General features: G+C 46.3%; 1 protein-coding gene across 2 annotated transcripts; it reads left to right on the forward strand.

Annotated features, from left to right (window-relative positions):
• Positions 1-17,182: 17,182 nt before the first annotated feature.
• Positions 17,183-21,328, forward strand: LOC142817842 (uncharacterized). Of its 2 annotated transcripts, none has more exons than XM_075895723.1 (2): positions 17,183-19,997; positions 20,802-21,328. In XM_075895723.1, exons 1-2 carry the CDS (start codon positions 17,323-17,325, stop codon positions 21,181-21,183), a joined length of 3,057 nt encoding a protein of 1,018 aa, XP_075751838.1. In that variant the 5' UTR covers positions 17,183-17,322; the 3' UTR covers positions 21,184-21,328. The 2 variants fall into 2 exon arrangements, with proteins under 2 accessions (XP_075751838.1, XP_075751839.1); XM_075895724.1 differs by having other exon boundaries at positions 17,183-18,606; positions 19,867-21,328.
• Positions 21,329-72,089: the final 50,761 nt, after the last annotated feature.

The following is a 72,089-nucleotide window of genomic DNA, read 5'->3' on the forward strand; positions in this document are numbered from 1 at the left end:
TCTCCCACCAAAAAAAAAAAAAACTCCCAAGGGCGTGTTACAGCTGGTCACAAAAATTGCTGTGTGAGCCGACGAGAACGACTGGAGACAGACGCCCTTCGTGGTGCGCTGGGAGAGCCCCGAGTTCATTGTCTGGAACGAATGCCCGTGACACTGTTCTTTTTTTCTTTCGCTTCCGGTTGCCAGAAAAGCTTTTCCCCCTCCGTCATTGCCTCGAGGAATTGTGTTATGTTCCGTTAGAGCGTGAATACGCACACCACAGCTGCGTAATTCTCCTTTATGTCAGACTCGCGGATCTGGCAACTATGCGTACGTAGTTGCACCCTCGATGCCTCCTCGTTTTCGAACGAATTTCCGAGGATGCTGTCGAATCACTGCTTGCGAAGCTCCCTTATAAGGCAGACATCAGGAGATGGTTCTTGGTTGTGGACAAACGTAATGTCTCTCGATCAACTAAAGGCTCCTGCCATATAAGAGAATACAATAAAGAAACTGCAAGTACCTAATCTAAAAAAAGGAACGATTTAGGGCATTTTGTATTGTACTATAGAAGTGCTCTTTCTGTTTGTAATGTGGCTTCGAAAAAACGGGAAGTATAAGGCGACGTTTCCCAGCAAGTATGACTACTTGACGTGGCCTTATCTTTTCTTGTGTTAGCGATGGTTTAATGGCTCATTCTGTGACACCATATGTGCCGAATGTAACTCTAAACTTGAAGCAGAGGCAACGATTTGGTAGTGGTTACATTTTTTAAACCACATTTTTTTAATATTCGGAAAACCGAAAGTGTGTGCTCGACCAAAAATAGTTGTAGGAGAGAAACAATAACCTCACTCGTATCTCGCGCTGATAAAAAGATTTAAATGAAGTCGCGCTGGTAGATGCAACCATGAACTCTCGCTATTTTCGTGTGACTTCTTGCGGCCTTCCCCATTGGATCCGCATCTGGCTTTCCGTGACTCTGCTTGCAGTGTTAGGAACCCACATGGACCGAGACATATTAAAAACACCCCGAGGACAAAACACCGCGACTACATCGCGAGCGAACTCACTCGCCCATAACATTCACCCTAAAACTTTGGTTATTTTTCTTGTTTTTTTTTTCGCACGTGGGCCCCATTGTCAGCAAGAGAATAGACTCCGCTGTCTCGCGAGGCCAGTTGACACAGCGGCTTCTATACATCATTCTACACTTTTATCGCGTCTCGATTTCATATCTCTGGTATTATTCTCGAAGTTGTGTCAATATTTGTGGTTTAGGAATAAGAAATGGCGCTTCGCGCTACATAGATTGATGTTGCGCCGATGATATATGAAAAACCCGACGAGGACTTCCACATCTCAGCCAACAGTGCACTATGGCATAGAAAATCACGCCCAGAATATTGTCGCACTCCTTAAGAGCGCACCCTTTAGAAGGTATAGCGCCTCAGCCACTTCAATACAAGTGGTTTTGAGGGACTAAACGTATGGGTGGATTTTTATTTCTTGGAATGACAGGCCACAAATGCTGCTGAGTTGATGCTGATTTTCAAAGCTTAGGAGACGATCTGGAGTTCTTAGCAGAGATGAGACTCTATTCGGCTATTGATGATATTGTCACGAGGTTGTGATACACGCAGCACTTGAGAGGAAGCACGCAGGAGTCAGGGCGGTGTCAGGCGAACTGTTTATTGGGCGAACTTGTGCCCAGCAAAACAGGGCCAAACACAACTCACAGCAACAGCGGCGTGAACAGTCGTCGGCCGACGGAAAAAAAAAGACCCCCAGTGGCGCACTGCGCCGGCTTTTTATACACGCGTCGTAACGCGTTCCAAAGTGGCATACAAGATAAACGCGGCCTGCGTTGCGCTTAACAGAAAGTGATAGCGTCTTCCTTCGCAAACGAAAAGAACCGCACATGTCAGTTTTTTATACACGCGTCGTAACGCGTTCCAGAGTGGCATACAAGATAAACGCGGCCTGCGTTGCGCTTAACAGAAAGTGATAGCGTCTTCCTTCGTAAACCAAAAGAACCGCACGTGTCACTACCCCCCCTCTGAAAAAGCATCGTCCCGATGCTAAAGACAGAACATAAGAGAGAGTACATGCAATAAATTACATTAACAATGCGTCACAGCTAATAAGCGCGCGTAATAAGGTTTAAGTCGCACCACGTGTACGACTTCGGGTCGTGCACGGCGTCGTTGGGATGACGTTAGGCCATCGGGCACGACCTCATAGTCCAGTTCACCACGACGTCGGACTACCTTGTAGGGTCCAAAGTAGCATCGCAGGAGCTTCTCATACAATCCCCGTCGTCGTATCGGCGTCCAGACCCAGACAAGGTCACCTGGTTGGTATTCGGTGTGGTGTCGTCGAAGGTTGTAGTGGCGCCTGTCGACCGTCTGTTGGCTCTTGATACGCAGGCGGGCTAGCTGTCGAGCTTCTTCAGCGCGATCCAGGTAGCTGGCGACGTCGAGGTCTTCTTCGTCGGTGCCGACCGGTAGCATGGCGTCAAGCGTCGTTGTTGGGCTCCGTCCGTAGACGAGCTTGTATGGAGCAAACTGCGTCGTTTCCTGCACGGCCGTGTTGTACGCGAAGGTTACATACGGGAGTATGGCGTCCCACGTCTTGTGCTCGACGTCCACGTACATGGCCAGCATGTCGGCGATGGTCTTATTTAGACGCTCGGTGAGGCCATTCGTCTGTGGGTGGTACGCGGTGGTTCGGCGGTGGCTTGTCTGACTGTACCTCAAGATCGCTTGCGTTAGGTCAGCCGTAAAGGCCGTACCTCTGTCGGTGATGAGGACCTCGGGGGCTCCGTGGCGGAGGACGATGTTCTCAATGAAGAACATGGCGACCTCGGCGGCAGTGCCCTTGGGCAAGGCCCTTGTTTCGGCATAGCGGGTGAGGTAGTCAGTCGCTACGACAATCCATTTGTTGCCAGAAGTTGACGTTGGGAACGGCCCCAGTAAGTCCATGCCGATTTGTTGGAATGGCCGTTGAGGTGGTTCGACGGGTTGCAGAAGTCCGGCTGGCCTAGTTGTCGGCGTCTTGCGTCGCTGACAGTCTCTGCATGTTTTTACGTAGTGGGCGACGTCGGCAGCGAGGCGAGGCCAATAGTACTTCTCTTGTATTCGTGACAGTGTGTGGGAAACACCAAGATGTCCGGCTGTCGGGTCGTCGTGTAATGCTTCCAGAACCTCTGGACGTAACGCTGAAGGTACCACGAGGAGGTGGTCGGCGCGGAGCGGCGAGAAGTTTTTCTTCAGGAGGACGTTGTTTCGCAGGAAAAACGAAGCCAGTCCTCGGCGGAATACTTTCGGCACGTCGGCGGTCTTGCCTTGCAGGTAGTCCATGAGGATCTTGAGCTCCGGGTCAGCTCATTGGCGTTCCGCGTAGTCGTCGGTACTTATGGGTCCCAGGAAAGAGTCGTCGTCCTGGTCATCCTGGGGCGGCGGATCGACAGGGGCGCGAGACAAGCAGTCGGCGTCGGAGTGCTTTCGTCCGCTCTTGTAGACGACGGTGATGTCAAATTCTTGTAGTCTGAGACTACACCGTGCGAGGCGCCCTGATGGATCCTTCAAGTTAGCTAGCCAACACAAGGCGTGGTGGTCACTCACGACTTTGAAAGGCCTGCCGTACAGGTAGGGGCGGAACTTTGATGTAGCCCAGATGATGGCAAGGCATTCCTTTTCTGTCGTGGAATAATTGGCTTCTGCCTTCGAAAGTGACCGGCTAGCGTAACTGATGACCCTTTCAAGTCCGTCGGTCCTCTGCACGATCACGGCGCCGAGCCCTGTGCTGCTTGCGTCCGTGTGAATTTCGGTGTCAGCTTCTTCGTCGAAGTGCGCCAGTATTGGCGGCGTTTGCAGGCGTCGCTTTAATTCTTGAAATGCCTCGACTTGCGGCGTTTCCCATTTGAAGTCGACGTCGGCCTTCGTGAGGTACGTCAGTGGCTCGGCGATCCGCGAAATGTTATTCACGAAGCGCCTGTAATAAGCGCAGAGGCCAAGAAATCGGCGTACTGCTTTCTTGTCGGTGGGTGCAGGAAAGTCGGCGATCGCAGCTGTTTTCTGTGGATCAGGGAGCACTCCCGACTTGCTGATAACGTGGCCAAGGAACAATAGTTCCTCGTAGGCGAAGCGGCACTTTTCTGGCTCCAGGGTAAGTCCCGAGGCTTTGATTACCCGAAGAACAGCTTCAAGGCGCCGGGGGTGCTCGTCGAAGTTGGAAGAAAATACGACTACGTCGTCCAAGTAGACGAGGCAAGTCTACCACTTCAAGCCTGCGAGTACTGTGTCCATAACCCGTTGGAACGTCGCAGGCGCCGAGCAAAGACCAAAGGGCATGACCTTAAACTCGAATAGGCCGTCTGGTGTTATGAAGGCAGTCTTCTCTCGGTCTCTCTAGCCTACTTCGATTTGCCAGTAGCCGGTTTTGAGATCCATCGACGAAAAATACTTGGCGTTGTAGAGTCTGTCCAGAGCATCGTCTATCCGTGGGAGGGGATACACGTCTTTCTTCGTGATGTTGTTCAGGCGATGATAATCGACGCAAAAACGTAGGGTTCCGTCCTTCTTCTTCACCAACACCACGGGTGATGCCCACGGACTCGTAGACGGCTGAATGATGTCGTCACGCAGCATTTCGTCGACTTGTTGCTTGATGGCCTCGCGTTCCCGTGCAGAAACTCGGTAGGGGCTCTGACGGAGCGGACGGGCATATTCGTCGGTTATGACGCGATGTTTCGCGAGAGGGGTCTGACGAAGCCTCGACGACGACGAGAAGCAGTCCTTGTATTGGTGGAGTAAGGCTTTGAGCTCCTTTTGTTGCTGCCTGGAAAGGCTTTGATTGACGTCGAAGGCGGGCGCGGACACTGCTGTCGACGTTGCGGCTCCCTGAGAATCAGTGAGGGCGAAGGCATTGCTCGCTTCCACAAATTCGCTTAGATGTGCTACCGTTGTGCCCCTATTTAAGTGCCTATATTCGTTGCTGAAGTTCGTCACCATTACCTTGGCTTCGCCTTTATGAAGCTTGGCTATGCCTCTTGCGACGCACATCTGACGGTTTAGGAGCAGGTGCTGGTCGCCTTCGATGACACCATGTAAGTTGGTAGACGCTTTGGTGCCGACGGAAATGATGACGCTCGACAGTGGCGGGATGGTAACCTGCTCTTCTGTCACATTCAAGGCATTGTGAGCGACGTTGCAGTCTGACGCCGCTGCATTATCCGTGGACAGCGTGATTGACCTGGATCTTAGGTCGATTACTGCGCCTTGCTGGTCCAGGAAATCCATGCCTAAAATGACGTCTCGCGAGCATTGCTGCAGGACCACAAAATTCACAGAATACGTCTGGCTGTGAATCGTGACTCTTGCCGTGCAGGTTCCAGTCGGTGTTATAAGGTGGCCCCCTGCTGTTCGGATATCCGGTCCTTCCCATGCAGTCTTTACCTTCTTGAGCTTAGCGGCGAAGAGACCACTGATGATAGAGTAGTCGGCGCCGGTATCGACAAGGGCGGTGACGCTGTGGCCGTCGATGGTCACGTCGAGGTCGGTGGTTCGTCGTCAGGCGTTCCGGTTAGGTCGGGGCGTCGGATCACGGCTGCGTCGGCTTGGTCCGGTGCTGCTATGTCGCGTCGGCGGCGAGGCTTTGTCGTAAAGACTCTGCTCAGGCGGCGTACTGCGACTACGTCGGGAAAGTTCGTGCGTCGTGGTCGTCGTCATCGGCAGCGGCGGCGGCGGAGGAGGAGGATCTTCGGCATTGCGTCGTGCAGCAACCGCACCTCCATCGGTTGCTGCCTTTAGTTTCCCGGGTAGGGGCTTGGGGATCGGCCCCGGTTAGGGCTGGTGTACTGGCGGCGATCCGGGGAGACGTAGCGGCCAGTCGAAGGTGAACGGGATGGTCGTCGTTGTTGCCACTGCGATCCGGCGATGTAGTCGGCGATGTCGCGAGGTCGCTCACCTGGGCGCGGACGCGGCGCGTTCACGTCGAAGCCACGCAGTCCCATCTCACGGTACTGGCAGTAGCGGTAGGTGTGCCCGGCTTCGCCGCAGTGGTAGCTTGAAAAATTGAATTGCTGCACAAACTTGAAGAAAAAAACAAGAGAGACAGGAAAGAGTGCAGACTACCAACTTGTTGGTAGTCTGCACTCTTTCCTGTCTCTCTTGTTTTTTTCTTCAAGTTTGTGCAGCAATTCAATTTTTCAAGTATGAACCAACTAGTCTGCAAAAAAGTATTGCTTCAGCAGTGGTAGCATAGTGGGCGGTGGTTCGGGGTGCGCCAAACGTCAGTTTTCCTCGGCGAGCGCTGGATTACTGGCGAGCGGGAAGGCGTCGGGGGTGGCGGCGGTGGCTGGCGACGAAACTGCGGAGACGTTGGGTCCTGGTGTTGGCGAGGAGCGGCGACAGGTCGTCGTGCAGTAGCGGCGTAGGTCATCGCCTCCGGTTGGGGCTGTGGCCGTTCAGAAACGCTCAGTGAGCGCTGTAGTTCCTCGCGGACTACGTCTTCGAGAGAGGCGACTTGGGGCTGAGACGATGGCAACATGCGGCGCAGTTCTTCACGAACAATAGCGCGTATGGTCTCGCGCAGGTCGTCGGGGCAGAGTCCTCGGACTTCTGCGACGTCTGGCGACATGCGCCGATCGTATTGGCTGGTCCGCATTTCAAGAGTCTTCTCGATGGTGGTAGCCTCGGAGAGGAACTCTTGTACCGTCTTTGGCGGGGTTCTGATCAGTCCGGCGAAGAGCTCCTGCTTCACTCCTCGCATAAGCAGGCGAACCTTCTTGTCCTCAGACATGTCGGCGTCGGCGTGGCGGAAAAGTCGCGTCATCTCCTCCGTGAAGATCGTTACGTTTTCGTTGGGGAGCTGCACCCGAGTTTCAAGCAGTGATGCGGCTCTTTCGTTCCGCACGACGCTTGCAAAGGTGCGCAGGAAAGCAACGCGGAAGTCGTCCCAGGTTCGAAGCGTTGACTCGCGGTTCTCGAACCAAGTCCTTGCGGCGTCTTCCAGGTAAAAATACACATGACGCAGCTTGTCGTCCGGGTCCCACTTATTGAGGGCTGCGACGCGGTCGTAAATATCAAGCCAGCTTTCCGGGTCTTCGTAGGTCGATCCGCGGAAGGTAGGCGGCTCTTTGGGCTGGTTGACGACCACGGTTGCCGAAGACCTTGCTTCCGTCATCGTGGATGCCGGCTTCGTAGCAGCCTTTGTTTTCTTGTCCTTGTCGGGGAGCGGCAGGTATTCGGGCGGTAGTCCTTGTTGTCTTCGGCTCACTCGAACGACCGGGTCGGCGTCGTCCTCTTGGCGGCTTGGGCTTGGCTCACGGCTGGACGGGGGCGTACGGTACATGGACAGAGAAGCACCTCCACCAGATGTCACGAGGTTGTGATACACGCAGCACTTGAGAGGAAGCACGCAGGAGTCAGGGCGGTGTCAGGCGAACTGTTTATTGGGCGAACTTGTGCCCAGCAAAACAGGGCCAAACACAACTCACAGCAACAGCGGCGTGAACAGTCATCGGCCGACGGAAAAAAAAAGACCCCCAGTGGCGCACTGCGCCGGCTTTTTATACACGCGTCGTAACGCGTTCCATAGTGGCATACAAGATAAACGCGGCCTGCGTTGCGCTTAACAGAAAGTGATAGCGTCTTCCTTCGTAAACCAAAAGAACCGCACGTGTCAATATATTGAAATACATGAGTAAATATATCAGAGTGTATCAGGTTTGTTTGTAAACCTGAAATTGGCTAAATGTGTGGCCATCGTGGCGTTTTATTGGCCAGATTCTGTTGAAATAGACTATTTGCATTTGTGTGCGAACTTATCCCTGATTTTTATGGCAATTTTTGTGCTTGATAAGCAGTGTGCTGTTTTTACGAGCCCTTACGAAGCATCATGTTTCTTTGCGCAGATTTTATTGTGACCTGTAGGGTTTGGAGGAGTACAATGGGAATACATTCCACACGTGCACGTATCCATGTGGGATGTGTTGCTGTCTTTATTGACTTCGTAATTGGCTCATATATTTTGCAGCCAAACTATATATGCCTAGGCGCTGAAAGAAAAAAAATGTGTGTCCGTTAGTCCGTGGTTTCACGAAAAATCCACGCATTTCAACGAAATGAATGATGAGAAATGGCAGAAGCTAGGTCTTAAGGTTCATGATGTCTATGGGGAAGTCGCCGTCTAATGTAAAGAACAGATAGATAGACGGACGGATGTATGAATGGGTGCACGGGCGTGGTGGATGGACGCACGGATGTATGGACGAACGGACGTAGCAAGAGGACAATCGTTGTAGTGTTGTTGTTGTTGTTGTTGTTTATTAAAAAAATAGATACATTTTTATGAATACATTTTTTGCATGTTGAATGAGCGATCGGAGGTCCCAAAGTAAAAACTGTCAGGGGGACCTCTTAACAAAGAGTAAAAAGAGGATTAGCTTTTTAGTCAGCAAACAGCGACGAAATCACAGCAATATTTAAAAGAAAATGGTGCAAAAACGTAGGGCCATATGAGCAACAGTGACAATGTGCTTGAAACAAAGAAACCCAAAAGAAAACATTTAAGTCATAAGTCATTTAACAATAAGACCTTCAAGCGCTTACTAAAGGAGTACATTGAGCATGATTTGAGATCAACAGGCAGCATGTTCCACAGTGTTATGCATGAAAATCTTGCCGTCATTTGACCATAGTTGGTACGTAATTTAGGTAGAAGTAGATTACGGTGAGCTGAAAACCTCGTGTTGTTAGTATTTACAAGACTAACTCCCGAGAAACTGGAAGTGTGTAGTTCATTATTAAGGATACGAAACATGATCGTTAGAATTTATGATACACCAGTCAAGTACTGTCGTATACTTGACTGGTGTACGCATAAATTTGTTTTTTTTACACAGTTGTCGTTTTTCATTGCATAGGTGTTCAGTTTCACGCCTGGTGAATGCGGAAGACAAGCATTCTGCGTGTAAGTGAAGAATTGTACCACAGAGCCACGCCAGGTCCAAGAACTACTTTTCAAATAGACCCTAATCTTCGTGAAATGTCAATACTAGTTGTAGGACTCCCTACCGAATTTCATAACGATTACATATGTACTCCTTTGATACAGCCGTCACGTCGGGTTAGCGCCATTTGGAGTTAGTTGCCACGCGCTGAAGTTGCTTGACGTAGCAGTGCCCAGGCCAAGCATTCTCGCGAGCATCAGCGCTTCATATCAGCTTCTGGAGTTGCTAATACGCATGTTCCAGTCGTCATCTTTGCGCAAGTGCGAACAACTGGTTATACAAACATCTGCAACTCTTCAACTGTGCGTGCAACAATTGTACATATATTTAGCGTCATGTCATGGCGTGTTACTGAATAAAGAAGTGCGCAACACGGTCACCTTACTTCCGCATGCTTCGTATAACGTGATTACGAGATACATCGTATCTGCAAAACTTTTTTTTTGTAAAATAAACCGTGATTGGAAATCAGATTGCGCAATATTCCCTAAGCAAATAAACAGTAATGAAGGTATGACTGCACAAAAACGTAGTACAATTGTTTCTTAAATCCTAATGCCAACAAATTTTTCATTTTGTAGATTATACTGACAGAACTGGAAACTTTAGGAGCACAAAGGATGAACGTGATTTGTCCAAGCTAGGCTATCTATAAAAATTACGCTTAAAACCGGTTCGGACACAACTTGAGACACCGTTTCAAAATGTGTAAATGTTAGTCGTGTGATAAAAGCGTCCCCATGATCACAAACATTCTCATTCATTATACGATTTAAAGTGGGTCATGAACGGGAATTCACGTTTACCCGATGATATCCAGTTCTTCGCTAACTCATCACCACTCACTGCTTGTATATTCAGTTATTTTTTTTTTCTTTTTTCTTTTTTGTCTTCGAACGCGCCATTTACTTCAGGTGTGATCACGTGCGCGGGCACATGGTGGCCTTGAAAACTATGCAGATCACAGCGCTCCAATCGGCCAATGGCTGTGAATTTGAGTACATGACGTGGTTAATGTAATTTGGATAAATTACATGAATCGCACAATAGAGAGAGAACAAATTTTAGCTGCCTTTGAAGATTATCTGCATATTACAGGCTGCATGCTGCTCTGTAATGTTTGGCTCGTGTGTTTTCAGGAGCCTCGACTACCGACCAGAAGCGTTTTATAACCATGCTGATAAAGGTCTGTGGGGGACATTTCGGCTAACGTTGCTAAACGCAACGTTTGAAGCATGCACCTTTTATATGCAGTGTCAGAAAAATAAAAAAAACACAGCAAAAAAGACAGCTTCATCGATCCCAGATCGTGGTTAATACCAAAGTCGCACGTTTCAGTTTCGATGGTTAGTCATCTGTACGGGGTGTTTAGGTGGTGCTTTGTTTAGTTCAGGTCAACGCGTTAAAAATGAGCGGGGCATATGCTGATACCGTCAAGTGTTTTTGTTCTTTAAAATAATTCTCGGGCCTGACCCGAAGCGATGCGGTGACGTTCCAGTTACTGCCGACCGGGTTTGCTACCCACGCCATAGAGTAAGATATGTTTACTGTGTTACTCTATGCCCATGGCAGTGGTTATGAAGCACTTGTGTTCTATTGTATATGCGAGCGACGTGTCACGTGGTGTTAAATGCAAATAGTTACCACAGCCCACATTTTGTGGGATTGTGAACAAATTCCGAGAGACGAAGAGGCAAAGACACTGATGACGATACCACAGCGACTTGCGGGCGCCGCGGGAAGCGACCAATGGGAAAAGCAGCGCCTGAGCGAAAGCGCCAGGTGCTTGCTACCATCCGAGCGCAGGAGCAGGCACGAGTGCCAGCAGAAAGCGGGATTAGCGAGGGCTACTTGCCGAGTAGAGGACGTGACGATGAGGTGACGTGGGACCACATCGCGAAGATCCTCCCCTCGTGGGGCTGGGATGGTCGTCCGCTGGATAATAAATTGTCTTTTCGCTCTCTCACTCTCTCACTTTGGGCGTCAAGAAATATCTGTCAATTGTCGAATGTATGCTTTTGATGTACCGTGACTGATAAGAGATGAATCGTGGCTGCAGTAGGGAACCAAATTTGATCAGTTTTCAGGCATTTTAACGAACGCGCAATCCTTGACCAAAGTGTTCGCTTGTCTTCTTGAACGATGCTTTGTACCTGACCTAATGTAATACAACTATGTCGATCTTTCTACAAATTTGCTTCATTTACCTCTAAGACTTTTGTACGCTCTAGTCTTCTAGTGATTTCCGTGGCTTAAAGATAAAGTTTTCACATGTGAACGCTGCAACATTGCAAAGGAGATTCGGAGTATGGACAATTTTTGCACCAGGCGGCCACGTAGAAAATTTTGTACACATGAGGCAATAAATCAGTTAAAGTAGTGCGTTAATAATAGATCACTAATCAGTGTTTTTTATAACTTTCACAACTAAAGATTCACTCAAGCTCCGCTAGGTGATGGCAAAAAAGAAAGAGCTATGAGGGCTGGCCTTCTCTAAATAAACCTTTAGTTGATAGTCAGTGCCTCGTCGTGCGTTTTCTCATTTTTTGTGTTCTCGTCCGTTATAAATAACTGTTTCACCGTGATCTATAAAAGTCAGCGTGGCTTAGATCATAAGTTTGAATTTACACATTTCAAACTTTGTAGTTTCGCGTGTGAACGCTAAGAGACCGAAACATGAAGGTTCATTGAAGTACCGGATTCCAAATGACCCGAAATTTTCTTTGAACGTGCGAGCGTGCGTTTTCGCCTGTGTTTGAATTTGTGCAGCTTGTGTGTTTAAGTCCGGGGTTATGGTCGACTGACTCGCAGGATATTTATTTCTCGTGAGTCTACTTTTGGCGAGTTCATGCAAGGCGAGTTGCATGGTAACGCGATGTTCCCTGCAACAGTCCTGTGCTTCCTTGGTGATGCAGCTTTCTCGAATGACCGGAGCATGATGTTGCGTCCGCTTCAGTGCTTCCTCGTCGATACCTTGCTTCGAAACGTGCACCGGTACGCGCACGTGCGCTAATACCATTGCTGCAATTTGACGCTGTGACTGCACCTTAACTGTTTACGTGATGGCCACGACAACTAAAGACTTAGTTTACACTATTATATGAGCATGCATGCCACTTGCTCCCAGCTTCCTTAGTGCACTCGTGCGCAAGTTTTGTGACGTGATAATATTGGGTTTCGCATCTCAACTAACCAATTTTGAGAAAAAGCTATATACTCTTGGTCTTTTTGTTGACTTCCGCAAAGCATTCGACACCGTGCACCACAGTGTTCTTTAAGAAAAACTTAATAACTACGGTGTCCGTGGCGTTGCCAATAGGTTAATTCAAAATTACTTAACAGACCGCTATCAGTATGTCGCTATTAATCAAGAAACATCTCCCCGTGCGAGGGTCAACAAAGGTGTCCCACAAGGATCGATACTTGGTCCTCTGTTGTTTATAGTTTATGTAAATAACTTGTGTAGCATTCCGAATTCTCCTAAGTTAATCATGTATGCTGACGACACCAATATATTTTTTGCTGGTTCATCGATCTCTCAACTTGAAAAGTCTGTAAACACATATTTAAATAAGTTGTCTTCCTGGATTAAACTAAACAAGTTGCGGCTAAACGCGAGTAAAACTAAATATATATTGTTTGCACCCATTAATAAGCCACGGAATATAAGTCTAAGTGTCTCCTTTGAGGGTCAGACTTTAGAACAAGTCAAGGTACAGAAATTATTGGGTGTGTGGTTCCAGGAAGACCTTTCCTGGAATGAACATATAAATAAATTGGCAGCAGATCTAAGTAGAAGCGTTGGATTTATGTACAAACTATGTCCGTTATTACCACTTTGGCTAAAGAAAGCGTTATATTATACACTGATATATTCCAGGCTAAGTTATTGTGTCTTATGTTGGGGAACAACGACGGCTCAAAACTATAAAACATTACTTACACTACAAAAGAAGGTACTAAGACTATTCGAGGGATATTACGGTATGCCACAAGGTCTTAGCGCACGTCCGTTATTCCCTAAATATCTCATATTACAAGCAAACCAAATATACTATTATAAGTTATTATTGTATATCCAAAATAATAAACTATACCCCATGTACGATTCTTCTCGATGTGCTGAGTACTATCTCCGTACACATAGTATAAGAACACCGAAAACTAGAACAACCTATGGTCAACAACATATTGATTATCAAATACCGAGTCTCCTCAACAAACTGGGTGACGTACTTGAGCTAAATAAGAAAACTTCCAAAAATAAGTTCAAGGAATTTCTCCTTTATAATTGTATTGAATACACTTAATACAGAAATTTTGATTATTTATTACTTTCTGTGTCCCAATTGCTTAGAGTACACTATTTGTGTCCTTTTGTTGTTGTTTTTTTTTGCTTATTGTTTGTTCAAGGTGCTTAGGAATGTATGTGTCTCCAGATGCTTTCCTTACCTCACCTATTGTATATATTGCGATGTTTTTTAGGTATTTCATTACTATTTACTGTCCTGTTCTTTCTTTATATTTGTGATGGTTACATGTGTGATCAGAATTTGCAAATTGTATCTGTATATAATGATGTTCTCTAATTGCGGCTAAGTTGTGTATGACATGTTATTTTTAGTTTTTATTTTATTTTATTTTGCCAGACTGTATTTCGGAGCAAAAGCCTCCGTCAGGCTATGTAGCCTTTTGCTTTTGCTTCGTTTTTTCTGTTGCACGCACAGAAAAAGAAAATAAATCTCAAATCTCAATCTCAAAACCCTGATATCATTATGAGAGACGCCGTAGTGGAGGGCTCCGGAACCGACGTCTGCTATTGCGTTGATTGATTGGTATATGGGGTTTATAGTCCCAAAACCACCATATGATTATGAGAGTCGTCGTCTGCTGTCGCTGCTTTCGCTCTACTTCGAGTCTCGTTTTTCTTGCCGGGCCCAAGTAAAGCAAGTCTATCGAGACGCGGCTATTGAATTGTGTTTCCTTTCGAATTACCATTATGATTGCGAGGCGTTGACCACTGAGCTACCGAGGAGTACTTCCTTCCGAATGGTTCATAAAAGACTAATTAGGCTCACGTTAATAAAGATTAGGCGGATGAAGTTTTCGGAATCTTCCACTACTACTTTTCTTGTAAATATATCGTAGTTCGGGCCCTCGAAACTGCAAAAAAATATTATTAACCCATTTCTGAGGCGTGCCAAGCCTTAGCAATGGAAAGAGACATGCCGTGCCCGTGTACTATGAACTATCTTTAGCACCTGTGGTCGTATAAGGTATAATTTGACAGTGCATATATACCGATGGCTCCATGAACCGCCACTGTTAGTCAGGTGCAGTAGTTGTCCCAGCAAGAGGTGTTACCATCAGCTTTAGGACTGACCACTCCACGGCATCTACAGCAGCGGAACTAGCTGCTTTGTGCGCTGCACTTTGTGTGATCAATCGGGAACCACCGCAACAATGGTCAATTTTCAGTGACTCAAGGGCTTCCCTACAACCTGTGCTCTCAGCACTGCGCCGCGGGCTGTACGAGCAGCTTTTTTCGAAATCCGATGCCTTCTGCACACTTCACACAAGAAAGGGCATCATGTGACGTTTCAGTGGCTGCCAAGTCACTGCGGCGTCAGAGGGAACGAACATGCCTATACTGCCGCGCGGGCAGCTCTTGAAGGAACACGTGAAGAAGCCATACCACTTTCGCGGACCGATGCAGCCAGTTCTCTTCGACGACTTGCGCGTGAAATCACGTTTTCACTATGGTGCCCACCAAGCAACGAGACGAATCGTCAACACCACCTGTCCTCTTTGATGGCTCTACGCATACCCTCTGGGCTCGACCGAAGAGAATCCGCCTTTCTTTATCGCTTATGGCTAGGAGTGACATTTACAAAATCTTATTTTTTTTTGTCATAGGAATGGCCGACAACGCTCTCTGCGTTGCCTGTCGTTCCGAAGAGGCGCTACACCACATCCTGTGCGACTGTCCGTTGTATGACATCCAGAGACAGTCACTGGTGTCCGTTCTTGCGCGCATCGACAACAGCCAAATGCCTGTGGACACTATTCTATCAAGTGCCCGAGAGAAGACATTGCAACAGAAGGCGACAAAAGCTCTATTGAAATTCCTACGCGACACGTACTTGAACAAGCGGCTGTAACAGCAATGTCACACACTGTGAAAGACAAGACCGGACCATCACTTAGTGTGCGCGCGTGTGCTGCCAAATGTGCTGTGTTTATCTCTCTTCCCTCTCTGCTCTCTATCTTTCATCTCTCCCATCCCCATCCCATGCGCAGGGTAGCAAACCGGCTGCCTATAGGTTGGCTAACCTCCCTGCCGTTCTTTTCCTCCAATTTTTCTTCCCTATTTCCTAAGTTGAAGCGCACCTGATATGGTGCAGCTTGTTCCATCGAGATGTGGTTACCATCACTGGAAATTGAACCCGCGACCTAGCCTGGGGCAGCTGAACGTAAACGTACACTGGCAGATATTGCCAAAGGATGGTCTAGTGCATGTACCTCACGTGGTTGTGCTCCACAATTCTCCGCCTCTCCCAAACATACTTTCCAGCTCTATCCTTCAAAGATGCGTGCCTAGCCTCAAACATTGCCATCTCTTGGGTTCATTCATCAATCTATACGACCAAAGTAAGGCTTCAAGCGGCAGCAATAACACCAGAAGCACTTTAAATTCCGCCTGGGACGCCCTTAAAGCCGATGACCTTTATGAGGCCGACCCGAGCAGCTTTGGCGGCCCAAATATCTTTCAGGAAAAAAAGAAAACAGAAAAAATGACGCGGAGCTTCACCATTACGTGATCCCCCTAAAAAAAAAATCTTTTTATGCTTTCCGAGCCATCAATCTCAATTCTGAAAAGCATGCAAAAAAGAAGGACGCATGCATGGTGAACGGAATACCAGAGCAAAGAAGTTTAAATGTGTACCCAAAGAAAATTCGACGTGGGCCGCATGATATCTTAATAGAAGTCAAATCTTTTGCGGAAGAATGTTTAGTGTACACAGCCGCAGTGACAACTCCGCTAAAGTACTTAGAGAAAGTAATTCAAAACAAAGTGTATATGGGATATATTTTGATTTTATTTTTCCAGTGCCCTTGCGTAATCAAGATGAATGATTCACTGACTTCTTCGAGGTAATGAAACGCTCGCAGACTGTGTTACAATTTGTTTTTTTCTGTCCGCGGTTGTCTGCCTAAATACTTTAGCTTTATTCTTTCATCAGCGCGTACGTTTTTTTTTAAGTGACTGCATCTTTCGAGGCACCGGGTTCGTTAGGAAGGATAATTGAAAAGTCCCATCTCTCAAGCAAACGAAAGACCCCACTTTTTCACACGTGATACCTTTGAGGCATGCTGAGTGTGAGTAATTGCGCGATAAAATACGGAGCGTGGAAAGGCAGGTGCAATTGAGTGGACGTTAGATAGCTAGTGGTGTTTGATGAAGGCTATGTCAAAGTAGTAGTCTACGTTCTCATTTGGTGCTCATTGCTTCCAAGCTCGAAATTTAAGGTGACTGGCTTCGATTGTTTTTTTACAAAAATTGAACATGTTTGACACACTGAAGTTCTTTTCTACCTTAACAACGCTGAAACGTGATAAGTGGCTTTTCTACGAATATTTAAGTAATTAACGTAGAACTGATGAAAAAGATGCAGATGATGGTAATTGGTAACGAAGTTCCAGGTGATGGTAGTCGTAACAAATACCCCGTACGAAAAATGATGGGTGGGATTCATTTGAACAATAAAAGACGCGCCTTCAGTGGTAGGATATCCACAGTGTGGTCTATAGAACACACATTAGTGATTTTAGAAGGCTGTTGTGGTAAGTTAACATATTCGATGCGCACTAACCAGGCTTCTCCAGCAACGTCGGCAGGAAATGAATTTGAAAAGCAGGAAGGTGAACCAATGCTCACCTCCTTTGCTATATATAACCAAATTTTTATACTAACCACTTACCCATAAAGAAAGAATCGTTTGAGCGCAATTGGAGGAAATGAATGGAAAAAGAGGCAATGCAGACTTGCATACATCACTGCTGCAGATAACAAGTCCGGCCAAATGACGCCCCTCGGCGCATGCGTCATTGTAAAACTTTCCTTCTTTCTCTCCTCTTGCTTTCCTATATATATTTCCGAGCTCGAAATAAAGGCGGTTGGTTTGCACTGCCACATCGACTGATTTCCTTGTCACCGCGGCCGGCCTATGGCCGGTAGAACGTAACAGTGGCGACGAGAATTCTACAGCAGCAAGAAGGCCAGCATATGCCCACAAGCGACGGCCTGCAGAACGAACCCACCAGCCATGGCACACCAGCTACCGGAATTCGAAGACGCAAAAGATAAGTGGCAGGCGTACTTGGTAAAGGTGGAGGCTTACTTTGAAGCTAATGATGTGAAGGACGATGCTAAGAAGAGGGCCCTGCTGGTAGCCGCGCTTGGAACAAAGACAATTGAAATCTTGAACGGGAAAGTAGCGCCGAAGAAACCTAATGCTCTGACCTACGCGGAAGTTGTGCAGACGTTAAACAGCTACTACGACCCAGTGCCGAATGAAATTTCAGAAAGTTTCAAATTCTTCCATCGCTGCCAGCAAGAAGGGGAGTCTGTGCATGCATTTATTGTGGCAATTCGACAGATGGCCCAGAATTGCAACTTTTCGACGATGCTGGACAGAATGATAAGGGACCGTATTGTGTGTGGAGTCAGGTCCAAGAATTTGCAAAAGCAGCTGCTAGCAAAGAAAGACCTTAATCTTCAAGAAGCCGAGGCCCTGGCCCTGGCCGCAGAAAGCGCCGAACGCGATTCGCAAGGTATTACTTCGGACAAAGAGCAAGCGAGTTTGCTCAAGTTGAGTGCTCAATATGAGTCGCGCGCGAAGACGGCGGGCGTACAACAATGCAATTGTTGTGGAAAGCAGGGTCACAGAACCAATGCTTGTCGCCTAATCCAGCGCAGATGCTTCAAATGTACACGGCGAGGGCATTTAGCCAGAATGTGCGCGGTGAACGACAAAACAAGCAGAATGCTAGCAGTGACAGCACAGGCGACAGAAACGGAAGACAGTGATAACAGTGCGTCGCAGATTTGGTCGTTGACCACTAAGCGCTCGCTCATACCCCCTATAAGAAAGGAATTCGCGTGGAACGGCATTCAAGTAACGATGGACATCGATACGGGCTCGCCTGTTTGCGTCATTCCTAAGAGCATCTACGAGACGTACTGTCATCAGTGGCCGCAGCTACAGAAGTCAGAACTACAGCTTTCATGCTATCTGGGCAGACTTCCGCTTCTCGGCGCAATAACAATGCCGGTTTCCTACGAAGGTACAACAGTGCAATGTACCTTGACTGTTTTAGACTGCGAGGGGCCCAGTCTTTGCGGTCGGGATCTGCTGAAAAAATTAACCGACGAATGTATCCAGGTTCTCAACGTGTATCCGCAGCCTTCAAGGTCAAGCCAAGCCCAGGAGGTCATTCCGAAGCTGCTCCAGAAAAACGCTGACCTTTTCACTGAGGGCACTGGTCTCATGAAAGGTCCGCCGGCCCGACTGCATATCAAGACCGGATCAACCCCCAAGTTTTTCAAGGCAAGAAAAATTCCTTTTGCACTTCGCGATAAAGTGTCAAAGGAGCTTGACAGATTAGTATCCGCTGGCATAATCTCTCCAGTTCCTCATTCCGAATGGGCGACGCCCATTGTTCCAGTTTTGAAGAAGGACGGAACGGTGCGCATATGCGGTGATTTCAAGGTGACTTTAAACCCAGTGTGCGAGGTTGAGCAGTACCCATTGCCTGTCATAGACGACATATTTGCAAATTTACGTGGAGGGAAGAAATTCAGTATATTGGACCTTCGCGATGCATACAACCAGGTCGAGCTAGATGAAGACTCGCGGAAACTAGCAGTGATAAATACACCGAAGGGGCTGTTCTGCTACAATAGATTGCCGTTTGGCATCGCGTCAGCTCCTGCGATATTCCAACGGAAGATTGAATCGGTGCTACAAGGGCTGCCAGGGACACAGGCATATCTGGATGATGTGCTGATAGCCGAGAGCAACAACAATGAAAATGCTAATCTGGAAGCAGTGTTGCAGCGATTCCGCGAGTACGGCATCAAGCTTCGTGCAGAAAAGTGCAGGTTTTGTGAATCGTCGGTGACGTATCTGGGACATCGTATTGATACCGAGGGACTACATCCGCTCGAAAAGAACGTCGACGCAATCAGACTGGCCCCGTTGCCACGAAATGTTGCTGAGTTGCGATCCTTTTTAGGAATGGTCACTTTTTACAATAAGTTTCTGCCAAATCTTTCCACTGTGCTTGCACCTTTGTATAAGCTTCTTGAAAAAGGCGCAAAATGGGTTTGGCACACGAAAGAAAACTCGGCATTTCAGAAGGCAAAGAGCGCTTTGTGTTCGGCCCCAGTGCTAACGTATTTTGATCCGCAGCTGGAGTTGCTGCTGGAATGCGACGCTTCCCCTTACGGTGTCGGTGCTACCCTGTTTCACCGTATAAATGGCGAAGACAGGCCAATTGGGTTCCGGTCACGAACGCTCACCTCAGCTGAAATGAAGTACTCTCAAATCGAGCGAGAAGCTTTAGCCTTAGTGTTTGGCGTGACACGGTTCCGCGATTACCTCTTGGGTCGGGAGTTCACGTTAGTAACAGATCACCGTCCTTTGCTGGGGCTACTGAGACCGGACCGTCAGACTTCTGTTATGGCTGCCGCACGCATTCAGCGATGGGCGCTTTTGCTCGGCGCGTATAAATACAAGCTTATTTGTAAACCCGGCAGTCAGATGTTAATCTCTGATGCCCTAAGCCGCTTACCACAATCCTTGCAGGAGCCGGAAGCAGAAACGGAAAACCTCACGGAAATGGTGCTTCTCATTGACCAGCTGGACGAGCCCGCGGTTTCGCACAAAGAACTTCAAGCACTCACAGAAGCGGACGCCGTTTTACAAGAAGTATGTAGGTACGTGACTGAAGGATGGCCTTCCGTCGCGGGTGACAGCAGAGAAATGGTCGAATACTGGAAAAGGCGACATGAGTTGTCTGTCGAGAAGGGCATGTTATTCTGGGGCCATCGGGTAGTGATACCAAGAACGGCGCGTGAGAAGCTATTGAAATTGTTGCACGAATCGCATCAGGGAGCGTCCACCATGAAGACAAGGGCAAGGGTTAGCTTTTGGTGGCCCGGTCTGGATCAAGACATCCAGAGGGCCGCTTCAGACTGCAAAAATTGTGTGCAAGCTTTGCCTATGCCCCCGGAACGGAACCGCGTCAGTTGGCCAATTTCGCGTGAGAGGTGGTCGCGGTTGCACGCAGATTACGCAGGACCTATTTCCAACAAAATGCTGTTGGTAATCGTGGATGCACACAGCAATTGGATAGAAGCCATTCCAGTATCGCGAGCAACCGCTAATGCAACGGTGGATTCTATGCGAACCTTGTTCAGCCGTTTTGGATTACCGCGCACCATAGTTACCGACAACGGTACGCCTTTTACAGGGGCAGAATTTGCTCAATTTGTGCAGAAAAATGGAATCGAGCACATTCGTACCCCTCCTTACCACCCTCAAAGCAATGGGCTCGCAGAACGCGCCGTGCGAACCCTTAAGGATGGGTTGAAGAGAATGCCCGGAGTAGAACTGTCAACGGCTCTGTCAAGAATTCTTTGTAACTATAGGAATTCGCCACAAGCTTCAGGGGTTTCGCCGTCTGAGCTACTTTTGGGTTACCGTTTGCGTACTAGACTGGATATTTGCTTTTCTCCCAGGAACCACGAATTGCCGAAGAATCCAGGTGCTGAGTCTGCGAGTTGGTACTTCGCTCCTGGAGATGCCGTCTATGTGCGCAACTACGGTGTTGGGGACAAGTGGACGCCAGGCAAAGTGAAATCGACGAGTGGGGCACGTCTCGTCACTGTAGCAACGGAAGACGGCGTCGTTCGACGTCATGTCGACCAGGTGCGAAAACGTTCATCCGACACAGGTGCAAGCCGAGAAACAGCGACTCCAGAAGAACCGCCACCCGAGGGACAACACCGAACCACCCAGGATGCTCCGAAATGCGAAGCGGATGACCTTTCCGAAAGCCCTGTCCCCGAGTTACGTCGGTCCACAAGAATCAGAAAGCCCGTGGAACGCTACGGCTCCTAGGGGGAAGGAATGCTGCAGATAACAAGTCCGGCCAAATGACGCCCCTCGGCGCATGCGTCATTGTAAAACTTTCCTTCTTTCTCTCCTCTTGCTTTCCTATATATATTTCCGAGCTCGAAATAAAGGCGGTTGGTTTGCACTGCCACATCGACTGATTTCCTTGTCACCGCGGCCGGCCTATGGCCGGTAGAACGTAATAGTGCAGCGTCGCATATTAAGCTATTGTTCATCGTGGTGCACATAAAAGCAATCGTGCTTTTGTGACTCAAAACTCAGTTACAATTTCAACTCAGTTACAATTAAAGTCAGTTACAATTTACAAAACTCAGTTACAATTAATTTTCATGTATTTGTATAATGAAAATTATCGATCAGGTCACTCTAGTGTCTAGTTCGACTCTAGTGCCTAGTCACATTTATATATGTGGACCACTTTTTTTAAAACCAATGTCACGTTTCTCAGCAGGAATTGCAGTTGAGTTCTTGTACCCTAAATTTTATTAATTTCTTTATCGAAACATTTCTGTGGATTTAAAGCAGCGCACAAACTTTGTTACACCGTCAAAAGAAGCGGCAGTGAGAAGTGCTTGCGGCGTGCCGCTCGTACTAAATACGGCTGGAGCGAATACACACGAAGGCAATAGGTGACCGGAAATAGTCAGTCGTGGCCACGCGTATCCTCTCCGGGGCAGGTGTATCGATTCTCCTGGCGCAAAAGGAAAGCTTGTCGAGAGCCGCACGTGCGGGGTGTGTTTGCAGGGGCGGCCAGTGTAGACGCCACCGTTGCCTGGCCTCGCCGCGCCCCGCCACCACCTTCGTTTTTTTTTTCAGGACTCGGCTATCGAACTGTGTTTCTTCCCTCTCCGTGTTTGAGATTTTCTCACTTCTATATTTCAGCGGGAGAGTCCTCACGCGAAATCTCCTGCAGGCCGCGTTCGTTGCTATTTACAGTACGCGGGGGCCACAGCTAATCGATGCGAACGAATCGAAGTAAAAAGAACGGGAAATATGCACACGCGCGAAGAGACGAGTGCGTAGAAACTTATTGGAACGCGGGGCCAGCGAAGATGGGACTCTCCTCGTGATTTGTCGGCGGAAGGAGATTGTGCCTTGTAACTTCGTTTGCTAGTCGGAGAAAATAGTCGTGCGGCTCGCAGCTGGTGTAATACGATTAGAGTGGCGGGACGTTGCTTGAAGCTCGTGTGAACCGAGAATCTTTTTAGGCTATATTTACCTTCTGTGGCATGGCTTCATTACGTTACGCGTAGCGTTACGGGCAGCGCGTCGTTTTGTCTACTCGTGCCTGTTTTTAAGTGCCGTTTGATCTACAAGAGCATTTTAGCTTTTTTCCGCGACGAAATATTTTTGTGTCCAGAAAATATGAATCAAAGTTCTGACACCTTGTGTCTACGTAAACGGTGTTTAGGCGTTGCAAATGCTCGATGATTGTTTACAAGGTGGAAGTGGTCCGAAGGCTGACTGAAAACGAACGACCTAAATTATCTCCTTTATGAACTCCCTAACCTAAACTTTGCTTGTCAAGTACAGGCATTGCTTTGCTGCCTCGAACGTTCCTCTCTTAACGCCTTCTTGATAACTGTATGCCATATTGTTATTATGGCGTATGTTCTGGTTGTATGGTGACACAGAAACTGTGAATAAATTATTCTTTCTTAATATTTTGCCCCGGAGAAGTGCCTTATGAAACATAACAACACTTTGCCGTTAGAGGTACATATGCGGATTTTGAGAAAGAACTTTGAGCAAGCTGCCTCTATTCCTTTCTTTTTTTTACAATGTTGTCGAGGAAAAAATAGCGTCGACCAAAAGAAATGACTAGAAGTGAATGACTAAAGAAATAAAGAAACATCACGTGCACTTTTGCTGAAGTTAAGATAGCTGTGAGCAGTTTTGGGAACACTCCCATGGCGATCAAGGACCCGCAATCAGCACCGACGTCTTCCACGCGTCCGCGATGCATTGCATACCCCTGTAGTCGACGACAATACGACAATAGTGGCGTCACCTCATCAAAATGCCGTTTTGTCGGTATTTATTCCTCTCTAGATAGCTGCCTTTCGTTCCATTTCGAAGTGAGCGGAAGAGTGCGTGGCACTAACAACGAAATGATACAAGGTAGCACTCCAACAACGCTCGCTCATGTCGACAGTCTAAACGTCCGTGGTCGCCTCAAGAGGACTCGCTTATTGGTCGCTTCACGGCTTGAAGATAATCATTTCGCCAACCCGCTTTATGTTGTCACCCGTGTCCGGCTCGTGGCCACGTGTCCGGCATGCTGGACGGTGCCATTCGGCTACACGGGCCTTCGAGTCTTTCGTAAGCGGGTTGTGAGGCTCTGCAAAGACATGTACCACTACGTAACGGGTATTGGCAATTGTTGAGTTAAGATAGTGACATGTCAGGAGCAGATGTATTATGGTCCATGCAAGGCTTCCTTGAATGTGATGGAAATTTTTCGGCTACCATCAAAAAGATGAAGGAAAGCATACTTTAAAGCATCGCTACTAGAATGGTCATGTGTGGCATTCAATGACCATAAATGGACAAGAGTGGGAACAAGTGGCGCTCTTATTTGAAAAGAAAGAAAATTCGAAGTTGCGCATCGGTGTAGAATTACTGCTATGGCCTCTGTAAAGCCGCAAATATTCAAGGTACTTTAAACTAGTACCACATGCAACCATTTCTTAAAACACTGTATCACGTGGCACGTGTAAACTCTTGCAAGGTTTATTTATACACCACGTAGATCCCATACTTCATACCACGCTGTTGACATATTGATGCAGTGTGGCCTCGAAATTTTTTTATAGTCATTGCTTGGTTGATTAAACTGTTACTCTTATAATGAAGGAATGATGACAACACCAGGAAACATCAAGCATCATCGCAGAGTAAGGTACCACGAGATCGGTGCTCGAGCTTTTGTCATCTTCCTCGTCCTGTCGCTATCTCGAATCTTGCACCTGCCCGTTAGGTTCGCTCAATAAACCTCTTTACATGCTTTACAGACAATGTTGCTCCTATAGCGCTCAGATAGTGCTCCATCACCACCTTTTTTCGCCTAATATCACCAACTGTTCTTTTATTTCGATCTTTTACGCCACTTTTTCCTTTCCAATCACAGGGTAGCAAACCGGATACTTCTGGTTAACTTTGCTGTCTTTCCTTTATATTTCTCTCCTTCTTGCTGTGACACAAGTAGGCTTCAGCTATTTAGACGGGGAAAACGAGGGCGTAGGAGAAATACCTTAAGGGAGTCCGACCTGTTTTCAGAAAATTTCTGGCTACGCCCCTATTTTCAACTTCCCACCTTCTCCCGCTTAAACAAGGGGGTGGTTTGGTGGCATTACATCCCCTATATCTCCCCGCCCCCCTTGAGTGAGCATGACTTTTGTTTAGTACAGAGTGTGCTGAGGGTTATTTAGGGTGTATAATAATCCATGAAGCATGCAGCCAAAGGTAGTTGATTGCGTGAATTGTCTTCCGCAAAACGCTGAAAAGTACGGCAAACTCCCTACGCCCAAGGTCTTCACCGTTACGACCAACGACCCACATTTTAATGTGCGCCTCATGGCCCTGGGACCAGGCCCCTCAGACACACCCATATTTCTTTCCTTCACTCGGGGCAGACTAATGTTCCTCCCAGGGCGAACTTCACCGTTATCCAGGCCGCATACAGAGTTCTTCAAATGTGCGTCGAAAACATCAATCTATGCACAGCTTGCCGCGCACTCCGAACACAGCGGAAGCGGCGCGAGCCTCTTTATAGCGTGGTCACCACCGGAGGCAGCAAAAAGTTATGTACTGTGTGTATATGTGTGCGGAGGGCCATAGCGGAGACAAAAGCCCCCAGGCGTGTACACTTCATCCATCAGTGCGTAGCACTCTATCCAGACGCAGAGACCCCCCGCCCCTTTCCCTTCCCATTCCTTACCCTCATCTTTTGTTCTCTTAGCGTCCCGGAAGACATCCAATTTATTTCATGCCACGACCTTTTAGACGAGAAGGGTTCCTATGTGGAGAGCAAGGCCGAGTCAAGGGTAAAAGACCGGGTCACCGCGAAGGGGTGCGGGTCTTAGAGACGGAAGAGGAGAAAGAGAAGAACGTCGGACGAAAGGATCGTCTTCACCCTCTGCTCCAGAGTCCGAGTCCTTCAAGCTTTCGCTTTTTTTTATTTCCTGTTTTGCCCCAGTCGTCATCATCGTCTCCTCCTCCATTGCCGTTCGCGTCATTGTCGAGACTCTTGTCACGCCAAGGACATCCATGGCTGCTCTCTTGTCACTCGAAAAACAAACGAAGACGCGTCTCCGCGTTACTATTCCTCGACGCGCTTGCCTCGATGCCGCCGAGGTTGTCGTCGACGTCGTCTCAAAGTCGAGAGCGCCACTTCTCACAAGTCGACTCGCTCAGTGCACTCCGCGTCGTAGGGGCTCAGTAATGAGGTGCGCGCGCTAACAAGAATGTCGTCGCTGCTTCTGCTGCTGCTAAGTGCCTGTACCACTTCGGATCTCGTTATTCTCGGGCTTCCCCTGCGCCCTTTACGAACGCTTTGCCCTTTCGGGTGTGTCGGTTTTGTTATACAGACGCTGATATGTTTCCTATGTCTTTGTTTCCTATGTCTATGTCTTTGTCATCCTATGAATGGGTATTTTGAGCTTTACTAATTGTACGTGATTAAACTACCTTATTTTTTCTGATATAGCGACGACAGAATTTGACACGTTAGTTATTACGCTGCACAATGAAGGTTATATTGTACGTTATTACGCGGTACGCAATGGCAAAAAAACCTGCCAAAAGGGTCAATATAATTGTCATTGCAAGAAAGGGAAAAACTATATCCCAATATTAAATTGGTATGCATGGCTTCGATAAGTGTTAAGTAAGTCTTGGAAGTCGATTTAACCCGAGAACCGTCACTAGAGTGTGCCTATTTATCAGGTAGTAGTTTAGTAGTTCTGAACACTGCACTCTAATTTTCATTCGAGTACTTTATCTTATCTTCAACTGTATGAGCTATGGAGAAGAAAAATAGTAAACAAAAAACGCATTGTATGCTTTGTGTGCTCTTTACAAAGAAAAATAATTTGCACTTGCAAACTTTTGTAACTCAATTTATTTGAACACTAATTAGATGCATCATTATATTGCAGTTATTCCCTAGGATTCTCCGGGATTTATTGACATGAGGAAGCGTCAGCGCTGCTGGTGCTCTCTAGCGCCGCGTTTAAGCACTATATTCCCGGCTGGCGGTTAGGCATCTGGACAGTATGAGGCGTGGGTTCTTCAAAATGGTGAGTTTTGACAATTCTTTTTCATATGCCCTTCCCCTCACATGGCGAATAAAATTTTCTAGTAACCTTTTTTTACGCGTGTAGTGAATAAAATTAGCAGCCAGCATTTGAAACTCTTATTATTCCTTTGACTTGGTACAACCACCGTCTTTTACTCGGTTTTCAGTGACATGTGGTCCCCTCGAGATAACAACTACAGAAAAATGCTCTGTACTTGTTTGCTGCTCCCTGAGCAATAGGTATAGTCACGTGAAGTGATTTTGTTTATTCAGACTCGAGATTCAATACTGAAGGAGGGATCGCGTCGTAGCAGTGAGTGAGCTGAATGTGGAAAGACCGTGAGCTTTGAATTGTGAGTGTGAATTAGGCCACATAAATGCTCTGAACTGTTCTACTAGGCAAGCGTGCATTACCTGGAAGGTACTAAAAATAAAGAGCAACACCGTGCGATAGGGAGAGAAAATGCAATGAGGGTAACCAGATGCGTGATGCCGGTTCGCTACTCTGTAACGGAGACGGAAAAAATAGAGGCGGAGGTAATCAATGTTTAAAAGAGAATGAACACACTAAAAGCAATTCAACGGGAAAGGCGTAAATCTATACTGAAATAGTGGGAGTTTGAAAAATGTTTATGGCATTAGGAATGGCTAAGTGAGCGTTTTTGTGTGGCTTTGTGGTTATTTTGTCAAACATAAAATAAAAAAAAGCCAATAGATGCCTTGACCAATGAACAAATTACCCAACATAAACAAGTGCTGGAGAATGCTGGAGATAATGTGGCGTTAAATGGGTTTCATATTTTGTGAATTCTGGTGCCATGTAGGAAAACGATTTTTGTTTTTACGTGAAAAATATCGCGGTGCTTCTTGTGAGTGTTTTAAGCACAGCTTTGCCTGATGCCGTTGCGTGAATTTAGTTGGGGTATCACTGTATAAGCGAAGAAAGTTCAGGTTTGCAACGCTGGACGTCGTATAGTATTTTGCGACATTTGTGTGGACGTCGAATTTAGTTGTAGTGCTATGCCTGGTTTCTCATTGAGAATCGCGTCTGACTAATGCTAGAACTCACAACAAATACAAATACTAGGCATTCTTTCTTTACTTGAGACTGTCAGAAGATGTATGCGTATTTTGTAGAAAGAAAGTTTCTGATAAAAACGCTGGATGTTCGTGACGCTGTCTGCAAATTATGAAAGTTTTGAACACAGCAGAAACAAACCCTCAGTCTGATCATACCGTGAAATGTAGAGGGATGACTTGCCGACTTCGGTTTCACCCATTTCGCTTCTCTGTCTGAAGTCCTTGGGACGCAGCATCTGAAGAATGTTTTCGCAGGGATCTATTTTACTTTTCGTCGTATGGTAATACTTAGGCAAGTGAACGCTTAGTTGACCTTGGTTTATGAGTGCCACAGAAAGTCAGAAAATATTTCATGCAAGGGTTTTTTTTTCTTCTTTTTATCGTGGCCAAAATGTGGGTATCACCGGCCATACCGACTTTCACCGCAACCGACCACCCATATATTAGGGTTGGCTTTGCCGCATATTGAGTCTTACTGCCACGAAGCACGCTATACAAGACGGCGGCTTGAATTCCTGGGCGTGCCTACGGAAGAGAGGGGTGAGGCCTCTTCACCTATGAGAAATGGAGGCCACTTTAGCTCCGCATACGCAGTGCCTAATAGGCGGGCTCGAGAAGCCGCCAGAATAGAACAGAAAAAAAAAGTGCACTAGCTATCACGCCACGTAGGGAGCCACTCCAGTTTGCCGGGCGAGCTCGCTGGATTTCCTGCACAAATGTGCAATATCTAAAGATCTTCACATGTATATTGTAAACCAAGTTCTTGTATAAATAAAGAGAGCACATACCAAAAGATGGTTTTCGCTTAAGAGTAGTACTGTGTGCGTAGTGCTATAGCGAAGGCGTAGCCTTGAAAGTGGATCACTCTTGCATTTTTAACATTCATTTTTTTATCCTACATCATTCTGTAAAATATAGTATATTGGTTTCATTATGACAATCTTTACTGGCGCAGCGTCAAAGTAGCTTTGGTGCACAATGGTGAGTTTGACTGTTGGATAGGTGTCAGTTTCACAAACGACATTCACTGTGACGGTCATTGTGGTGGCTGCGTTTTAAGAAGACCACGTAACATGCGTTTATTTTACCCCTTTGCCATGCTCATAACCTTCGTTTATAATAAATGTCCATATGGAAGCACGGAAACATGTTATTTTTGTTAATGCTACTCGAAATGCGCCCACAATACAAACGGGAAATAAGTATGTACTCTTCAGTGTCTTTTTTGTTACCAAACAACAATCTACGTCTGTATGGCGCCCTTTTACTTTTTAATTGCTCACGTTTCCGTTACTTGCATGTCTTGAGTGAAATGCGTATTTTGCGCATAACGCAGCACTTTTAACGGAATTTCACAACACGTTGGCATTGAGATAAAATGTGTGCTGTTTGTTGCTCTTCAGTTATCATTATCATCATAGGTGAGTTTTACCGCGGCATGCACGGCTACGCTAGAGAGCCATCTTTGTAATTACAGTTTATTCTTTTGCTGTATACTTTAATGTTTTCCTGTCAAAGAGCGTTTTCGTCAACGCAATCCACAGAATACAAGAATGTGGGAGACAAACTTGATTGTTGATCAGCTGAAACTGCCCCGCCACGGTGGTCTAGTGACTGAGGTACTCGGCTGCTGACCCGCAGGTCGCGGGATCGAATCCCAGTGCGGCGGCTGCATTTCCGATGGAGGCGGAAACGTTGTAGGCCCGTGTGCTCAGAGTATGCCCGTGTGCTCATGCGTGTCCACACCTCGCTCTGATAGCTATATAGATAGATAAGTGGGGCTTAAAGTCCCAAAACCACCTTATGATTATGAGAGATGCTATGGTGGAAGGCTCCGGAAATTTCGACCACCTGGGGTTCTTTAACGTGCACCCAAATCTGAGCACACGGGCCTAAAACATTCCCGCTTCCATCGGAAATGCAGCCGCCGCAGCCGGGATTTCAGCCCGCGACCTGCGGGTTAGCGGCCGAGTACCTTAGCCATTAGACCACCATGGCGGGGCCACACCTCGCTCTAGTTCGGCTTTTTTGTACGAGACACAAGTTCCACCTGATGATTGATTTGATTGATATGTGGGGTTTAACGTCCTAAAACCACCATATGATTATGAGAGACGCCGTAGTGGAGGGCTCCGGAAATTTGGACCACCTGGGGTTTTTTAACGTGTACCCAAATGTGAGCACACGGGCCTACATTTCCACCTCCATCGGAAATGCAGCCGCCGCCGCCGCCGCCGGGATTTGATCCCGCGACCTGCGGGTTAGCGGCCGAGTACCTTAGCCATTAGACCACCATGGCGGGGCCACACCTCGCTCTAGTTCGGCTTTTTTGTACGAGACACAAGTTCCACCTGATGATTGATTTGATTGATATGTGGGGTTTAACGTCCTAAAACCACCATATGATTATGAGAGACGCCGTAGTGGAGGGCTCCGGAAATTTGGACCACCTGGGGTTTTTTAACGTGTACCCAAATGTGAGCACACGGGCCTACATTTCCACCTCCATCGGAAATGCAGCCGCCGCCGCCGCCGGGATTTGATCCCGCGACCTGCGGGTTAGCAGCCGAGTACCTTAGCTGCTAGACCACACACCGGGGCAAAGAAAGAAGGAGGGAAATAAAGGAAGAAAGAAAAAAAGAAAGAAAGAAAGAGAAAAATTTTCGTGCTTGGGCATGGGCTTCTGCACTTTTTCGTTTTATTTTCACGTTAGACCCCAGGCAAAAAGTATCCGTGCTAAGGGTAAACGCGTGTTTTTCTTCCTTTTAGGTCGTAAAAATATCCGCAGTCTGCAAATTTCTCCCAGCTACATGCTTGCGTTTTTTTCGCACGCAAAAATTCACGTTACATTCGAAAGTGCTCAATCGCGTGTTTTTTTGTTTTTTTTGTTTTGCGATAAAATGCGCGCCAGAGCTCTCAGCCGGCATCCGCGGCTGACTCGGCCACCACGTGGGTGTCATGAAAGTGGCTGAATTTAGGAAAGTGTGGCCTGCGCGGATAACACAGCGTTGGATGCATCGGGCTTCACACACGACGTGACAGAATGTTTATTCGCGTACGCTTCAAGTCTCTGTAAGAAGATGTCATTTGTATTCATTCTACCTTGCCTCGCGCGTACTTCAAAGGTCGTCTGAATGTATAGAGACAAGAATGAAGCATGTAAAAAATAGAGAGCTAAGCTATTTTTGCGCAACGCAAATATAAGTTTATGGTTTGCATTCAACCGAACACTGGACGTGGGAGAATCATGTTTTGGAATTGTTACATTCGGACCTGCAGTTCGTCGTGCCAGATGCCACTGTGTGTAAAGCTGTCTGTAAGAATTCTTTCCCCCCGATGTCAGCACCTGGTTGCAGGCACAAATAACAACGTTGTCCTGGAGGAATAGCAGGGAGTTCGCTGTGGTCGGGCTACAAGAAACCCAACGCAGGTATGGCGAACAACTCTTTGTTGAACGGGATGAACAATGTGAGATAGCGTCGCTGTTGCCGTTCTCATGGAGCCATAATGTCAACACAGCCACTGTTGTGACAAAGCACACTTGGTCATGACAAAGCACAGACTGTTCATCAGCGTGGGACGGCGTTACAGTAGCAGTTCTCAGGAATCCAGTGCCTCAACGTACCTATAGACCGCTGCTGACATTCATGTTAGCGGTCATCTTCTCCACAAAGAAGCTCAACTCTCCTCCTCCACCAGACTCCACCTCCTTGCCCTGCGTAGATTCTTCAAGGCTTTGGCCGGGTACATCATTGTGTGGTGTGCTCGTGCTACTCACAGGACTGTTTCGCCCATGTTCCTCACCAAACGAGTGGCCCAATTTATGCAAACTTTCTGGTGGGTGAACCACTGAGACTTAAATGCACCTGATGTGCGGCAGCAGTAGTCACCGCCTCCTTCAGACCTCCGTGTTGGAAAAATGACAGGCCCTAAAATCAATCAATCAACTAATTAAATTATCAATCAATCAATCAATCAATCAATCAATCAACCAATCAATCAATCAATCAATCAATCAATAAACTTTATTTGCGTCCATTTCAGAAGCGGACTGAGGAGCGACGAATAAAATCTGGCTGCCCACAGCTTGACTCGCCCGCCACCCCCCTTTATAAGGTGTCACCGCAGCACAGTGACAATTTGATTCACATATATTTTAAGAAAAAATAGGAAGCAAAGTTACATCATTGTAAAAACGGTAGTATATTTGTAAACAAAAGCTTAAACAAGAGCCAAGCAACAAGTGCAAAAAGTAAAGGTAGTACTAGAATTGTCAAACTAATAAGTTCAATGAACATATACATATTAGTAACCAATATATGAAATTCAAGCGTAACTTGCCCCATGGACAACAAACTAGAACAAAATTGGTGTTTCAAAAAAAAATTTAATGATTTCGAACACTTCGTACTCAACTATGGGAGAGCAGTGAGCCGTCGCGGTTCTCAGAAGTTCCGGAAAGAAGACAAAAAGTCACTTTTCAATGTGTAATGATTGAGAAGAGAGTTCAAGGTATGGCACAGGCATTGCATGAAGAGTTTGTACACGTGACCGGTACCATCCATGTCTCCCCTTCTCGTGTCGCACAATTCTGTTTTCTTTTCTAAGCAAGCAGTCTCTTATAAGCATTTCATGCTTTCGTTGAGAACGACGACGAAGTGATTCTGTCGTAGAACACTGCTGTCACTATCTGTAATTTTTCAAAGTTTTTCTGCGACTCTGTGGAAGACACCGTTCCAGTGACTGCGGCGATAAACGTGGATTCGCCTGGGCTTCCACCGCAACCATCGACGTCGTCCGCAGCTACCACGAGAAAGCGTACGGGCCACCCGAGTGATGCCGACAGCGAAGACACGCTGATTTACTCTACGGCCAGCGACGAGAACTCCGATGAAGGCGACATCGTGCCTGTGACAAGGCGGCAGCGAAAAAGAAGACTAGTGATGCCGTCTCCAACAACAAGTAGGAATGTGACGACGACGCGAGAGCCCACAATATACACAATTCTGTTTGTGCCGGTCGATGCGGCTCATAGTCTCAACCGGCTCAATCGTCAAGTCATGTCTAGGTTTCTTGAGGAACTCGCCCAGGGAGAGATCGCGGACGTGCGGATCAATGGCCGTAAGAATATCCTTGCAGTAGACGTCACTCAACGAAGCACATTGGAAGTGCTGAGCAACGTCAAGATGTTGGATAACATCAATGTTCGCTCATATATACCTGATGGCCGCGACTCTACGGCAGGCGTCATTTACGACGTCGACATTTCCATCAGCGAAAGTGTCTTTTCTGCTCTCATCAAACCGGTGTCTGCAGAACTTACTATACTGCAAGCTCGTAGCCTTGGCAAATCACGCTGCGTAAAGCTCGTATTCAAGGGTGACAGCCTTCCATCGCAAGTCAAGGTCGGCCATTTTCGACACACAGTGCGACCCTTCGTACCGTAGCCCCTTCAATGCCGGAAATGTTATAGATTGGGACATGTCAGTGCTGTTTGTACAAACCTGGCTGTGTGCTCGCTATGCTCAGAATCACATAGCGCAGACGCTTGCCTGGCAAAACTTCGAAAATGTCGAAACTGTCATGGCCCTCACGAAGCATCGTCGAAAGATTGCCCAATCATGAAAAAGAAAATGCAAGTGTTGAGGCAAATGGTCCGGGATGACTCAACTCACAGGGAGGCCGCTGCCCAAGTACGACGCCGGCGGTCTCGTCTCCGGAGGCCCCTGAGGAGACCCAGTGCTGAAGCAAGGATTGAACCTCACCAAACGACCGCCGGCATACAACCTCAAGCGTCCAGACACGCCGACAACAAATCCTCCAAGCAAGACAAGAGCATCACCGGCTCGCCTGAAACATGGCCAGCGCTGCCAACGATAGACCCACCGTTTGAGACACCGCATCGCTCATCTACAATCACTTCTGAACGCGAATGCGGTGATAGTCGCGACAAAGAAATCGTATCCATGGTAAAGGCCTTTATGAATACCATTCGTTTGCTCCTCACTAGAATTGACAGTCCGGCTGAGAACAGTGCACTTCAGTTAGTGGATGCGCTGAAGCCGGTGCTATCAAGTCTGGAAAGGCACCATGGCTCCGCCTCTGCAAGTCTTTCGTAAAGAGGTCAAAGGAGCTTCGATATTTCAGAGGAATGCCCGAGGCCTCAAGCCCCGCATTTCTGATGTACGACAATTTGTGTCCAAAAACCAGTTTCCAATTATTGTTATCTGTGAGCCAAGGCTACACAATGCAATACGACTATCTAGGTACGAAGCCTTCAAGTCCGCTACCTGCAACGAACAGAGTAAAGTCATTGTAAATATCAGATGCGACCTTACCTATATCGAGCACCGTGTAGCACCTCACGATGACAACCAGTATGTGTGCTTGACAGTTAAACGTAAAGACCTCAATTTCACGCTTGTAGGCGCATATATATCACCTTCAAACCGTTTTGAACCTGAAAGACTACGTGCACTGTTAACAGCCACACCTGGACCATGGATCATTACCGGAGATTTCAACGCTCACCACCCACTATGGGGAAGTCAGAAGACAGACAGTCGCGGAAGGCAAATATTCTCCTTTGCTCTGGAGCAGCAGCTGCTTTGTGTAAACGATGGAAGCTTAACGTTTCTACGGGAAACGACATACAGCAGCTGCCTTGACTTGACATTTGGTCACGAAGCCTAAATGGAAAGGTCAAGTGGTTCGCAGACTATGAAACTCATGGAAGCGACCACATACCAACTTCTTTGAAGATCAAGGGCCTGGAAAAATCGCCAAACTACGACACTTTGACTCGCATCGACTGGACAAAGTTTAGGTCACTGACGGAAAAAAGGTGTCAAGAAAATAAAGCGCCTCCTCTTGACACCCTCAAGGATATGATTAGAGGTGCTACTCAAGAAGCGACCTATCATATTCCACACACTTCAGATTATTGTCAATATCAAGCGGAATTGGAACGGCTCAGAGCGATCCGTCTTCGCGCAGAAAGAAGATATAGGCGCACTAAGTCCATTCACGACTTGAGGGAGGCAAGGCGTCTACAGAAAAAAAATTCAGCGGCGAATCATTTCACTTCAATCCTTTCGCTGGAAACATCTGTGCGAATCTTTGGATCCACACAAGCCTTTGACGCAGACATGGAGGATTGTCCGTGGCCTACGAACATCGCCACATCAACATCGCCCTTTCAAGCGTCTTTCTCTCTACCAAGGACGTACCAAAATTGAAGTAGCAGAAGATTTCTGCATGAAAGTTGCCGGTCATGCGTCCGCGTGCACCACGCGCCACCTAGAAAACGCTCCAGTTTCCAGAGATTCAAGAATGGACACCTTTTTCTCTCTAGAGGAACTACAAGCGGCTTTGACGGCATGCAAACGATCTTCATCGCCTGGTCCGTATGGGATCACGTACATGGCTTTTTGCAACCTCGGAGAAGCAGCTCGACGGGCCCTTTTATCCGTGTACAACGACTAGTGGAGCAGCGGATTTATCCCTCGTTCATGGAAATCCAGCCGCCTCGTCCCTGTGCTTAAACTAGGTAAATCTCCTCTGCACTTGACCTCTTATCGCCTCATTGCGGTTACCAGCTGTTTCGGAAAAGTGATGGAGAGGATGATTTTGACTCGCCTAGAGTGGTACCTGGAGCGCCATGAGGTATACCCTCATGCTATGACGGGCTTTCGGCGTGGGAGGTCCGCAATTGATAACGCTATAGACCTGGTCTCATCTGTTCAGCATCAAAAAAGACTGAAACGTTTATCTGCAGCGTTGTTCTTAGACGTGAAAGGTGCATACGATAACGTATCACATGTAGCCATTCTGGATGTCATGGAAAATGTTGGATTAGGGGGTCGGGTTTACCAATGGATCCACAGCTATCTGAAAGGCAGAACTTTCTTTGTACAGATGGAGAATGGCACAACAACGCACCATTGCAACCGTCGAGGTGTGCCTTAAGGCGGCGTTTTTAGCCCCACACTTTTTAATCTAGCGCTACTCGGCCTGGTTGATGCACTTCCAGAATCTGTCCATCTATCAATATATGCAGATGACATCTGCATCTGGGCGTCAGGCGTAACACGCCTTCATTTGCGTGCCCGGCTTCAGAGAGCGGCAAAAATAGCGACAAAGTACCTGGAAGAACGGGGACTAGAGCTGTCATCAGAGAAATGCTCGCTTATAGCATTCACGCATAAGGCTATGAGCCCATATGTTATTAAAATCAACGGACACACGATCAACTACGTGAAGATTCACCGATTCCTCGGAGTCATAGTTGATCGCGACCTCTCCTGGAGCCCTCACATCGCCCACATGATAACTAAACTCACCATGATCACCCACGTACTGAGGTTTCTTGCTGGAAAAACGTGGGGTGCATCGATACAAGCAATGCTCCAACTCTACACTGTTCTGCTCCTCGGTTATATGCGATACAGCTTACCCGTGCTTGGCGGGATCCGAAGAACAAACTTGCGCGTCCTCCAGTCGATCCAAGCCCAAGCCATGAGGATATGCCTTGGTCTCCCGAGATGTGCGTCTACAGCAGCGACAGTCATCATTGCGCGTGATTATCCAGTCAACGCATACATCCGCGTAGACGCTTTGAGAATGCACATAAGACATTTCACTCGGCTTCCATCTCATCGCCTAGCCTCACTGCGAACTTCCAGGCCCCACTCAGCGTTCAGCGCAACTGTAGCTCAGCATTGCGCACTGCTTCCATTGCACTTCACGCATGCAGCACAGCCGCCGATACCATTATGGTGCCTACACCCACTCAAAGCCCTTCTTACAATTCCTGGCATCCAAAATAAGAAAAAGTCGTCGCATCTAGCCCTGAAAGAGGCCACATTACTTTTCCTGCAAGAGAAGCACAACGGACGCCTTCACATTTACACGGATGGCTCGGTGTCTTCAGTAAGCTCTGCAGGGGCGGTGGTTATTCCCACGAGGCACATCACAATTAAATTCATGACATCGCATTTGACGCCGTCGACAGCTGCACAACTTGCACCCGTTCGTGCAGCTCTGGAGTTTATAGTGGAAGAACTTTCGGGAATTTGGTCGATCTTCTTGGACTCGAAGGCATCTCTTCAATGTCTTATATCACCCTTTCAACATGGACCTAATGAACAGTTAGTAGCTGAAATAAGGCTTCTTCATCACCAAGCAACCGAAAAACTGCACAGCATAGTGTATCAGTGGATACCAGGTAATTGCGGTATATATGGCAATGACCGCGCAGATGAGGCCGCTAGATCTGCACACGATGGTACCCAATACACAGCCATCCCGTTCTCAAGAACCGACGCAGCTACAAGACTTCGTTCGCTTGCACGTGACCTCACACTGGTACAGTGGAACTCGACAGACTTCACAAACGCGCGCCTGCATAACTTGGATCCCGATCTGCAGCTTCGTCTTCCCCCAAGGATATCTCGAGCTGAGGAGACTCTTCTATGCCGCCTGTGGCTTGGAGTGGCCTTCACGAACGCATACTCTTATCTCATCGGGATGGCCAGCTCTCCTACATGCACTTACTGCAGTTGCGAAGAAACCATCGCGCACCTTCTGTGTGAGTGCACCTATTTCAACGTGCAAAGACAAGAACTCACTGCAGCTCTGGATAGACTAGACAATCGGCCTTTGTCAGAACAAAGGATTCTGGGTCATTGGCCAAGCCCATCCTCAGCCCAGAAGGCTTTAAAAGTTTTGCTGCGCTTTTTGCGGACAACTGGCCTCAGAGACAGACTTTAGTGTCTTATACTCTTTGATGTTGCCTTTCCTCTGTCGCAATTTTTTTGTAATTTCTCCCTCTCTTCGCAACATTTCTTTTTATCATCTTTCATTCCCCTCACCCCTTTGCCGAGCACAGGGTAGCCAGCCGGTCTAAGAACTGGCTAACCTCCCTGTCTTTCCGCTTAAACTTTCTTCCTCCTGCTCATGCTTTCGTTAATTTGCAATTTAAAACGAACACTTAGTCTATAATAATACAGCTGGCAAATGACGACCATGTGAGCATCAATAAAAAGATCAGAAGTCTCTGTCCTAAAAGACACAATAAAAGTGAACCGAATAAACTTTCTTTTATCGCATTTCCTGTATTTTTTGCTGGTTAGAAAATATTGTTGTGCCCCAGAAAAATATACAATAGTTTAAATAAGAGCAAAACAGTAAATTCCGAATACTTAATTTCACCCGCGTGGGGAGAGGGTGTTTTAGGTGACCAACTATTCCTGTAAGGTCAGCACTCTTTTTGCATACTGCATTGGCATGACTATCTCAAGACATACTTGCAGAAAAAACCACTCCTACATTCAAAATTATGAATGATTTCAATGCTGTGACCATTTAAAAATGTATAAGAACAGAGGGGGGGGGGAGTTATTCTTTTTTATTTGCTCTGAAAATATGAGCCTGTGTTTTACATTCATTATTTTTATGCCATTTTTCTAATAACCCTGCTTATGATTTTTGTATGTGCCATTACAGACTTCTATGGGGTCATGCATACTGTTACAAAAGAAATTGCTTGTGACGTCGGTATATACAATGAACTTTGCACAGGAATAGATATATACAACATCAATAATATATAAAGTGAACAACAGAGGACCTAATATGCTCCACTGCGGAACTCCGCAGATACCCCTAGAGCCTCTGAACATGCCCTATCAATTTCGACTGTCTGTTGTAGGTTGCTTAGGTATGACTTCACTAGTTCAGGTCCATAACAACTAAGCTTGTTTATAAGAATTTCTTAATTAACTAAGACGAATGCTTTGGTATAATCTATGAACAACACAATCGTTATTAGTTTATTTAATTGCGCTAAAATATACTATTTTACTTGAAGCAATTCGAAATTTGTTTTCACAGAAACTGAATATGCAGTTGATGAGCAATGTGTCCTTTTTTTCAATGAAGTTTATGATTGTCCTATATATTAGCTTCTCGAAAACTTTTGAGAAAATGGGTAAAACAGAAATAGGTCTCCAATTCCCTACTTTATTACGTTTCCCTTTCTTACACAAAATCAGTTTTTTTTGTAATTTGCAATTTACCGAGAAAAACGAAAATATTCAAAGATTGTATATATTAACAAGAATACGCACAGGGATATCTGCAACGAATTTCACTGGTCGTATCTGGGCACCATCTATGTCAATGCTACTACTATTATTTAGGCTTTTAATTATAGTTTATACCTCTCTTGACTTAACAGGGGGCAATAACAGGGAATTTTCAGATTTTTCTTCTAAATTAACAATTACATCAGATGATATTTTTACGATGGCTACATTCGTTAGGAAATGATTGAATGCGTTAGCCAGTTAAGCACCAGAAAGCTCCTTGCTGATGACTTTCAAATTTAATATGTCCCACTTTGCTTGGTCTGAATTCAGTTAGACATTCAACCTATTCCAAAACACCTCGCGTCATGTGGAAAGCGATGCACATTTGCACGAAATCGCTGTACAGTTCACTTGCTCTTCCTTTACGTAAATAAATCTTACGTTCCGTTCCTCTGAAGATGTCTCGTCTGCGAAAATCAGCCTTGTGGACGACGGCGGGGCGCCAGCTACCGCAACGAGCCCCGCCGCATACCCAATCCTCTACAACATTGAAAAGTCTCGGGGAAAGAGGCGCAGAGCGTCTCAAGAGCTGGCTAGGTGGCGGGTAGATTAGTTTGTTAGCAGCGCTCTTGAAACATTAGCACAATCATCTTTCTCCTTCATGGAACGTCGTTTGCAGAACGTAACGAATTCGTTTAGTGCCGGTTTAGAAAATTTTATTCCCGCCAGCGTACGATCGCGAGCAGCCCATACTTCTCTGTACGTGCTTCAAGCGCGTTGTAGTTTTGAAAATACTTGTAATCTGTCCACGGGCTTTCATGTACTCTGAAACTTTGGAGTTTCTGCCACAATTTACACAAAACGAAATCTTACTGATCTCAGCTTTGAAAAGACCCTTGGTGTGCAGTCAATGTTGCGTAGAAACTTCGCTACATTTGTGAAGGGCGTAGCTCAGGTCGAGGTCCACAGATAGTCTGAAAGAAACGTGAAGTGGGAAATAACAAAAAAAGACAAAAATATTTAAAAAGGCGACCCCTTCAAGAAAATCGCAGAGGATTCGAATGCCTATTTCTTTCGCTTTTTTTGGTGTCGTCACTGCGACGGATCAGAGAAAGGACATGTCTTACAAGTTGTCACCACGCAACACACGCTCGAGGGTCTCCGTTTCCGAGGTGATGGCAAGGCTTTCCGCAATGTTTTCTGGGCTGTTCGGCGCCGGAGACGACATGCGAGTTGTCGTTATTCTTCGTCAGAAAAACGTTCGTACTCCTCGAAAGACAAGCACTTGTCTGGTTTGACGCCATCGACGTGGCGTTTCCGCCAGGACGAGCAGCATATAAATAGAAGGCGCAAACGTGGGCGGACTTCGTTCGAAGCTGGTGCGTACTTAGGTTGGGGGACGTCTACCGTAGCGTCGTTGTCGACCAGTCTGCCACCTGCTGTTCAGGTCTTTGTGTGATAGCATTGCCCGCAACACGTAGACATCTTGTGTATGAAACCTTGGAGCCTGATTCTCAAAACTCTCAGTGCGTGGAAGGAAGCGTGTTGAAACTTCTACATTACGTAGAAATTTCTGAAGGCTACGGACACGTGCTGATACGTCTTGGCATCACTTGCTTTCACACGCTATAGGACGAAGAGCAGTGATAATATTTTCGGATGAACAGCTGAAAGAGCGCTGGCTTCAAAGAGCCTGGGATATAAATATGACCGCCATGCCTTTAGCCAGTCTAGCTGTAAGTGCAAGTCTATATGAGAGTTAATCAGGGCGTGGTTATATTTAAAGGTGCCCTCACCTCAGCTGGCCCCGCCATGGTGGTTTAGTTGCTAAGGTACTCGGCTGCGCACGTGCAGGTCGCGGGATCGAATCCCGGCTGCGTTTTTGATGAAAGCGATAATGCTGTAGGGCCAGTGTGCTCAGGTTTGGGTGCATGTTAAAAAAAAAAACCCACATGTTCAAAACTTTCGGAATCCACCACTACGGCATCTCTCTTTATCATATGGTGGTTTTGGGACGTTAAACCCCACAAATAAATCAAATCGATCAATCACCTCAGCTGTAACTGCTGCTATCTGGGAGAGGTACCAGGGCTACTAGTTCTTAACCTTTTTTCGGTGTCCACTGAACGAAAAAATAGAGTTATACAGGATCCGCTTAGACCGTTGAATATAAATTATTACTACTATATATTATTGCGCAGGCGCGTAAATATAATATACGATTGGTTGCTCGGCATGAAATGATATAAAGCTCGACATGCATAATTTTTTTTTATTTTTTAGAGCCTGAACGTCAGCATACAGAGAGTAATATCATTTCTAAAAGAAGCAATTTACAAGACGTGGCCATCACTCCCTGTTTTACACGCCAGACAATGTCAAATGCCGATCTTATTAGGCAGAGTGTTTCTTTTCTTCATTGTGAAAGCGTTGGCCACTTTATCAAGCACTAAAATCGACCGTAGTCCAGCGTTGGTGACTCTTGTCGGCAGCGTCCACATGACGTCATCATGGCATCACGAATCGTCGAAATTAGGGTTGTTGCTGTGGCGTCACATGACGTCACATCACAAGATGATGTCAGTGCACGTTGTCATTGTTTGGTCAAACGTGGCACGATTCCACGCAAAACAAGAGTAGTTGTATAAAGCGCGCAATGCATCCGATCACGGAGGCAGTGGTAAACCGCGTTAGGTGCAGAGAGCTTTTGGAGGGGAGGGTGGAGACATTACTACGACGACTGAGAACAGACAAGCTCGTCATCTTCCTTCGAATCGACTAAAGTGTAGGCGTAAGGGACCGTGCAAATATTTAGAGCAACAGTTGCAGTTTGACGGAGCTTCACGCGATCATTCGAGGAACTTCATGTGATCCACGACACCTAGATTACTTCAAGACGCTGCATTTACGGAGGAACCACTTTGGCATCAAAAGCGCCGGAAAATGGTTGATGTGCGCGGAGTTGGCCGAAAAGCGGCTCTTTTACACCGATGTTAAGCATAGAAAATTTGGCAGAACGCGCGCCTCTTGAAAATCGGCTTGCATGCGAAGCAGTCAGCGAGCCATTGTCTGGGCTACATCTTTGGCTCTGAGCCAAGTGTTACGAGATGGATCAAGGTTTTTTTTTTTTGTTGTTGGTAAGCGTAGTAGTTGTGTGCACATCGTTGCTTTAGCAGGAATGGTAACTAGAGTGGAATTTAAAAGGTAGCTTGTGGTTTGTTGTGATGAGACAAAGTGCACGATACGGTATGAGCATGTGAATATGATGTGTTAGCGTATCTCTCAGGGTTTGACCAACACCTCAATATAGCTTTCTGAATCACACAAAAACAAATTTCATGGTTATAAACTATACTACAAAAGCATAGCCAACGCTGGAATGACAATAGAAGTCAACCCGAAATGGCACCTGTATTGTAAGAGCATACGTGCAATTGTCATTGCTTAGTTATGAAATTAGATAGCACTGCAACCACAATTGACGTTTCAGTGACATTACGCTTGCACAGGGTCATTTTTGAAGCTGTTCGAAGAAACGGCGTGGATCAGTTGTAATATACCCCACACATACGCAGAACTTTTTTGTTCAATTCGTGCTGGAACATCTATTTTTATTTTCTTGCATTCGTGGGTTCAACGTTGCTCACGTCGGTTTTTTTTTCAAACGCTCTTGTATTTCAAAGCACTAATGTCTGTTTTCGCCATTGCTCGGTTGACATAAACTGTCACTCACGGGTAGTGCATACCCGCATATCATGTTCCGTTGTATCTGGATATGTGCCACACGTGTCTGAAGGAAATGCTTTTACTATGTACGCGAGTGGATTTTCACGTTACTCATGTCATGGCCAGACAGTCAAATTCGTAAACCTGCTTACCCGCTATACCAAGCTAAAGCGGTGATCACCAGAACACCTACACGTAGGTGGCTAGATAGATAGATAGATAGATAGATAGATAGATAGACAGACAGACAGACAGACAGACAGACAGACAGACAGATAGATAGATAGATAGATAGATAGATAGATAGATAGATAGATAGATAGATAGATAGATAGATAGATGAGAAATGTTCAAAGTGCACGCCCATAGGTAAAAAATGCTTCGTTATCAATGCGTAACGGCGCTTCACAGCTATATGTAATTGAACGTATAAGTGTTCATACGCCAGGTATCCTACACAAGAGTAAAGCTATCGGCGGATGAATTAACCTCAAAAACACCGACACCATCTCATGCGCAAGGACGTTTTCTACCGGACGGGTCACGGACGGAACGTCAGGGAAGCGGCATAAATTTTACATTCGGGGCGGGGCGGGTTGCTCCATATAGCGTTTCAGGCCGGATCGCCGAGCATCTGTCTGGGCCGCAGAACGTCAGCCGGGGCGGCCCGCGGATTCATCATGCATTAATGATCGCGATCTCCGCTGGGAAAGCAGCAGCAGCAGCAGCAGCAGAGTTTTGGAAAATCGCGGAGCTTCCTCGCTCGCTAACTTTGTTGAACCCGCCCGCGCTCCCGGCAGCGAGGAGCGTTAGTCTCCCTGAAGCCAATCTTCCTGCCTCATCCTTTCCGTTTACTTCCTTGTATTATTTGAATGCGCTTTCACTACGAAACAACGTTGAAGAAAAAACAGTTTTAATTGCGTGAGTTCCTTTCATACGCCACGGTATTTACAAATCGCGTTATTGTTTTAGGGGGAAAGATACTTCATCTAGCGTGAAAATTGGTGATTGGCTGCAATCCGCGGGATCAACGTCACCCACGAGATGCCTCAAAAGGTCATCAATATATGTTGATGTCATCAATTTACATAAACATAAAGCTGAGCTAGTTGGTACGAGTTCACGCTGAGAAGTCTCAGACTGGAAACGTGGACACCAGATCGAAATGGGGTGTTTCGACTTCTCTCTAGTAAAGTTCCTACTGAAACTGGAGCTCCTCCCCTTGTGTACGTGTTTGCGTGCCCAAGTCTTTTATCGTGAGGCTATACCACGTGACGCCATCATGCAGTGACTCATTTCCAAAACCTGTGACGTCACCATGGCTTCTACACAACGTTACATATCATGACGTCATCTTCTGACGCCATCACATAAACTTAGAGAATGTTTTACTGGGTGAGTTGGTTCGTTGATTGATTGATTTGTGGGGTTTAACGTCCCAAAACCACCATATGATTATGAGAGACGGCGTAGTGGAGGGCTCCGGAAATTTTACCACCTGGGGTTCTTTATCGTGCACCCAAATCTGAGCACACGGGCCTCGACATTTCCGCCTCCATCGGAAATGCAGCCGCCGCAGCCGGGATTTGAACCCGCAACCTGCGGGTCAGCAGCCGAGTACCTTAGCTACTAGACCACCGCGGCGGGGCCGAGTTGGTTCGTTGTCTGAAAATAAAAGCAGAAGACAAATAGACGGGACACAAGAGTCAAAAGGTCTCGCTAGGTGCGGACTACCAACTGATTTTATTATGAAAGAATTGGTAGAAATGTTTACAAAGCGTACTCTACAAAAGGCTGCGCACACATTGCAAAGCTAATCCTACAAAAATCCTAACATGTCTTGTGTCCCGTCTTCTCTGCGGTCTGCTTTTGTTTTCAGATCACATCATAAGCTTCGAATGCATACACTGTGAAGCTTCTCCACAAACAGTAAAACCAGGAGGGTGGCTGTGGTAAACATTGACCCCCCTCTCCCTACATAATGGAGCAGCCTACACACACCTGTTACGATATGGGCTTGGGTTACATTTGCTGGCAGGCTAGTTGGTGGTGCGTTTAGTTCAAACTATAGTTCATAGTTCAAACAGCACAACCGACACAAGCCATAAAGAAGACCAAGGACGGCACTCTGTCCTTTGTCTCCTTTGTGTCCTGCTACGTTTTTGCTCTTTTATCTACGAGAGATGTACTCGTGTTCTAGGTAAAGGTTGCAGCGAGATAAATTAAATCCATGCCGCAGAAGAAGCGAGGGTCTTTAGAAACGTGCGATTTCTCATAAAGCATTACACTGGTCTATGCCTACCCAGTAAGGCTTTCTTGCCTGCGCCGGAGGTGATTTCAGGGAGTGTGGCAAGGATTACGAAAAGTTGCGCACCCGTAATGCAGAAAAATATGAGTGTGGACAAAAAAAAAGGGGGGGGGGTGGCGGTGGGTTGAGTTGGGGTACGAGACACCATTGACGAAGTGTGCACTCGGTATAGCGCGAAATTCTTAACGAGTGATTCCGAAGCTCCCGCAAGGCAATCTGGACGCGAAAAGTACTGCGTATAACACGTGCTACTTTGCATGTCCTTCCATGCACACTTATTGGTGCCACATTCCTCACCCTGCTTTTTTTGTCCTAGCCCATAAAATAAATGCATTAGTCGGTGCCTCGTATAAATGGATCTTCAGCCATACATGGCACTTGTTGCTTTTTAGATTGATCTTGCGCATTGAACTTGCCCCGACTATAGTAAAATTGTTATCAGAATAAAAAGCCGCAGCATGGCTCGTTATTTATTTGTTCTTGCGTCGAACTTTCGCGATATAAAAGTTTTGTAAACTCCTGAACCGAACGGTTGCAGCCACCTCTTTGAGAATACATACATGACAATATATGGTGTTTTACGTACTGATACGACAATTTGATTACGAGGGACGTCGTAGTGAAGGGTTCCGGAAATTCGGACCATCTGGTGTTGTTTGACGTGCACTGACACTGGCGAATACACACAAGCACGCTTGTGCATCCAAAACATTTATATCGTTTAGGTTTGACGTTACGTCGCATTCACTGCGTAGACTGCGAAGAACTTTCGCTAACTTTTGAGGGAATAGTTCGTCGCAAATTCGCACTCAGGCCGGGTGCTCGACGAACGTCGAGCAGCTTTGTACCGTCAAGGAGCAGGTAGAAAAGGATGGCTGGTGCTTGTCAAATCCTGTATTTTTCGCTTGTTTTTCTTTCTTGTTTGTGCTTATGCACGTGTGCTTGCGCATTTGTTGATATTCTTAGCTGCGTCTATCCGTGGGTGTGTATGCTTACGCGCGCGTGCACATGAGTGGCGGCGGTGGCGGTGGTGGTGGTGCACTGACTCTTTCGCTACGTGGCGCTTTCTGCTGCAGGAGTGGCGTCCCATCGCATGAATTATTCAGACCCGCCAGAGAGAGAGAGAGGTAAGGTGGCACGACAGTCGCGACGAGCACGTCTCTGGAAGCCAGCGAAGCGGTCCATATACCGAGTCAGCGTTGTACACCGTCGTTTCTCTATCTAACCGGGAGCTGCAACAAAGGGTAAACAATGAATAGCAATATATATATGGGAGAAGAGCTTTTGGTGCGGCAGAAGTGTTAGTAACGCCGAGAAACGAGCAGAGTCACAGTGCAGCGTGTGGAAGCAGTGACAGCCAGGTTTTTCGATCGTCCCTGTTTCGAAAGCCGGCTATAAGCCCCCTCCGAGCTCCGGTGCGATGTGCTTTTTTTTTTTTCGGTGGGACTCTGACGTGACGGCTTCTTATACGGCGTGCTGTTTCCTATTAAAGCGCGCTCGCCACAACCTCTGTATTGGCTGCCACCGCGTCGCTACCGGACAGGGGCCTGTTATAGCACGTAACACCACAAGGAAATGGGACAGCCGGGAGCGTCGCGATATTGTCGAGAGGCCTTGTTACGCCATGCACGCTGTCACTGCTTGCAGATCTCCGCTTCGCTTTTCTTCTCAGTTTTTAACAAATATTCGAGATAGTATATATGAAACTGAGCTCAGGGCATCCTGTACGCGGGCATATAAGGCTGATCATTCGATCAATGGTTGAGACTCTAAACCAACACGACGAGTGCGCGTAACCTAACGTAACGAATAGCGCGCGTGTTTATTTTAGTCAATCTTAGCAAGACTCACGTCAGAGGAGCCATGGTATTTTCGCGCAGCGTACACAGAAGCAGTGAGAAAAATGGGCAGCTTCCTGAACGCAAATTATTTTGCAATAGTGTGCTAAGAATATGTTGCACGTCAAGTGAGCCGTCTTGAAAGTGTCTTTGTTTTCACGACGCTATATGCCGAGCTTAGCTACTATGCGGACTCACACCCCTTAATTGTTTTTTGCGTTGATCCTAACATCTAGTTGGAGGTTGAACGAACGATATGTGAGCATGAACTTGCACTGTTCTCTTGGTCCTAGATTGAACAGGGGTCATATTGGCGAAGCTTTTATCGCGAACGCGATTGTACAAACGCTTGAAGCTCGCTCCTTTTGTCGCACTCATTACCATACTGTGATGTTATGGTATTGAGGCAGCGTGCACTGCCAGCATGTGGAATATGAAAGGGAATAAGAGTCATGCAACCGTCAGTTCTGCTGAGTAGCTGATCGGGATATATTCCGCCTAGCTCGAATCGCTTGAACCATTTGCGCATATCACACCTCACTGCACACATCAGCGACGTGGTGCGCATACGATATCGGTGATATAGTACGTTTGTTGAGCGCGCCAGCTGTGGGCATGCCACACCGTGGTGTGCTCTCATCTTGGCTCTAACGGTGTTCACGACGCTTCAGCCCTAATCACACGCATCTGTATATGATACTAAAAACGAAATGGTCAACATGGAAGTGTAGATATATACATCTTTGTATAAATATTTTTATAGCTATTTATACTCTATAGCTATACAGATCAGAGTGTACCAGGGAACAAACGGGTGTTTAAGACGACATAATCAAAATTATGAAGGAATGGCCATGGGCAGGGCCCGCAGCGCGGAGGCAAGATAACCGCTGGTTGCAATCCAGTCACAGACTGGATCGCAAGAGAAGGCAAGCGGGTGAAGGAGAGATAGAAAGTTAGGTGGGCAGATGAGACTAGGAAGTTTACAGGTTTAAAAGTGGAAGCAGCAAGCACAGTACCGAGTTGACTGGTGGGACATGTGAGAGGCCTTTGTTTTGCAGTGGGCGTAGTCAGGCTGATGATGGTGATGATGATAGCTACAAGCAGCTTTTTCGGTTTGCCATTCTGAATGTACTGCGGGCAGAGTAGCAAGAGTACTAGGTGGTGGAGAGGATGTGAACAGATAAGCCAATCAATTCTTTGGCATTGACGCATGTAGTAATATAGCTCAGCACACTGGAGATGGTAGTCATGGTGGTCAAGTAGTTCCGGGCTCAGCTGCTGACTCGCAGGTCACGAGTTTGATCCAGACCGTGGCGTTCGCATTTCGACGGAGGCGAAACGCTAGACGCCAACGTACTGTGCGATATCAGTGCACGTTAAAGAACACCAGATGGTCGAAATTTCAGGAGCCCTCCACAGCTCGGTGTCTCTAATACTCATATCGTGGTTTTAGGAATTAATACTCATATATCAATATTAGACCGGAAACGCTAGTTAGGTTACTACAAGCACTTTTTTTATTTTTCACGTATAAGTTGAATCACACTTCAAAGGTGGTCCAGCAAGCGTGGCCTTGGGCACTGGAATAAAAACGGAAGACAATAAAATGTCATATATTACGTCGATAGTCTCTGCACGTGATTTGCGAAAAAGAACAAAAAAAAAAACGGCCGGCTGATCACTTTAGACGAGTTCGATTGAGAGTGTAAATGTGCACTTATTTACTACATATGGCTTTTGGCAAGCACCTCGCAAAAATAATGAAAAATATTCAAAAAGCGGAAACCAAGAACGTACACCCTTCGTGCAATTTTTATGCGCACACTAATCTTTGAAAACAAAAAGAAGCTGCACTCCTATGGTAGTTGGCGGGAACCATGTGTGCTAAATCTATTTGAAGTTGTATGGTCACTGTATTACATTCACGCTGCTGGTCTTGCCTTAGGCGCTTACGCACATTCAGGGAGGAACAGGTATAGCGGAGAGTGTCGAAGGTCAAGCTATAGATAACTCGGTCGCGCTAATTTATTGAGCGAGGAAAGAAAGGTGCATTAGCCGTTTGGATGGCTCGACCTCGCGTTCGTCAGGTGTAAGCTCGCCGAAGCGACTTCCGGTGTCGACAGTGTGTGAACACCTTGAAGGGAAAATGTGGGAGGGAGAAAAGGAGTGTGGGCTAGGGTGCACTTCCCTACAACGATTCAAGGCTCGAAGGGAACAATAGAACGGAAGGGAAGCGCATTAATTCGGCCGCATTAATATCTCGAGCGAGCCGCGAACATGCGCCGGCATGGAGGAGATCTAGCGTGCGAGAATACCTAATCGTGACGCAGCAGTGGGGCCAACTGGCGGCGGTGCTGGGAAGGCAGAGGGTAAAGGTTAGACAAGAAAAACACTGGCTCGTATAGAAGGTTGGCGTGATTCGCGTCATCAATAATTAATCAACCGCCGACCCTGGCGGGCCGCTCACTCGGGGCTCCTCCACTTAACACCGTGCCACGCTGCCTTGCGTAGACGGTGCTGCTGGCGCGGCACGGAGAGTGATTTTTTGCACGAGCTATATGCATACTGTGCTGTGAAAGCCGTCGTCTTGAGTGAAATTTGCGATGGAATCGTTGGTGGCAGTTGAGAGAAAGGATGTAAAGTCACTGCCACTGTTAGAGGGAACATGGCACACGGTCCGCTCGTGTCACCAAGCGGGCGCCGCGCGAACTATCGCGGCGCAAGCGCAATCGGCGCCAGAGGAAGATTTGGCCGCGCATGCGCTGATTGCACCGCAATACTGCGTATCGCGCCCGTCATGATGCTCTGCGAGGCGTGGTCACCCGCTGCGTGTTCCCTCTTACTGTGGCTGCGGCTGTACAATAACGGTAGTCCTGGAGCGAATGTCATTTATGAAACTATTCTCACATGTTGGCGCAAGGCATCAGAGCTGAAGCAGAAGTGGCTACTGGTATTTTCAAAGAAGGTCTGATTTGGGCACGTGGCTGTGGTAGCAATATCGCGCACCACGAAAGGGTGACAGAGTCGGACTGTCTGTCTGTGTTGTGTTATGTGTTGTCTTCGACTCTCTTTTCTCTTTATCTTTTGATCTCCCACCATCCTGTTACCGTACGTAGGGTAGCAAGCCGGCTGTCCTATATGTGGTTAGCCTCCCTGCCTTGCATTCTCAACCATTTCTTCTCTCTCGTTTCAATTTCACAAACGTCCAAGTGAAGCTCTACCAATTACAATGCATGCAGCGTCTATACAAATACTTTGTGTCAAGGTATGCCCATTCATGTTATTTACAATGCATTTCTCCACACCACAGTGAACCGCCAAGACGGTGCTGTGGAGTACGCTTCGTACTACATAGGGCCCGGATAAATAAAGTCAAGAATATTTGTTGCTTACACGCGAGAAATTTAGAAGGGACAGAGGGGGAAACACGCACTTAATGTATTCATGTTATTGTATTCATCACCCCACTGATTTCTTAGGCCTGTATATTTCTGGCACGCTTTTCTGCAAGCCAGAGATTTTAGTAGCCGTCCACCTTTTTCCGAGCCTCCCATACGCTACTCTATATGCTTCGCAATTATGCGAAAGTAAGGTTTATTCAATACACGCATTATTATTAATTATTATTATTATTATTATTATTATTATTATTATTATTATTATTATTATTATTATTATTATTATTATTATTATTATTATTATTATTATTATTATTATTATTATTATTATTATTATTATTAATATTATTGATTTCCTCACAACGTGGTACAGAGGATATGGGCACAGAACAGGCTGACAATTGCCACCTGGAGGGGTATAATAATTGCACGGCACAATTAAAAAAAAAAACCATACTACACGACTTTGCGTGAAGGCTGTCATATTTACTTTTATGAAGCACGCGTTGGCGGCTGATCTTGCCTTTTGTTCTGGGTATACAACGTGATTAGAGAGAGGCCAGTTAAAATAATGATAACGCCTTTCCCACGCACTCATCCTTAAACCACCATTAATCTTTTTTTCTCATATTGGGGAAGGCCAATTTCTATGTGATTCCTATGTCAGAATGACAGCCGACCATGGGCGTACTGCAAGCGTTTCTGACAGATCACACGTGCAGTTTGTCATATTCTTTCACAATCACAACTGGATGGACAAATAACTACCTGTCTATAGAAGCTGGTTCGTATGTGCATATATTACAATGCTGTCCATTGCAGCTGGATAACACAACCACCTGTTTACGAGAGTTGTAGCGCACAGATCAAGCTAAAAAATCTAACCAAAATGAGCAAACTTCAGACACACAGTGTGCGCACATCATGTCCAACGCGCACACAGAAAGCGAGAAAAGTGTCGGTCGCGTTAAAATATTCACGTCACCGTTCTCATTTGCGACCGCGCGGCAGGAAAAAAAAATAACGGTGCCCCGCTCGGAAAAGCGCGGGAGTTGTTAGCTTTCCCGCGGAAAACGGGAGGTAGCATTAGGTGTACAGACGGCGCGAGATTTTTTTCTCTTCCTCGTCCCGCTGGCTATGGAGCGTGTATGAATATGCAATCGCGGAGATTGCCGGAGGAAGCGTCAGAGCGTTTTTTCTCCGGGGCACACTGCAGCAGACACTTGGCTTCACAGATTCATTCGCTGCTCGCAGAAGGCTTTCCCAAGAAACGCACATCAACCCGTACACGGTCTTAAGTTAAGAACAAGAGCCCATCAGAATACCCCCAGGCAGTAATGCGTGCAACTAGACGTCGAGTCGTTATAAACGGGCGCTCCTGTACTAACACGCTCTCTGGGGCCTCTGGTAATGCGCGGCCGTATTGCCACACCTTGCGGCGGTGATTCCAGACGCAGCCATAATAACGTCGTTCCTTCAATCCGCTGTGCGCCTCTCAGGCGCGCAGCCGTGCATGCATATAGGGTGTCGCGGGGAGGTGTCGTGACTCGTGTAAAGGATCATTGCTTATACGGGCAACCCGCTCTCTCGTTCTTACCTCCGTAGCAAGCCCCGGCACGTTATGAAGAAGACATTGCGGTGCGGTTTTCTTGCCTCGCATCAAACATCACCCTTTTTCTCTCCCACGTGGGGCGAACTGGCGCGACGAGAAAGGGTATACGTGTGCCTATAGTCGTCTTGGGGCCGGGGGTTCTGCATGGCTTCCATTGGGTACGCTTTGATGTTCTGACGGTGGTTCGTGTGACTCGGTTAGCGCGTGTTGATTCCGCTCATCTTTCTTCTCTCACAGATAAAGAAGTAAACGAAGAAGGAAATATGTGCATGCGTATTTATCTTCTATATGGAACTGGTTGCTTTAAAGGAACGACACTGACGAGGTGTGTTTTCCGGAGTAAAGGAAGATGAACGAGGCGATGGTTGTTGCAGATGTTTTTTCTTGTTCAGGCAGCGCTGAGCTTTTCTACTGGGGCTTGATATATTTGTTCTCGCGCTGACATCCTTTTAAAACGCCCGAGACGTTGTAAATCGAAACGTTTATGTCGGGTCGTAGGACGACTTGCAGCTGTGCGAACAGTGACTCAACCGTGGTTGAGTCACGTGGTTTGGAACAGCGCAACTGTGGTTCATCCATATCTTGCCAGTGCGAAGGACGGAAACGCAGAGATACGTAAAATGGAACACAAATGAATTAAAATAATGTCAGATAAGTAACAGTAGACTTGAAGTTACTGCTAATAATAATAATAATAATAATATTTAGGGTTTAACGTCCTAAAAACATCATATGATAATGCGGAATGCCCTAGTAGAGGGTTCCAGAAATTTGGACCACCTGAGGTTCTTTGACGTGCGCCTAAATCTAAGCACACGGGCCTCAAGCATTTTGCAGTTCCATCGAAAATTCGACCTCCGCGGCAGGGATTCGATCCCGTGGCCTTCAGGTCAGCAGCCGAGTGCCTTAGCCACTAGACCACCGCGGCGGGTAAAGGTTAGTGCTGTGAGAGTTTTCAGTGAGACACCGGTGTCCTTTCAAACCAGCCTCGAATATTCCCGCATGAACATTTCGAATCAAAAATCTGTTACATGTGCTACTAACTTTAGGGCTAGGATATTTTGTTCAGTGGTAATGACTGCGGTAACATGCAACCTTTGTCAGATTGCCTTTTTTTATGAAAATGATCATTAGGTGCTTCAAATAACGCAAATGTACAAAGACGTTCCACACTGCGGTGAAGAATTTTTCGACCTTGTTTTACGTGACCATGTCAGGCACAGGACAACTTTGTTTAAAGCATTCACGTTTGGTTAAAAACAACCGATTTTCTTTCCATCAAACGTAAAAGCTCTAGAGCTTATTAACTGTGCTATAACGATGAATATTGTATCACACAACCTTTACCTTATTTTATTGCGCTACCATTATATATAAAAAAAGAGTATATACCTGAAGCACCTGACCCGCCTAGTAAAACGAATTACAGTTAGTGCATCTACCTAGCGTTTCTTTCTATCTAGCGTTATAAATTATTCAATGTTTGATTTTTATATCGTTAGAAATTACCTTGCTTTCCTTTTTTATTGGTTCTTATTGCGCATGAGGGAAGAAAATCACTCCGTGTAGTTGATCTCCAGTGTTATTTTTTATTCTGTTAGATGCGCTTATACGTGCAAGATGCTGCTAAGATTATAAGATGTAAGTGTCTCTAAATAAACAAATAAATAATTAAATAAATACAAATTTGCAGTTCTCACTTACAGCACGAATGAGGACGGTTTATATGTCACTTGAAAATCAGTGCAGCGTTACGAGGCGGATGTTAATAATGCTATACATGACTTCCATGACATGATTATCATGTTTGGAGGTGTCATTTACCTTCATCGACTATTCACGTCACATTACACCAAATTTGCTATATGTGGAGCTAGCCAAACTGCCACAAGCGCGCTATGAGCGTAGCAAGTAGTCATGTTTTATACTACCCGCATTTCCTTATAATCATGTTTGGATGCATCATTTACCATCCTCGTCCATTCGCGTTAGGTCATATCCAATGTGGTATATGTGAAGCTAGCGGAATGATCGTGAGCGCATCATGAGCGTAGCATATAGTCATGTTGTTACATGACAGGCATATCATAATTTTCATGTTTGCACCAGTCGCATACCTTCCTCATCCATTCATAACACGTAATACCAAATTTGGCATATGTGAAGCTAGCGAAACGGCGCGAGCGCACCATGAGCGTGGCGTGTAGTCATGACTAATGACTCACATGACATGCATGTCATGATTTCCACGTTAGGGTCTGTCACTTCTGTTTGCCATGCAGTCATGCCATGCCATACCACTTGTGCAACATGTGATGTGAACGAAACCACCGCAAGAGTAGCAAGACCATGAAATGTGAATCTTGACATTCATTACACACATGACATGATAGTCACGGTATGACTAGTCAATTATGCTCGTCATACAGTCATGTTATGTCATACCAAATTTGATGTCGATACCATTAACAAAACGGCCAGGAGAGCTAAATGTTGTAGGTGGCTAGATAGATAGATAGATAGATAGATAGATAGATAGATAGATAGATAGATAGATAGATAGATAGATAGATAGATACGCACAGTCACTGAAGTTCGCCAAGAAAGGTTTCGCAATTAAAATGCGAATGCCTCACGTCTTCGAACCTTGCGGGTCATTAAAGGGGCCCGCATTATCTATCTATCTATCTATCTATCTATCTATCTATCTATCTATCTATCTATCTATCTATCTATCTATCTATCTATCTATCTATCTATCTATCTATCTATCTATCTATCTATCTATCTATCTATCTATCTATCTATCTATCTATCTATCTATCTATCTATCTATCTATCTATCTGTCTGTCTGTCTGTCTGTCTGTCTGTCTGTCTGTCTGTCTGTCTGTCTGTCTGTCTGTCTGTCTGTCTGTCTGTCTGTCTATCTATCTATCTATCTATCTATCTATCTATCTATCTATCTATCTATCTATCTATCTATCTATCTATCTATCTATCTATCTATCTATCTATCTATCTATCTATCTATCTATCTATCTATCTATCTATCTATCTATCTATCTATCTATCTATCTATCTATCTATCTATCTATCTATCTATCTATCTATCTATCTATCTATCTATCTATCTATCTATCTATCTATCTATCTATCTATCTATCTATCTATCTATCTATCTATCTATCTATCTTCCTGCCTGCCTGCCTGCCTGCCTGCCTGCCTGCCTGCCTGCCTGCCTGCCTACCTGCCTGCCTGTGCCTGCCTGCCTAACCTAGGTTGGGCCAAAATCAATATGAGAGGGCAGGAGGGTTGGACGAATATGACTGCCGTGTCATTTAGTATCGAAAGTATCGAAAGTGCGGCCGCCGCAGCCGGGTTACGATCTCGAGATCTGCGGGTCCTCAGCCGAGTGTCTTAACCCCTAGACCACCATGGCAGGTGAAGTCAAAAAGTTCAGCACAGACAATTCTTCGCCAACTGCTACATATGAAACCAATTCGCACAATGTGAAGGATGTGCCAAAATAAAGAACAATTATGCGGCATACTTGTATGGACATGGGCGAGCACTAGTTACAGAGCATGTGATGATTACTCCAAGATATATTCAATAGATGGTGATGAAGTTCAGAAAATTTCTCTTAATTCTATTGCGTGCCATCCCGACGTACGTTTTTCATCGTGACTAAAGTATGGTTGACTAGCAATAAACGCATGGCTACCCAACTTGGGCACTGAAACTCAATGCGTCTTAATTTATCGTACACACATTTGCCGTCAAAGGAGCTGCGCGTGAAATAAGTGTGAGTGCGCATCGCATTCACAGGCGTACTTCAATGAAGAACAAGTTAGAGCGTAGCAAGTATAATAGGTCAGGTATTCCGACACTGCGTCATTTGAGTTTGCATGTGCTATCGCTTCCACACCCTATGGTTTACCGGTAGACTAAGCTATATTTGCGGTAAGACGGGCACTGAACTTTATTTTGAACTGCACCTACGGTTACTTGGTTATCAGACAGTGTGTACAACGCGAGGAAAGAACTTGGAGTGGGTTCTATCTTAGTTTTACATGTACGAAACTACGCTTACTTTTAATTGTGCGACTCAGTGACTCATCTTGCTAAACTACTTCTATCGGAAATTGCAGTTCCTGTAATACTTCATAGTGACCTTCAAGAGAGCGAATGGCCGAAATTTTGAGGGCTACAAAAGAAAAAAGGCCCGTATTCACAAACCTACCTCAGCCTTACCTCACGTTTTCCTCAACTTCCTGTACTCTCTACATGCGTTATAAAGACACAAAAATGGTAACAGGGCGAAAGATGAGGACAAGACTGTTTTATGTCTACTGGTCCAACTTCTTTATTATGTGCAATAGATGTTAAAAATCAATAAGGAAAGCTCGAAGAAAGCATGAAATTGGTTTGTGAATACGGTCCTAAGTTTGTTAAACAGGTACACTTGAATGAAGGGTGAGTACAGGCATGCTGTAAAACGAGTGACTTATAGGACAAGGCGTAATAGCAGCTTAGTGCTCTGTCACGGGTCGTATAACGAAAAGTAGTAAATTTTTGGTTGAAGTGCAGAGCCAATTCGATAAGATCAACAGACTGGAGCAGAGTTACATGCACTTGTTTGTACGGGATGATGACACCTCTTCACGGGGCATGTACTTAGTACGTCGACACGGTCACGACGCTAATTCAAATCATCGAAATATATAAAAGGCAATTGATCACAGCGCGTCGCGCCTCATAGCTGAGTAGGCGGCGCGGGATGAGCCACGTTGTATGAAAGCCCCGATGGATGCCGCCACTGCCACGCTGCCACGCGATGCAGAAACTGCAGCTTCTTTATGAAACGCAGTTCAAGATCTCACTCTCTCATTCGTCAGCCGATATATATATATATATATATATATATATATATATATATATATATATACATATATATAGGTATGGGATATGGCACAACGGGAGCGTTGTCAACAAGGAGAAATATATTTATTTCCCAACAGTTTCGGGAGGGGACCTCCCTTCATCAGGGGATGAGTATAACTCATCCCCTGTCCACTACACATGCGTAGTGGACAGCGAATCAATCTTGAAAAAAGGTATATTTTTCTTTACTACCTCTAGTATTAGACAGAAGAGTGAAATACAGGTAGACTCTTTTTAACAAAGAAAGTGATGATGGTGCTTACTGTATCTGTCATTGGTTGGTAACAGCTTTATTGGCAGCCCGGCAGAGCTTCCGCCGACCGGGCTTTAAGTCTCCCGCGTAAGGACGTCAAGACCTCGCCTGGCCGCCGCCTCATGGGCTTGCTGGACGGTTCCTGAGTTGGTCGCCGAGGCTGGGGCGGCGCAAGGCAGCGGCCCACAACGGCGGACTGGTTCCGGATTTAGCACGTTGCAGATTTTTAGCACAATCCCTGGGTCTGTCACATGCCATAAATGTTTGGTTTGAAATAGTCAGAAGATACAGGTGTTAAAAAATGCAAACGTGAAATTCATGAACTCTTCCCAATTCCCAGCTCACAAATCAGCAGACCTGAATGGCCACTTGTATAATATAGGCATGGTATCGTTGTGGCAGTGCCTTCTGTCCTGTTTCTTCCTATATTCAATTTTATTCTATGTACAATAGAAAACTGAGCACAAGTGTACTTGACCTGTGTTACCTCTTTACAGTTTTCTCTCGAGCTAACTTACGTAATACATACGTAACACGTCCTTTTTTAACTGTTATCCTGAGCTTAAAACGCATTGTGCGCAGACGTTGTGTGTTTTTTTTAGTTCCCATGTTTATTTAGTTATCTTGCTGCCGCTCTCTAAATTTCTTGTTTAACATTTTTGTACGTCCCGTCACTTCTCGACGCCAAGTGTATGACGCAGCAGACCACATACTTGTTTTCATTATATCTCAATGCGAGCTATCTCTTTTATTTTGTATCCTTTTTTCACTACCTATAGTCGTTTATAACCTGAGAGTAAATGGAAGCTCCACCTGCAACCGTAACTCTCCCACACCGAGAACATTTGCATAGGTGACTCATCAAGTAACGCTTGTTACTTTCTGTGACGTGAAGTTCCTTTAGCCAATTTATATCGGTTCGTTATACAGACATATGTTGATGGCATTGGCTTCTGGCAAAAAAACAAAACATTAACTGCTTGTGTAAATACTGCAATGATTTTGACATCACTTTGTATCAAACATAGTGTTTCAGTAAGGACGACAAACTTCAAAATATTATTGCACATAGCATTTTCGTTAGCAATGTAAAAGTACTTATGGTTTGGGCGGAAACAACGTAACACTACTCAAGAACATATGAATGGCAGGTGAGCCATAGCTCTAGGGGCGGCGCTTGTGTTTATTCTTTGGTTGTAACCACATATAGAAATTAATTTTCTCCTCTCCTCGAAACCGAATCTTCTGCTTTCTTCTGAGATCTTGTTCTGCCACATAATGAACGAGTGTTTCGAAGAGTGCAAGCCGCTGTGTTCGTGGTGAAGCGCCATGGCAGCCGTTGGGGATTCGACGATCGACTGCCGTTTTGACCCTTGGTCGTCTGGCGACACAGTACCCGGGGACGTTTTAGTGCCTGGGCGTGGTGAGGTGAATGTCGAGGGGGCAGGGTGGGAGCAGCTTTTCTACTTTCGCATCAGTGCGCCGTGTTTCCTTTTTTTCCCTTTCATACTTAGTGCCTCGCTGTCTATCGCGAGTACGTGCCTTCCCATGCGTAAACTATTCCATGAAAGACCAGATAAAAAATAAAAATATTACCTAAAAATAGAAAGAGATGAAAAGTGAAAAGGAAATGAAAAAGCGAAAAGGAAAGTGAAAGTTAAGCACAAGAGAGACGACCCCTACGTGTTTAGGGTACGGGATACCTCCCTGCTGGGTGCTCTATTCCGCGTTCGCCGAGCCCGGGTACTTGTACATTTCAGGATCGTTTCACGAACGAACGACTGATGCGTCCACTTTTATCTTTTTTATTGTCTTGGAAAGAATTATAGGCATGTATCACAGAAAACATGCAAAGGGGAAGGTGCCGGCAATCAAATGCACGCACAAAAAGAGACGAACGCATTGTCTAGTTCATCAGAAAAAATAGATACCAAACGAAGAAACGCGACCCAGGTGTGAAGCAGAAATTGATTACCGGCAAGCAGACATCCATGATTTAGGTGTTACATCTAAAAGCACGCATGCTGTGCGACTGAACCCATTCTGCTTGTAGATGTGAGCTGAGGGCGTATGGCAGCCGGCTACTCTTTGTTGGAGGAATTTGCAATTAGGCTGATTGTAAGCGAATTCAGGGATGACGTATGAACATATTGACATGACACACTCGACTACGAAGTTGTGCGCAAAGTAATAAACTACAGAGAGTTCCGCAGTACAACTGAGGAACATGAAACCTTAGTCACAGATTCCACAGCAACACTGCCCTCGTATGTTTACAACGTCTAGCTGTGCTCAAAGGCATATTTATTAAGGCGAAGACCTTAGATGCCTCGTCAAATGGGAAATTTAACAGCCGTCAGCAGACAACGCCCACTAAGGGGTCTTCACCAACCGCTGATGACACACATAAGATGACAAAGTCATAACTATGCTTCGTTTTCTCATGGATGCCATCCGGGAAATCTTGTTGGACATGAGGACAGCGTCTGCACGAACCGCTCTCATAGTACTGGACGCCTTAAGCCCTGTACTTGAACCGCTCGAGTAGAAATGTGGCTAACAATCACCATCATTTCTAAGGGCTGAAGTGCAACTCCAGTGGACTAAAATCGCGTCTTTTCGGACTTTCGCCAATTAGTGTGCGTCAACATGTTCCAAGTCATCAGCGTTAGTGAACCCAACGCGTGTGCGAGCTCTCCTTCCTCTAATTTCTTCTATCTTTTAAACTCCCTCATCCCTATACCCAGTGTAGGGTAGCATACTGGTTGCTCCAGACAGGTTAACATCCCTACCTTTCCTTTCCCTCTTGTTCTTCTTCTTCGTTCTTAAGAGCCACTGATGACCGTCTTGAGGCGTGGTGGATTAGTATTGAAAAAAAAATTTTTTCATCACGAACTTACGTCACCATACGCCGTCATCACGACGTCACAGACCACAGTTTTGTTATGTCAGCACGACGTGACAAACCCGGGTCTCACGTCGTGTGACGGAGTTCCACACGATGTCCTTGTAGCGCCCTCTTTTGGGTGGCGAAGAAAACCGGAGACTGCACGACCTCTAAGAGAATAAAATGGAGACAGTGCTTGGCAGTGGCACGTACGTGAAGCCATGACTCCTGTTCCACGCTTTTAGATGCGGAAGCATCTTATACTCGCGCCTTGTAGTGCGCCGTCCGCGCCGTCCGCACCGCTTCTCGAACATTCGACAGCTGACGCGCGCGCATGCGCCGTCGCGCCGTCGCCCACTCTTCCACCATCTGTGCATCCCTTCCTCCTCTACACACCGCGCGCGCTTCACTCCTCCACCATCTGTGCACCCTTCCTCCTCTACACACCGCGTTCGACATCTACAATTCTCCTGATTCTCCAGTGGACGCGCATGTGGCGTCGCGCTTCGAGAACATTCAACAGCTGACAGTGCATGCGCCGTCGTGCTGTATATATACTCAAGGTCGGCGCTCGCTCGCTCAGTTGCCGCTCGTCGGTTGGTTTGTACGGCGCGTCGACGTCCAAGGTCGCGGTGAAAGGAATTCCAACGAATCCACAAACACAATGATCGACGTCCCTTCGACCAGCGCCGCCCTTTCGCATACGTGTGTACGTGTTCACTCATTTAACACCCCCTCCTACAACCACGTTAACCAATTTAGCCATCGACCCAAGTAAGTCGCAATTTAACACCCCATTTCACAACCACGTTAACCAATTTAGCCATCGACCCAAGTAAGTCGCACTTTAACACCCCGTTAACCAATTATATGCTCCGCATCCTCCTCAGTGTTCCCCCGAGGGAAGCTGCGGGCAATTTTTTAAATTAACTGAGAACAATGAGAAGATGGATTTCACATTTGAGTTTTTTCTGGTGAATGCACAAATGACCCTGTGAGTGTGCATATAAGAAGTGTGACCAAAAATAACCAGCAGTTGCACTTTCCTGCGGCGACATTTACGACTTGGCAGAAGCTAAAATGGCGCGCTTCACTAAATCCATAAACTTCGAATATTTCTAACTTTACGTCAGGTGTACAAGTCGGGTTAGGTAAAATGAAACTTGAGCAAAAACTCAGAAGCAACAGAAAAATCATTTTACGTGAGGCCATAGATTTTAAAAACTTTTTTTATGCAGTGTCAACACCTTTGAACCATGCAAAATGCTCTTTCAGGAAAGTAATGTCGTTATTTACCACAAAAATATTAAAAAGTTATGAAAAAGCCCAAACTCATTTTAGCACGACGCAGTACCTTCCCTTGTTACAGACTCCCATTCTCACAACACGAGGCTCACGCGAAGAAAAGTACCCTTCAACGGCTTTGCTGTTGAAAGCACCTTTTCCGTGTGAGCCGTTAGCTAGGCTCGACCACTGGAACATTGTTGACGACTTTTGAGCACTAATAATGCTTTTTACAGATTTCCATTTACTCAATAGCGTACATGGAAAATGGGTAAGCAGAGCAGGAAAAATGGAAGTGGCATTATAATTAACAAACTGCAGCGTCACATACGACCATGTGAGTGACGCGTTCCATAGCCGGGAAGCGTTACGCTGTAATCTACTTAATGAAGTTAATTTCTAAATGTACGAGAAAATAAATATGCAAGCGCGATAGATTATGGTCATGGAACACCTGCACCAGACACAGCATCTCAACTACACTAACTTAAATAATTAATGTGGTGCTTTCAACGTCGCTTCATAAGTGCATTCCATTGCAAATTTGACCCAAAAGCTCCGGTTTATGGCTTCGGAGCCGAAAGAGTCGCTGTAATACATTTTATCGAGAAAAGCTTGGAGGATGTTAGAGCTTCATCTTCATGACTACATCTAATAGCGTGCTCGTAATTGGCGCGCGTAACGTTCGTCATATTAAACTTCCCTAAAATTGATACTGCACGGGATGTTGCGAATTGCCCGCTCCGCCATAATTCATCATTCCGTGAATTAGCCATGCACCCCATACAAGTTCCTACGCGCTGGCACGATTATGTTGCTGATGATAATGGTTAATTATGGTCGATCTATTTGCAATTAATGGGCTTTTAAAGCACCCTCTGTGAGAACAAGCAGCGCTGAATGCTGCATGATAACCACATGCGCGTGCGTGTGAATATGAAAGGGTCGTCATACGCCACACTGTATTTTGAGTTGTACGTAAGGCACATACTGCGTCCTTCGAGCGCCAATTTTAAGTGTACAAGTTAGCGCGTATACGAAGACAGTATATGTGAACACGTGCGGGGCCCCGTGTAGGTGCTAGTGGCGTGGGACACTGATCTGGACTTGCGTGCCTGTTCCGATAATGGGGCTGTTATAATGAGCTAAACAGTTCCGAAAAGGCAGGTTGTAAAAAAAACAAAAAAAAATGGCAGCATATCCACGGAGTGAATGATGGGGAGTGGGGCGAAGCATTCGTCCGCCCATTCGTTCTTGCTTCCGTCCGTTCCTGCGTACGTCTGTGTAACCGTCCATGCGTCCATCCACCCGTCCGTGCGGGCGTCTGTTCGTGCGTCCGTCCCTGCGTTCGTCCATGCATCCGCGCCTGCGTCCGTTCATGCGTCCATCCATGCATCTGTCTGTGTGTCCGTTCGTCCATCTATTCAGCACTCCAAGTACCACCATCTCGCATGTTTTCATCATATATTCTCCATATAGAAGCACCGCCATCCAGCGGACATTTCAAGGACTAAACGGAAGGTGGCACATGCACACTTTCTTACGGCTTGCGCTTCGGGTTTACTTCCCACCTTCAACCACCTCGAGTTCATGGTATATACTAGTTCACTGTATTCATGGCTATGCGGCCCAACGCTCGCTAAACCTTTCTAAAACGAAGGAGGTTACACCCAGCGAGTATAACGTAGCAACCCTTTCTTGTCAGATCGTGCTCAATGTACATGCCAATAGCTGCTAATGGGGATCGCAGCGTGCGCGTTACCTAAAGGCCGAATGCTCCTGTCTCTCATTTTCCCTTAGCAGCCATTAACATGTGCATTGAGCACTCTCTTTTATTGTTCAACAACGCACAGAAGAAATCTCTCACCGGAACCACCTTGGAGGTCAAAATCCTAAGGACCGCTATTTCGGGTATGTGCCACTGGTGGTTTCGTACTACGAGGGACGCACAAGCCACGCCATAAGGAGCTTCGCCCCTGAAACAAATGTACTACATCTGATGACCCTTGAGTTTCATTGGTGATAACAGGGATAGGATCGCATCATAGCATTCCGCATAACCTGTATTAGACACTGTAATCATCTCATCACGTTACTCGGTGCATCGAGCAAATTCCGCGTATAGCAAGTTTTCCTATCGTGGTACGCTTACACGGAACGGCAATAACGTAGCGTTACTGGTACGGTGTACTACCGACACAGATGAAATATCGTAATACTTTAACGCATTTGGCAGCTCACTATAACATGTGTCAAGCTGCGTGTCGTGAGACGAACTTATTCAATCTTGTCATCATTGCCATTGCAAGGAGTATTTCCTTTTCTAGGGACAGAATCAGTGTATTGTTGTCTTCGTCTTTATTACATCTACGGCGTTTGTTATTAGTGCCCTTTTCGAACACGAATGAATGAATGAATGAATGAATGAATGAATGAATGAATGAATGAATGAACGAACTGCTTTTTGCATGGTCGCAGGGCGCACAGCAACATCCGTGCTCAGCCGTGCAGCATACCCGCTGGTGCTGGCGTTGCCTGTCGGTGCGGGACCTGCTGCTGCTACTGTGTTCTTTCGCCATGCTGTCTGTGTACATGAGCTACCGGCTCACCAGCCTGCACCTGCAGACCAACGAGTGAACAATGACGCAGCACTTCCTCGCTATACGGGTGCTATCTTGGGGAGAATACATTTAAAAGATGAAATACCAAAAGCTTGAAGAGCTGGGCAAGGACGAATGAACTGTCAGTCCTTGCAAAGTATGTGACGTGACATGATTGCAGCCCCTTGTTTCCAAGTGACCATTTAACAAGACCACGTGCACCGTTTCGAGGGGAATTCTCACATGATCACTGAAAATTCTGGTATTTTTCAGAAAGCTTCAATACCTTGTCCGAAAAACTTGAAGTTAGAGTAACAAATACTGCCCAATAAAGTGAAATCCTTCCTTTCGGCAGTGTGCGAGGTCACCTACGGCACATTTTAGTTTCTCAGGCTCACGTAAATTGTTCGCCGTGCACTTTTTCAATATTTTTAAGTTAAATAGATTATCGGTGTGCACTTTTAATAGTAGCGACAGTTGACTTGAGCTGGCATAAATCAAGGATGGCAGTTTCAAAGAGCCACCAATATTTTTGGCGCTCCAGCATACTCTTAAAGTTCTTTCAAAATTACATAAAACTTGCGTGAAAACTTCGGTGGTGCGACGTGAGTATGAAAAGCCATTTATACCTATAAAGTATCCCCTGCGCTAAGCGCCTTATGTTCAGTCGTTCATAATCCGAAGTTGAAGCCTATACACTTGAAGCCCTCGGAGACAAACTTCCAGAACTGAGAAAGCGACGAAATTTCGTTACGTATCAAGACTTTCGTGAACATGCCTTCAGGCCATAGTAAACGCATCGGCTCATGTAACTCCTATCAACCAGCCGATGCGTCGGCGCAGAAGCAGTTAACGAAGATCCCTAAACTTTCATAGGTGGTGCGAAAACATCGACCAGAGCTACCGTCAGAGCGTTCAGGCTAGCTAGATGGCGTTAATTAAATCCAGGGAGGCCTTTAATCACCGTATACTGACCATGACGGTGTCTCCACGCGATATGGCCTCGCCTCTCTGGAGTGTTTGGGCACCGCGTGCGAGGGGTTATTAAATTTGTCTCTCACACGAGCTCGTGGTGGCGTCGTGTAGCGAGCGATCTCGATAAATGAGCCGTGACAGCGTCCAAGCGTATAGCGCAACGACAGTGAAATAGCCATGCGTCCGCTCCCGGCCTCAGATGTGCCTCGGGCCATCTGCGGCCGTGACAGTTCATTAAGTGGCCGAGCGAGCTCCTGAGAGCAGGACATCTTGGGGGACCAAGCTGTGGTATCGCTCGATACCACACGATGCATGCCCGATGTTGGGATGGTGCGCTGGCAGCAAGCGTGAGTGGATTTCGACAGGACTACTACTTCGTATACCAGTTGTGTAAGAACGACTGACATGATCACTAGGAGGTGGTTCCGTCATACCTAAATCATATTTTCAGTGCAGAGGGCATTTTCCTCTTTCAAAACTACTGTATACGTGACGCAGTAGGAAAATTTTGATACCAGGGTAAAACGTCTCGCTCATTCCTAACAGTTGTTTGAAGTTTCCTTCGCTCACTCATCAGCACGACTTCCAATCAGCGGTTTCAGTAAACGAAGTTGTCCTGGAACAAATGCGGAATATCCTCGTTTCACTCTGCTGCGAATTAGTGCGCAGTGATTCTGTTACCCATTGCTGATGCGTGTTGGACCTAAAACTTGGGCTAGAAGACTCCAGGGGTTTTAAATAGAGGATAAGTATAAGAAAATATTCAGTACGCCCCACTTGGTGGACACTGAACAAACGGCGTAACTGGTGGTGTGCAATGGGATCGAATGAAGTGAAATAAGGGGGAATAAAGTGGGTTGAATGAAGTTGGATGAAGTTGGATTGGCGTGGCACGAAGTGAATGAATGCGATCGAAGGAGTGGCGGGAGCAGTAGTGAAAATAGTGGTGAGTTGTGGAATCAGACAACAGCAGGAAGCATTTCACTTGCCGATAGTAGAATTTACACACAGAAAGTGAATAAATACTACTACAATTTCCTATTCACGATGGTCCCCGGACATGAAAACTTCGACCAAAAACAGCTTCAACGTTAGAATTCGCAGGCGTAGACTCCTCTGCTTCAAATTGCGCTCCAGTGCATTGCTTCCCCTGCTTACTTCAGCCTGTGACACGAACAGTTCTACTCTTGCAGTTTATGTTCCACGAAGGCACTCAATCAGAGCGGAAAAGGGAAAAAAACTGACACGAGACAAGTTAAATGCGCAAATAGAAATATCGTGTTGCAATCTTTCAGAATGTAGCACTTCCATGCGCCACCTTGCCCTTACTCGTCTCGCAACGACTACTCTCGAGCAACAGCCGAAGCTCCTCTTAAGCCAGAGCGACTGCTTCATTCAGATGCATTGAGGATTATCATCAACGAGATTATCCATGGCAATCAGATGAAAACCGATTCGTAGAGAGTGGGAAGAAAAGGAAGCGAGACAGTTTATTTCATTCACAATTATAATAAAGCCAGCAGAATTAGGGGAATACGTATACTACATAATTATGAAATTTGTTACATAATTACGTATATACGAAATTCGATATTTTATTTACTCGCAGTAAAGAAATGATTAAGAAAGGATATTAACGTGTCTTCAGGTGTTTTAGACACCCGCGCCTGTGTCGACCATCTCATAAACCACTTTCGTGGCAGTGTGGACGAGTCGTTCGGGTGAAGGCGACCATCGAATAAACCACTCGTGTGGCCATAGAGGTAAACTTCCCGGGTGAAGGCGGCCATCGAATAATTCACTGTTGTACCCAGGGGTAAGAAGTGCTCGGGGGAAGGCGACCATTTTTTAAACCACTGCTGTCGGCATAAGGGGCAACTGCTTGGGTGGGGGCAATCATCAAATAAACCACTGGCGTGACCATGGGGTGAACTGCTTCGGTGAAGGTGACCATCAAATGAATCACTAGCGTGGCCATGAGGTTTTAACCCCATCAGATTTTTTAAAAATTTTGCATGCTTATTTCTAAAGTTTATGTGCACATATGAATGCACGTAAGAATATAAAATAAGAGATAGCTGACGCCCTCCCCTCAACTCCTGAACATTTTCTGGCAACACCATGCAATAAAGCTTCGTAATTCACACACGATGGTTTTAGTAGCTGCCAGAGTTGAGACGGTAGCAATGTAAATAACGGGACCACGGAACCAAAGAACTCATTTTTTATTTGACGTTTCTCCAAACCGTGCCTCATTTATTTTTGTTTTCATTCATCCAATTTTTATAAAGCCGCGGTAGTGCGCATTGGTGAAACGTCGTTCGGAGCCACTGTCCGTCGCATCTGACGTCACGCTTTATTCTGCGACAGTCTGTGTCTCGCTTTACGACTACCGCATCGTCGTGCATTATTCAGCGCTTGCACGCCCGGTGTTTTCCGCCGGAACTCCAAACAGAGGCAGTCTCCGCCAGTTTTGGGCGACATCCATCTCAGTCACTTTTAAATAAGAAAGGACCACGCCTTCTCATTATGACCGGGCCTGTAGAAACTCCTGCATCTAAACGCGCCAATTATATTGAATGCACTCCGTAAAAATGTCCCGTAAGCGTTTTTCTATATCGCTCTTCTAGAAAACGTACGGTGATGGCAGCCGCCTCTTCTCTCCTTTCCCACGCAATACCCAGAGGGCATACACGGTACAGAGAGTGGAACTGTTCGGCGGAAAGAATTTAAGCATGCAGTAAAAAAAAAATTGAGGATGCTGATTCAGGGAGAAGCGGCAATGAGAGGGACACTAGTTGAACTTGGCAAACATTGGACAGTGATGGATGATGTGCAGTGCACTGAACTTAAACGAGCTAAGCGTACGTGGAGGGAGATAGTCGGCACCGGCGCTTACTTTCCGTGGGGAAGCACGCTTCCCGAAGTCCCGCGGCGATTGCTCCCCATGGGGATTGCAGGCGCGTGATCTGCAGTCTGGGCGAGCGTACGCTGGCGGAGCAGTCGCTGGAGTGGTGGTGCTCATAAAACGGCATGATGGCTTTATGACTTTTTGCTTGTTCTTTAAGTATTACTATGCTTTTTAGCGCTCCTTAGCAACTGAGCCGCATGATGTGATGGGCGAAGGTAAATGGTGCATACTTAACCACTCCACTTTTTCTGGCCACACCCGCGAATTGATACTCCCCAATGGCTGAGAATTTTGTTTTCAGCGCACGGTCTCGGGTGATGTCTCAATGAGAAGTTCCAGAGAGTTCAAAAAATAAGCATATTAGGGCTATTGAAAACAACGCAACGGCGGATGAAAATTTGGTTCCTCTTTTTAAGATGAGGCCTCACCATCGCCGTTGTTGTGTCGCGTAAATCGAGTTCATAAAAGGTAGTCTTGTTTGCGTTTTATTTGTTTATTAGGCATCGAAACCATACCTGTCACCTCAAAGTACTACAGTATCCATGTTTTAACGCCGTTTGAAGTTTCGGATGAGTTGTTACTAGGAAGAGAGAGAAAGAATGCTGGTGAAGGAAAGACAGCGACATCGGGAAGTTTACGACAAGCGGTTTCCTACCTTAGGCACTAAAATATAATGGCGGAGAGTAAAAGATGCAGAAAAGTGAGAGACAAGGACAGCAGGTAACCCAGCACACACACGGTCACCGTCCGTCATGTTGCGTGGTGCGCGACAGCACTGTCGTAGCCGCTTGGCCAAGTTGATTTTTCTTGAAAGCTTCAGCAGTGACTTCATCAGTTTTCAGGTGGGATGTCTTTAGTCGGTGACACGTAAGAATAGCTTTAACAGATATTTGTCGAATAAAAGCGCCATGACGTGGTCACCAAAAAATGGTGATTTTCAGTGAAAACTAGAAGCAGTGGGTCGATTGTGCCTATACGGATTTCAAAAGCGGGCTGCAAAAAATATTTTATGACAAATCAAGTCGTAAACGTTGCTGGCTTTATAGACCTTGCCAACCACTGACGACCGCCATTTTGTCATGGTCTGTGTGACACCATGTGCAGCAAGGAGCGTAGCTGACGTCTCCTACCGAAGTTCCAGCCGCTACAAATCGTTTAGTTTCAGTGGCAAGCTGAATGAAGCAAGGAAGAATATCTCAATTTCGCGTGCCGCTGACCACGGAGCAATACGTTGGCCGGTGGGGGTGGTGGTGAAAAACGTTCGTTCTAACTATTTAGAAGTGAGATACTTATGAACTCTAAAAGGAGTCCCTTGTCTGGGACCCCTGTGGCTTCTGCGGTGGCACTCGTCCTGGCCAGAGCTTTTTGACCCTCCAAGGTCAAGCAGCCGAGCAGGGCAGCCTACCAGCTCTATCGAATAGGGGTTGAAGGGGAAGTGATTGGGGGACCACCGGGTTAGATGGGCACGCCCAAACCACATGGAAAAAATACCCGCAAGCGGATGATCACAGTGTGCACATTTAATGGAGAAAGCCAGATTGAAATGCCTTAGTATTGCCATCCACAACAATGTCTTTGCGTATAGGCGTACGAACCAGTGCTCCTCCACTTTGTTCAGACCAATTGCCCGGGGCGGAAATCAAAGCCTGTTCGATTTGTACATGGCCGTGATCTCGCGAAAGGAGGTGACCGGATTAGGTTGCCGGAATGCAGACGCTTACACAACTAGCTATTATTAGGTCGCGGCTCACCAGCGCACCAGTGTTTACAGACTTTCAGGCTACTCGCGCGTTTATAAAAACACACAAGTATAAGTCAAGCGCATGTCCATGGAAACTCAACTTTCGCCAGCTTATTTGTGAGTGCTCAAATGCCCAACCCACATAAGACCTATTATGATCGAAAATTGCGTGTCGTGGCCCTTTTAACAAGGTGCGCTAGAACGGAGGCCAATGACTATCTCTGAATATTACACAGCATAGCGGACAGTCGCACAAAATGTGGTGTTGCATTTCATATATTTCCTAGCTGGCTCGTCGTAAGCGTCTCTCCTCGCAATCCCGTGTCGGTGCCGGCAAAACCACCAGCACTATTGTCAGCGCCATTCCCTGCAAGAGCGGAGGGGCGAGTGGCCCGCGTAGTCACGGCCCCGTCGCATTCATACACTCCTCATAAATTCACGTTGAGTAAGCGTAGGTGTTTGACTAATATAAAACTTTCAAGTATACTGATTCTGCCAGATATACATCCGCCGGGAATGAAATGCACTGCTGTGATACCCTTTTAGAACACAGTAATATTAGAAACTTCTTTGAGTGCAACGCTTGTTCCGCGCGTGTAGAAGCGATACTGAGTATTTTGTTCGTTGTGTGTACACATCAAGCACATTTGCAATACGTGCCATGTGCAGAAATTGAGTAGATATACAGCGCAGTAGTCATAACACTTATCTTCCAACCGTGATCGTTCGCACCTGTTCAAACTCCACCTTGGCAAGTAAACTTGTGCTGTTTTATTTATTTTCCCAGTCACCCAGTCCTCCTTCGTTTGCTAGTAGTGCTCGCGGAGGTTCGCCTGGCTTTCCCTTTCCTTCTTACGAGGTTCCTCTTTTCAGCCTTAATGCAAACAGAATATAATGAAGCCACGAAAGTCAGGGGACGTTTTTTGCGCTGTTTTAAATATATCGTAGTAATTGCTATATAGATAACAGTTACAACAAGGTCACTCCGAAGGGATCAGATGCAGATACAAGGTTGCTCCGAAAGCTGCATGGATTGACCCTGTAGTTTTCGTACATGAACCTTTGAAACCTTTGAGTCTGCATGAAACCTTTGAATCTGCATGAATCTACATGAAACCTTTGAATCTGCAACGAGCCCTAAAAAATTTCATTCGTTCCTTTCTTCCCCTTGGTCGAGCGATGGGTTCTGACTGCGCTGGCATCCACACGCGTAATTGCGACATCACATCATAAAGTGTATTGGGCGACGACATCGTGTAATTTCAAAACGTTTTTCTGAGACCAGCAATGGTAACATAAAGCAAATGCATCAAAAACTACAACAATAATACAAGACAACGACCAAGTATGTGGCTTGTATATAAAAGCGTAAGCACTCCAGGCTCCATTTCCCGCGCCCTATTTGACCTGTTTTGCCAAGGCTCGCAGTGGCCGGAAGCGTATGTAAGGGGAACTGTGTCGGTTCTCTCACAAAGCAGGTAGGAAATTGCCCATCAAGGCTAACGCTTTTTTTTTTGCTGTCTTCCTTCCTCCCTAATGAATGAGCCTCCGGGAGTTCTCGGTTCTAGACGGGGACCGTAATTACGTTACAAAGAAACGCTTTCAAGATTTCCTGTCTCAGATTTGAGAAGAGAGCAGTGAAGAAAAAAAAGAAGTAGAAGCAAAAAAGGAAGAAGAGAGTGAGAAAGGTTAGAGATGGGAAAACTGAGGTTGCCACCTAGTGCGCGAAAAGCCTTGCGGAGTCTGTCTCGAAGAGTTTAAAACCCATCACTGTCGGTGCTATTTATCGCGCGGCGTCTGACACGTGAGCCGGTGAAGTACTGTTTGCGTCAAATCAACACTGAGCGAACATGGTGGCATTGAATGTAACGATAGTCAGTAAGTGGGGTGTGCAAATAAATGAAATGGGAGGGGGGGCATGGGAAGCTTTAGCAACAAGTGAGTTTGGGTGGAGCTCAATCGATAATGTAAATTAGAAAAGCAAAGGCATGTAGTCGAACCCGCTATTTTGTCATCTGCGAATCTTCTTTCGTTAGTAGAAGTCAAGAGTTATCCTGCCTCGTCAGTACACTCCTTTTGTATCTATTTCCGTTGTTCCGTCAGATTACTTTTAGGCTACATGTTGGCGAAAACGGTAATGCGTCCCTGAACGCAAGCGTATGATGCCTCATTCGATGTTGCAAGAAGTAAGCTGGTCCTTTGATGCGCAACTTGTTTTGCGTACCCGGCCTTCCTTATATTTGTACGTGGGCACCCCCACGCGACTGCCGATGGCCAGAGAGGCAGCGAAATGCGCGATTAAGACGAGGCCACGTATAACACTGCGCTTTATAGAATGTCTTCTTCTGAGGCGCAATAATAATGAGAACTATCTGACAATCAGGCCAAGGAATGTGTCGGGGATGTTATCGCAAGTAACTGTAATGTTACTTGTTAATGTTAACTGTAATGTTACAAAGAAAGAAAACTGGACTAATGATAAATGGCCACCGGCAGAGACCAAACCTTGTGTTAACTTTAATTACGCTATAGGACACCAAGAAAAAAAATTTTCATCAATTTTTCGCAATAAAGGACAACCCTTCTGTACAGATACTAAAAAAATATGAGCGATAGGCGCAAAACTAAATTACAAATAGCTAACCCCGACAACACCCCGGACGTGGCTGCGGATCCGTCATCCGACCTCCAATCATGCGGCCTTCGAGTTTGCATTCCTGTTCAAAGAGTTCATTGTCCCTGCATTAAGCAAAATTTAGCTAAGTCAGGCTAAAGAGGGTTTATTAAATTTTACAGGCGTCTTTACCGAGTTCTCTCGCGAAAATACCGCAAAACTTGTGAATGTCCGTTCTGCAGCAGCACAAATTAAATGCCGGGACAACCAAGTACAACAGGTGACATGTAGCTGTCTTCTCGTCGCCTGGCCTGTAAAAAGTGGGGC

The sequence above is a fragment of the Rhipicephalus microplus genome, chromosome 5, assembly GCF_043290135.1.
Source record: "Rhipicephalus microplus isolate Deutch F79 chromosome 5, USDA_Rmic, whole genome shotgun sequence".
NCBI lineage: Eukaryota > Metazoa > Arthropoda > Arachnida > Ixodida > Ixodidae > Rhipicephalus > Rhipicephalus microplus.

Excerpts from the sequence above, each read along its gene's own strand:
- LOC142817842 (XM_075895723.1), top strand. The coding sequence starts at position 17,323 with ATGGCACACCAGCTACCGGAATTCGAAGACGCAAAAGATAAGTGGCAG. Across the intron at positions 19,998-20,801 it reads GTTTTACAAGAAGTATGTAG|GAACCACGAATTGCCGAAGA; the intron begins GTACGTGACTGA and ends CTTTTCTCCCAG.